Here is a 72,089-nt window from a genome sequence, read left to right as displayed (position 1 = left end):
ACTCTTGAAATTCCAAAATTGGTGGTGGGGGAGGAAGATATGCAATTAGAATATTCTACCTTGGTGGGGGGAGAGGATCAAGTTTGCAGAGGAGTAGGATGTGGACCTCACCTTCTAGCCACAGGCACATCCAAAACACATCTACATGTGGAACAACTCTCACAGAACATATAATGAATGCTGTCGGAAGACCTCAGACCTCCAAAAGGGCAAGAAAATCTCCACCTAACTGTGTAGGACAAAAGAGAGAAATGAATCAGAATGGGACTGGCACACCTGGGAGGGAGCTGTGAAAGAGGAAAGATTTCCACAAAAGGGGAAATCCCCTCAATGGTGGGGAAATCAGCCAGGACAGAGATGAAGATCTGTAGTCTCTGAGGAGAATGCAGCAACAGGTTTGTGGAGAGCATAGCAGAGAGAGACCTTCACAAAAGGTCAGGGCCAACTGGCACCACTCAACCTTAGATGCTCATCCATTGAGGTAGCTGGGGGCTGGGAGCTGAGGTTTGAGCTTTGGAGGTCAGACCTGAGGGAGAGAACAGGGGTTCGCTGCTCAAAGACAGCCTGAGGGGGCTAAGGTGTGGTGCACCACAACCAAGGGAGTCCAGGAAATAACCTGGACCCATCAGATAGGCAAGCTGCCATTTCTGGGGGCAGGCACAAGGAGCAGGTTAGGCCCACCATAAGAGCTTCTTTCTCTGTGCACTCTCAGGAGGCATGGCACCACCTACATAAGCTACAGGGGTGGGCATGAGCCAACACGGCCATCTCAGACTCCAGAGGTGGGTGCAGACTACTGCCACCACCTAGAGACTTGTGAGCAGGTGCAGGTTGCTACCTGCAACTTCCTGGGATCGTGTGCAGCCCGCTGATGCCAAGGGTGCTGTGACTTGGTGCCAACCACTGCCCCTGCCTCCTTGGGAGCATGCACACTGGCTGTGCACCTGCACACACTGTATTAAGGGGATAATGGCCAGCACACACTGAGGAAGGAGAAAGCAAGCATCCAAACCAAAAACAGCCCTCACACCAAAAATATATTAAACCCACACAGCTATACAGGGACAATCCTGAATACAAATAACCCTCAAAGACTACAGTAGACACTTATTTCTCCTAAACTCACAAAGTAACAGAAATATAAGCAAGATGAAGAAGCAGAGGAACCACACTCAGTTAAAGGACCAAGAGAATTCCCCTGAAGGAACAAACAAGGACACAGCCATCTTCACTCTAACAGACACCAAGTTCAAAAAGGAAGTAATGAAAATACTGAAGGAATTAAGAAAGGCAATTTACAGAAATGCAGGTTACTGTCAAAATGAACTAAAACTGTAAGGAGGAAGGAGCCAAGAAAAATTGGAAAATATATTTGCAGAAACAAAAGCTGAGCTAAAGGCAATGAATAGCAGAATAAATAATGCAGAAGAAAAAATAAATGACCTGGAAGATAGAAAAAACTTGAAATTACCCAATCAAAACAGCAGTCAGAGAGCCAAATAAAAAACTGAAAGTAATATAAGACATATTGGATAAGATAAAATGGGTCAATTTATGCTTAAAGGGATTTCAGAAAGAGAAGAAAGAGAGAAGAGGATTGAAAATGTATTTGAAGACATTATGATGGAAGATTTCCCAAACCTAAAGAAGGAAACAGATATCCAGATACAGGAAGCACAGAAGTTCTTGAATAAGATGAACCCAAACAGACCTACGCCAAGACATATTATAATCAAAATGACAAAAGTTAAAGATAAAGAGAGGATTCTGAAGGCAGCAAGAGCAAAACAAAGAGTTAATTACAAGGGAACTCCCATGAGCTATCAACAGATTTCTATACAGAAAAGTTGTAGGCCAGAAGGGAGTGGCAAAATATTTTCAAAGTCTTGTCAGAAAAAATCTGCAAACTAGAATACTCCACACAGCAAGATTATTAGAGTAGGAGGAGAATTTCTCAGACAAGCAAAAGCTAAAAGAATACAGCAATGCTAAACTTATACTAAAAGAAATATTGAAAAGTCATTTTTAAACAGAAAATAAGCAAGAAGATATAGGAAGGATGAAATTACAATTGGAAAGCAAATTAAATAAATTAGCCACTTTATAGACCAAATAGGAAAAAAAACAAAATTGTGAAAGCAAATAGGAACAGCAATAGGATAAACATGAAAATGTAAAAAGGGACATCAAAATTATAAAATATGGAGAAGGAGAGTAAAAAAAATGTAGACAATTTTTCCCTTTTTTTCAGAATGTTTTTGGGCCTATATGACTATCAGTCTAAGCAAGCAGATATACGAAGGTGTTAACATACTTGAAAAACAGGACAACTGCAAATAAAAAATATACAATATAACCACAAAAATCAAAAAGAGAACACAAGCATAAAATAAATGGAAATCATCAAACCACACAAAGAAAAACAAAAGAAAAAATGTAATAAAGAAGAAACAAAGAATCAACTGGAAAACAGGTTTTAAAATGGCAATAAATACACATGTATCAATAATTACCTTAAATGTCAATGGACTTATTGCAACAATCAAAAGACATAGAGTGGCAGACTGGATTAAAAAAACACAAGAGCCTACAATATGCTGCCTACAAGAGACTCACCTTAGAGCAAATGACACATATAGCTTGAAAGTGAAGGGATGGAAAAAGATATTTCTGGCAAACTATAATGACAAGAAAGCAATAGTTGCAATACTCGTATCAGACAAACTAGACCTTAAAGTAAAGACTATAAAGAAAGATAAAGAAGGACACTGTATAAAGGTAAAATTATCTTCTCTGAACACAAAGGCATGAAACTAGAAATGAACCACAGAAAAATAAATGAGAAAAAAATGACTACAGGGAAACCAAACAACATGTTACTAAAAAAACAATGAGTCAATGAAGAACTCAAAAAGGAAATTTAAAAATAACGTGACACAATGACAATGAAAACACAACCATACAAAATCTATGGGATGCTGCAAAATTGATTCTTAGAGGGAAGTTCATAGTGATACAGTCCTTCATCAAAAAGCAAGAAAAATATGAAGTAAACAACCAAACCTACCACCTAAAATATTTAGAAAAAGAACAACAAACAAAACCAAAGTCAGCAGAAAAAAGGAAGTAGTAAAGATCAGAGAGGAAGTAATAAAGATCAGGGAGGAAGTAAACAAAATAGAGATTAAAAAATAGAAAAAAATCAATAAAACCAAGAGTTTGTTGGTTAGAAAGGTAAACAAAATTGAAAAACCTCTAGCAAGGCTCACCAAGAAGAAAAGAAAGAGAACCCAAATAAACAAAATAGGAAGTGAAAAAGGAGAAATCTCAACGGATACCACAGGGGTACAGAAAACCATAAGAAACTACTATGAACAGCTATATGCCAACAAATTTGACAACCTAGAAGAAATGGACAACTTTCTAGAAACATACAGCTCACCAATATAGAATAAAGAAGAAATAGGTGATATGAACAGACTGATCACTAGAAGTGAAATAAAATCTGAAATAAAAAACAAAAAACAAACAAGAAACAAACGAAAAATTCCCTACCAACAGAAGTCCAGAACCAGATGCTTAACAGGGGAATTCTACCCAACATACAAAAAACTTATGCTGATTCCTCTCAAGCTTTTCTAAAAGATTGAAGAGGTGGGAACACTCCCAAAGACGTTCTATGAAGCCACCATCATCCTGATACCAAAACCAGACAAAGACACTACCAAAAAAGAAAATTACAGACCAACACCTTTGATGAATATATATGCAGAAGTTCTCAATAAAATATTAGCAAACCAAATTTTAAAAAGCATAAAAAAACCATACAGTATGATGAAGTGAGATTCATCCCAAGTTCACAAGAATGGTACAACTTTCGCACATCAATCAATGTGCAAATCACCACATTTACAAAAGAAAAGTAAAACACCACATGATCATCTCAGTAGATGCAGAAAAAGCATTTGAAAAAATTCAATATCCATTCATGAGCAAACTCTGACAAAAGTGGGTATAGAGGGAACATATCTCAAGACAATAAAAGCTATTTTTGACAACCTCACAGCAAATATAATACTCAACATTGAAAGCTAGAAGGCTTCCTAATAAAAACTGTAAAAAGACAAGGATGCCCACACACATCACTTCTATGCAACATAGTATTGAAGGTCTTAGCCACTGCAATTAGACAAGAAAAAGAAATTAAAGATATCAAAATTCGAAGGGAAGAGGTAAAATTGACACTCTATGTAGATGACAGGGTACTATATAGAGAAAACTAGATCTAATAAATGAATTCAGCAAAGTAACAAGATCCAAGATTAATATTCAAAAATCGGTTGCATTTCTTTACAATAACAATTATATCTCATAAAGAGAATGTAAAAGAAAAAAAAAAATAATGTCTTTAAAATACCACCAAAAAAGAAAAAAATACCTGATCAAGGAAGTGAAAGACTTATACACTGAGAACTATAAAACATTAATAAAGGAAATTAAAGAGAATTCAAAGAAATGGAAATCTATCCCTTGCTGTTGGATAGGAAGAATCATAAATGTTAAAATAGAAATACCACCCAAAGCCATCTACAGTATTAATGCAATCCCCATTAAAATGCTCATGACATTTTTCACAGTAGAAAAAATTCCAAAAAATGTACATGGAACAATAACACCCAGAGTTGACAAAGCAATCCTGAGGAAAAAAAAAAAAACAACAAAGATGGAGGCATAAACTTCCCACATTGCAGAAAATACTACAAAACTACATTAATCAAAACAGTATGGTATTGGCACAAAAACAGACATACACATCAATGGAACAAAGCAGAGAGCCCAGAAATAAATGCACAGACCTAGAGTCAGTTAATGTTCAAAAACAATAAAGAATATACAATAGGAAAAGAGAGTCTCTTCAGCAAATGGTGCTGGGAAATTTGGACAGCTGCATGGAAATCAATGAAATTAGAACAAACAGTCACACCATACCCAAAAATAAACTCAAAATGGCTTAAAAACTTAAATATAAAATATAAACCCATAAAACTCCTAGAACAGACCAAAGGGAAAACATCCTCTAGCATACCTCTAGCAGTGTTTTCTTAGGTCAGTCTCCCAAAGCAATAGAACTAAAAACAAAAATAAAGAAATGGGAGCTAATCAAATGTACAAACTTTGCATAGCAAAAGAAACCATTAAAAAAATGAAAAGATATATACAGCAGATGACAGAGCAAGATAAAAACGCGCCAGACCAAACGAATGTAGAGGAAATAGGCCTTGTACCTGAAAAAGAATTGAGAGTAATGGTACTAAAGATGATCCAATATCTTGGAAATAGAATAGAGAAAATACAAGAAACGTTTAACAAGGAAGTAGAAGAACTAAAGAGCAAACAATGGTGAGCAATACAATAAATGAAATAAAAAATTCTCTAGAAGGAATCAATAGCAGAATAACTGAGGAAGAAGAACGGATAAGTGACGTGGAAGATAAAATAGTGGAAAAAACTACTGCAGAGCAGAATAAAGAAAAAAAAAAGAATTGAAAGAATTGAAGACACACTCAGAGAATTCTGGGACAACATTAAATGCAGCAACATTCGAATTATATGGGTACCAAAAGAAGAAGAGAAAAAGAAAGGGTCTGAGAAAATATTTGAAGATATTTTACTTGAAAACTTCCCTAATATGGGAAAAGAAATAGTCAATCTAGCCCAGGAAGAGCAGAGAGTCCCATACAGGACAAATCCAAAAAGAAACATGCCAAGACACATATTAATCGCACTATCAACAATTAAATACGAAGAAAAAATATTAAAAGCATCAAGGGAAAAGCAACAAATAACATACAAGGGAATCCCCATAAGGTTAACAGCTGATCTTTCAGCAGACTTGGCAAGCCAGAAGGGACAGGACATATTTAAAGTGATGAAAGGGAAAAACCTACATCCAAGGTTACTCTACCTAGCAAGGATCTCCCTCAGATTTGATGGAGAAATTAAAACCTTTACAGACAAGCAAAAGTTAAGAGAATTCAGCACCACCAAACCAACTTTAAAACACATGCTAAAGGAACTTCTCTAGACAGGAAACACAAGAGAAGGAAAAGGCCAACAAAACCAAAAACAAAACAATGAAGAAAATGGTAATAGGAACATACATATTGATAATTACCTTAAATGTAGATGGATTAAAGCTCCAACAAAAAGACAAAGACTGGCTGAATTGATACAAAGACAAGACGCAGGGAGGACCTTCAGAATGGTGGAGGAGTAAGATGTGTAGATCACCTTTCTCACCACAAATACATCAAAAATACATCTACATGTGGAACATCTCCTACAGAACACTTACTGAATGCTAGAAGAAAACCTCAGGCTTCCAAAAGGCAATAAATCAACCACAAACTTAGCTGTCTAGCTGACAGGGACTTGTTGCTCTGGCTGGGTGTCAGATCTGAGCCTCTGAGGTGGGAGAGTCATGTGCAGTACAGTGGACCACCAGACCGCCCAAGCCCATGTAATATCCGTCGGGGATATCTCCCCAGAGATCTCCTTCTCAATGCTAAGACCCAACTCCACTCAACGACAGCAAGCTTCAGTTCTGGAAAACCCATGCCAAACAACTAGCAAGACAGGAACACACCACACCTATTAGCGCAAAGGCTGCCTAAAATCATAATAAGTTCACAGACACACTAAAACACACCTCCATTTGCGGTTCTGCCCACTGGAAAGACAAAATACAGCCTCACCCACCAGAACACAGGCACAAGTCCCATCTACCAAGAAGCCTACACAAACCACTGAAACAACCTTACCACTGGGGGCAGACACGAAAAACAATGGGAACTATGAAACGGCAGCCCGTGAAAAGGAGAACACAAACGTAGTAATTTAATCAAAATGAGAAGACAGAGAAATATGCAGCAGAGGGAGGAGCACACTAAAAACTCACCAGAAGAAACAAATGAGGAGGAAATAGGCAATTTACATTAAAAAGATTCTGAGTAATGATAGTAAAGATGATCCAAAATCTCAAAAAGAGAATGGAGAAAATACAAGAGATATTTAAAAACGACCTAGGTGAACTAAAGAGAAAACAAACAATGATGAACAACTCAATAAATGAAATTAAGATTTCTCTAGAGGGAATCAATAGCAGAATAACGGAGGCAGAAGAAAAGATAAGAGACCTGGAAGATAAAAAGTGTGGAAATAACTGCCTCAGAGCAGAATACAGAAAAAAAGAATGAAAAGAATTGAGGACACAAAAGGAGAATTCTAGGACAACATTCAATGCAACAACACTCGAAGTATAGGGGTCCCAGAAGAAAAAGAGAAAAAGGAAGTCTGAGAAAATATTTGAAGAGTTTATACTTGAAAGCTTCCCTAACATGTGAAAGCAAATAGTAAATCAAGTCTAGGAAGCTCAGAGAGTCCCATTCACATAAATCCAAAGAGAAAAACACCAAGACACATATTAATCAAACTATCAAAAATTAAATACAAAGAAAACATATTAAAAGCAGCAAGGGAAAAGCAACAAATACCATACAAGGGAATCCCCATAAAGTTAAAAGCTGTCCTTTCAGGAGAAATTCTGCAATACAGAAGGGAGTGGCAGGACATATTTAAAGTGATGAAAAGCAAAAAACTAAAACTAATGTTACTGAACCCAGCAAGAATCTCATTGAGATTGGATGGAGAAACTAAAAACATTACAGACAAACAAAAGTTAAGAGAAATCAGCACCACCAAACCAGCTTTATAACAAACGATAAAGGAACTTCTCTAGGAAGGAAACACAAAGGAAGGAAAAGACCTCCAATAACAAACCAAAAACAATTAACAAAATGGTAACAGGCACATACATGTTGATAATTACCTTAAATATAAATGGAATAAATGCTTCAACCAAAACACATAGACTGGCTGAAGGGACACAAAAACAAGACCGTTATATATGCTGTCTAGAACAGACCCACTTTAGACCTAGGGACACATACAGACTGAAAGTGAGGGGATGGCAAAAGACATTACATGCAAATGGAAATCAAAGGAAACCTGGAGTAGCAATTGTCATATCAGAAGAAATAGACTTTAAGATAAAGACTATTACAAGAAACAAAAAAGGACACTACATACTGATCAAGGCATCAAACCAAGAAGAAGATATAGCAAATGCAAATACTTATGAACCCAACATAGGAGCACTTCAATACATAAGGTACATCCTAACAGCCATACAAGGGAAAATTGACAGTAACACAATAATAGTAGGGGACATTAACACCCCACTTTCACCAATGGACTGATCATACAAAATGAAAATAAATAAGGAAACATAAGCTTTATATGACATATTGAACAAGAGGGACTTAATTGATATTTATATGACATTCCTTTGCAAAACAAGAGAAAACACTTTCTTCTCAAGTGCTCATGGAACATTCTCCAGGATATATCATATCTTGGGTCACAAAGAAAGCCTTAGTAAATTTAAGAAAATTGAATTGGTATCAGGTATAGTTTCCAACCACAGTGCTATGAAACTAGATATGAATTAAAAGAAAACAAAACTGTAAAAAACACAAACACATGGAAGCTAAACAAAATGCTGTTAAATAATCAAGAAATCACTGAAGAAAACAAAGATGAAATCACAAAATACCTGGAAAAAAATGACGATGAAAATACGACCACCCAAACCTATGGGATGCAGCAAAATCAGTTCTAACGGGGAAGTTTATAGCAATAAAATCCTACATCAAGAAATAAGAAATCCCCCAAATAAACAACCTAGCCGTACAGGTAAAGCAATTAGAGAAAAAAGAACAAACAACAAACAAAAAAAGATTAGCAGAAGGAAAGAAATCATAAAGATCATATCAGAAATAACCGAAAAAGAATGGAGAAAACAAGATCAAATATCAGTAAACCTAAAGCTAGATCTTTAAGAAGATGAATATAATTGTTAAACGATTAGCCAGACTTATTAAGAAAAAAAATGGAGAAGATGCAAATCAACAGAATTAGAAATGAAAAAGGAGAAGTAACTACTGACACTGAAGAAATAAAAAGGATCCTGAGAGATTACTACAAACATTTTTTGCCAATAAAATGGACAACCTGGAAGAAAAGGACAAATTCTTCGAAAAGCACAAACTTCCAAGACTTAACCAGGATACAGCAGAAACTATAAACAGACTAATCACAAGCATTGAAATTGAAATTGTGATCAAAATTTTCCAACAAACAAAAGCCCAAGACCAGATGGCTTCACAGGCGAATCCTGTTAACTATTTAGAGAAGAGCTGACACCTATCCTTCTCAGACTCTTCCAAAATACAGCACAGTGAGGAACACTCCCAAAGGCATTAACGAGGCCACCATCACCCTGATACCAAAAGCAGACAAAGAGTCACAAAAAAAGAAAACTACAGGCCAATATCACTGATGAACTTAGATGTCAAAATCTCAAAAATAAATACTAGTAAATAGAGTCCAACATCATATTAAGGGGATAATACACCATGATCAAGTGGGCTTTATCCCAAAATGCAGGATTTTTCAATATATGCAAATCAATCAAGGTGATAAACCATACTAATCAATTGAAGGAGAAAAGCCATATGATCATCTCAATAAATATAGAAAAATCTTTTGGCAACATTCAAAAATCATTTTTGATTAACACTCTCCAGAAAGTTGGCATAGAGTAAGTCTACCTCAACATAGTAAGGGCCATATATGACAGACCCACAGCCAACTTTCTTCTCAATGGTGAAATACTGAAACCACTTCCTTTAAGATCAGGAAAAAGACAAGTGTGCGCACTGTTACCAATATTATTTAACGAGGTTTTGGAAGTTTTAGCCACAACAATCAGAGAAGAAAAAGAAATAAAAGGAATCCAAATTGGAAAAGAAGAAGTAAAATTGTCACTGTTTACAGATGACATGATACTATACATAGAGAATCCTAAAGATGCTACCAGAAAACTACTGGAACTAATCAATGAATTTGGTACAGTGACAGGATACAAAGTTAATGCACAAAAATCTCTTGCATTACTATGCACTAATGATGAAATATCCGAAAGAGAAATTAAGGAAACACTCTCATTTACCATTGCTACAAAAACAATAACATACTTGGGAGTAAACTTACCTAAGGAGAAAAAATACCTGTGTGCAGAAAACCATGACACACTGATGTAAGAAATTAAAGGTGATACAAAATGATGGAGAGATATACCATGTTTTAGGATTGGAAGAATCTACATTGCAAAAATGAATACACTAAACAAAGCAATCTACAGTTCATTGCAATCCCTATCAAACTACAAGTGGCATTTTTCGCAGAACTACAACAAAATATTTCACAATTTGTATAGAAACACAAAAGAACCTGAAGAGCCAAAGCAATCTTGAGAAAGAAAAACAGAGCTGGAGGAATCAGGTTCCTTGACTTCAGACTATAATAAAAATCTATAGTAATAAAGATGGTAAGGTACTTGCACAAAAACAGAAGTGTAGATCAATGAAACAGGATAGTAAGCAAGGGATAAACCCACACTCCTTTATATTTCATAAAGGAGGCAAGAGTATACAATGGAGAAAATATAGCCTCTTCAATAAGTGGCTCTTGGAATACTGCACAGCTACATGTTAAAAAAATGAAATTAAAATACTTATTAACTCCATACACAAAAATAAACTCTAAATCGTTTAAAGACCTAAGTGTAAAGCCAGACACATTAAAACTCTTAGAAGAAAAAAAAAGCAGAACACTCTGTGACATAAATCACACAAAGACCCTTTTGGACCCACTTCCTAGAGAACTGGAAATAAAAACAAAAATAGACAAATGGGACCTGGTGACTCTTAAAAGCTTTTGCACAGCAAAGGAAACCATAATCAAGATGAAAAGACAACCCTCAGAATGGGAAAAAATATTTGCAAACGAAGCAACTGACAAAGGATTAATCTACATTGAGCTCATGCAACTCAATCTCTGAAAAACAAACAAACCAATCCAAAAATAGACAAAAGACCTAAAAAACATTTCTCCAAAGCAGATACACAGTTTGCCAACAAACGCATGAAACAATGCTCAACATCACTAATCATTAGAGAAATGCAAATCAAAACTACAGTGAGGGAGGATCTTCAAGAGGGCGAAAAGGGAAGATGTGGAGATCACCTACCTCCCACAGATACATCAGAAATACATCTACACATAGAACTACTCCTTTAGAAAACCCACTGAAGGCTGGCAGAAGACTTCAGACCTCCAAAAAGTCAAGAAACTCCCCACATACCTGGGTAGGGTAAAAGGAAAAAGAAAAAAGAAAAAAAAGAATAGGGACAGGACCTGCACCAGTGGGAGGGAGCTGGGAAGTAGGAAAGGTTTCCACATACCAGGAAGTCCCTTTGTGGGAGGAGAATGCTGGTGGCGGAGAGGGGAAGCTTTGGAGCCAAGGAATAAAGCCCGGCAACAGGAGTGTGGAAGACAAAGCGGAGAGATTCCCGCACAGAGGAGTGGAGCCGACGAGAATGCACCAGCCCGAGGGGCTTTTCTACTCATCTGCCAGGGTGGGGGGTGGCTCGGAGCTGAGTCTGGGGCTTTCGTTAGATCGCACGGAGAGGACTAGGGTTTGTGGCGTGAACACAACCTGAAGGGGGCTAGTGCGCCACGGCTAGCTGAGAGGGAGTCTGGGAAAATGTCTGGAACTGCCAAAGAGGCAAGAGACTTATCTTCCCTCTTTGTTTACTGGGGTGCAAGGAGAGGGCAGTAAGAGCACCGCTTAAAGGAGCTCCAGAGAAGGATACAAGCCGTGGCTATCAGTGCAAACCTCAGGGACTAGTATGAGACACTAAGGCTGCTACTGCTGCCACCCAGAAGCCTGTGAGCAAAGACAGGTCACTATCCACAATGCCTCTCCTGGTAGCCTGTGCAGCCAGCCAGTGCTGGGGTCCTGCGACGCAGGGACAACTTCCCTGGGAGAACGCACGGTGCGCCTCAGACTGGTGCAATGTCACACCAGCCTCTGCCGCGGCAGGCTCAACCCACATCCTCACCCCTCCTCCCCTGGGCCTGAATGAACCAGAGCTCCCGAATCAGCTGCTCCTTTAAACCCATATGATCTGAGAGAAGAACAGTCACCCTCAGGCGACCTACACGCAGAGGCAGGCCGAACTCCAAAGCTGAATCCCAGGAGCTGTGCGAACAAAGAAGAGAAAGGGATATCTCACACAGCATCCTCAGGAACAGTGGATTAAATCCCCACATTCAACATGAAGTACCCTGCATCTGTGGAACATCTGAATACAAAACGAATAATCCCAAAATTGAGGAGGTGGACTTAGGAAGCAAAGATATATTATTTTTTCCACTTTTTCTCCTTTTGTGAGTGTGTATGTGTATGCTTCTGTGTGATTCTGTTTGTAGAGCTTAGCTTTAACCATTTGTGCTAGGGTTCTGTCCGTTTTGTTTTTTTTAATTTTTAAGTTTTTTTCTTAATAAATATTTTTTATTTTAATAACTTTATTTTATTTTATTTTACATTACTTTGTTTTATTTTATCCTCTTCTTTGTTTTTTTCTCTTTTTTCTCCCTTTTATTCTGAGCCGTGTGGATGAAAGTCTCTTGGTGCTCCAGCCAGGAGTCAGTGCTGTGCAGCTGAGGTGCGAGAGCCAACTTCAGGACACTGGTCCACAGGAGACCTGACAGCTCCACGTAATATCAAATGGAGAAAATCTCCCAGAGATTTCCATCTCAACGCCAAGACCCACCTTCACTCAGTGATGAGCAAGCTACAGTGCTGGACACCGTATGCCAAACAATGAGCAAGACAGAAACACAGCCCCATCCATTATCACAGAGGATGCCTTAAATCATAATAAGGCCACAGACACCAAAATACACACCACCAGATGTGGAAATGTCCACCAGAAAGACAAGATACAGCCTCATCCACCAGAACACAGGCACAACTCCCCTCCACCAAGAAACCTACACAACCCACTGAACAAACCTTAGCCACTGGGGACAGACACCGAAAACAACGATAACTATGAACATGCAGCCTGTGAAAAGGAGACCCCAAGCACAGTAAGTTAAGCAAAATGAGGAGATAGAAAAACACACAGCAGATGAAGGAGCAAGGTCAAAACGCACCAGGCCTAACAAATGAAGAGGAAATAGGCAGTCTACCTGAAAAAGAATTCAGAATAATGATAGGAAAGACGATGCAACATCTTGGAAATAGGAGAGAGAAAATACAAGAAACGTTTCACAAAGGTCTGGAAGAACTAAAGAGCAAATAAACAATCATGAAGAACACAATAAATGAAATAAAAAATTCTCTAGAAGGGATCATTAGCAGAATAACTGAGGCAGAAGAAGGGATAAGTGACCTGGAAGATAACATAGTTCAAATAACTACTGCAGAGAAGAATAAAGAAAAAAGAATGAAAAGAACTGAGGACAGCCTCAGAGAACTCTGGGACAACATTAAACGCACCAACATTTGAATTATAGGGGTCCCAGAAGAAGAAGAGAAAAAGAAAGGGAATGAGAAAACATTTGAAGAGATTATAGTTGAAAACTTCCCTAATATGGGAAAGGAAATAGTTAATAAAGTCCAGGAAGCACAGAGAGTCCCATACAGGATAAATCCAAGGAGAAACACGCCACGACACATATTAATCAAACTATCAAAAATTAAATACAAAGAAAATATATTAAAAGCAGCAGGGAAAAGCAACAAATACTATACAAAGGAATCCCCATAATGTTAACAGCTGATCTTACAGCAGAAATTCTGCAACACAGAAGGGAGTGGCAGGACATATTTAAAGTGATGAAAGGCAAAAACCTACAACCAATGTTACTGTATCCAGCAGGAATCTCATTGAGATTGCATGGAGAAACTAAAAACTTTACAGACAAACAAAAGGTAAGAGAATTCAGCACTACCAAACCAGCTTGATAACAAATGATAAAGGAACTTCTCTAGGCAGGAAACACAAAGGAAGGAAAAGACCTCCAATAACAAACCAAAAACAATTAACAAAATGGTAACAGGCACATACATATTGACAATTAATTTAAATGTAAATGAATTAAATGCTCCAACCAAAACACATAGACTGGCTGAAGGGACACAAAAACAAGACCGTTATATATGTTGTCTAGAAGAGACACACTTTAGACCTAGGGACACATAGAGACTGAAAGTGAGGGAATGGCAAGAGACATTCCATGCAAATGGAAATCAAAGGAAACCTGGAGAAGCAATTCTCATATCAGACGAAATAGACTTTAAGATAAAGACTATTACAAGAAACAAAAAAGGACGCTGCATACTGATCAAGGCATCAAACCAAGAAGAAGATATAACAAATACAAATACTTATGAACCCAACATAGGAGCACTTCAATACATAAGGTACATCCTGACAGCCATACAAGGGGAAATTGACAGTAACACAATAATAGTAGGGGACATTAACACCCCACTTTCACCAATGGACAGATCATCTAAAATGAAAATAAGTAAGGAAACATAAGCTTTACATGACACATTGAACAAGAGGGACTTCATTCATATGTATATAACATTCTATTGCAAAACAACAGAAAACACTTTCTTCTCAAGTGCTCATGGAACATTCTCCAGGATATATCATATATAGGGTCACAAATAAAGCCTTAGAAAATTTAAGAAAATTGAAATAGTATCAGGTATACTTTCCGCCTACAGTGCTATGAAACTAGATATGAATTAAAAGAATACGAAACTGTAAATAGTACAAACACATAGAACCTAAACAAAACGCTGTTAAATAATCAAGAAATCACTGAAGAAAACAAAGATGAAATCACAAAATACTTGGAAAAAAATGACAATGAAAATACGACCACCCAAACCTATGGGAGGCAGCAAAAGCAGTTCTAACGGGGAAGTTTATAGCAATAAAATTCTACATTAAGAGACAAGAAATCCCTCAAAAAAACAATGTAGCCTTACACCTAAAGCAATTAGAGGGGAAAAAAAGAACAAACAACAAACAAAATAAAAGATTACCAGGAGTAAAGAAATCATAAATATCAGATCAGAAATAAATGAGAAAGAATGGAGAAAACACGAGCAAAGATCAGTAAACCTGAAAGCTAAGTCTTTAAGAAGGTGAATATAACTGATAAATCATTAGCCAGACTTATTAAGAAAAAAAATGGAGAAGATCCCAACCAACAGAATTAGAAATGAAAAAGGAGAAGTAACAACTGATGCTGCAGAAATACGAAGGATCATGAGAGCTTGCTACGAACATCTTCTGCCAATTAAATGGACAACCTGGAAGAAATGGACAAATTCTTCGAAAAGCACAACCTTCTGAGACTGAACCAGGATAAAACAGAAGCTAAGAAGAGACTAATCGTAAGCACTGAAATTGAAATTGTGATTAAAATTTTCCAACAAACAAAAGCCCAAGACCAGTTGGCTTCACAGGTGAATTCTATCAAACATTTCGACAAGAGCTAACACCTATCCTTCCCTTCTCAGATTCTTCGAAAATATAGCAGAGTGAGAAACACTCCCAAACTCATTCAACAAGGTCACCATCACCCTGATACCAAAAGCAGATAAAGAGTCACAAAAAAAGAAAACTACAGGCCAATATCACTGATGAACCTAGATGTCAAAATCTCAAAAATAAATACTAGCAAATAGAGTCCAACATCATATTAAGGGGATAATACACCATGATCAAGTGGGCTTTAGGCCAGAAATGCAGGATTTTTCAATATATGCAAATCAATCACGGTGATAGACCATACTAACAAACTGAAGGAGAAAAAACATATGATCATCTCAATAAATGCAGAAAAATCTTTTGGCAACTTTCAAAAATCCTTTTTGATTAAAACTCTCCAGAAATTAGGCATAGACTGAATCTACCTCAACATAGTAAAGGCCATGTATGACAGACCCACAGGCAACTTTGTTCTCAATGGTGAAATACTGAAAATATTTCCTTTAAGATCAGGTAAAAGACAAGGTTGTGCACTCTTACCAATATTATTTAACATGGTTTTGGAAGTTTTAGCCACAACAATCAGAGAAGAAAGAGAAATAAAAGCAATCCAAATAGGAAAAGAAGAAGTAAAACTGTCACTGTTTACAGATGACATGATACTATACGTAGAGAATCCTAAAGATGGTACCAGAAAACTACTGGAACTAATCAATGAATTTGGTACAGTGACAGGATACAAAGTTAGTGCACAAAAATCTCTTGCATTACTATGTACTAATGATGAAATATCCGAAAGAGAAATTAAGGAAACACTCTCATTTACCATTGCTACAAAAACAATAACATACTTGGGAGTAAACTTACCTAAGAAGAAAAAATACCTGTGTGCAGAAAACAATGACACACTGATGAAAGAAATTAAAGGTGATACAAAGAGATGGAGAGATACACCATGTTTTTGGATTGGAAGAATCAACATTGTAAAAATGAATATACTACACAAAGCTATCTACTGTTCATTGCAATCCCTATCAAACTACCAATGGCATTTTTCACAGAAGTAGAACAAAATATTTCACCATTTTTATGGAAACACAAAAGAACCTGAAGAGCGAAAGCAATCTTGAGAAAGAAAAACAGAGCTGGAGGAATCAGGTTGCCTGACTTCAGACTATAATAAAAAAATCTATAGTAATAAAGATGGTATGGTACTTGCACACAAACAGAAGTATGGATCAATGAAACAGGACAGTAAGCCAGGGAGAAACCCACACTCCTTTATATTTGATAAAGGAGACAAGAGTATACAATGGAGAAAAGATAGCTTCTTCAATAAATGGTTCTGGGAAAACTGCACAGCTACATGTAAAAGAATGAAATTACAACCCTTCTTAACTCCATACAGAAAAATAAACTCCAGATCGATTAAGACCTAAATGTAAGGCCAGACACGTTAAAACTCTTAGAAGAAAACTAAGGCAGAACACTCTGTGATATAAATCACACAGAGACCCTTTTGGACCCACCTGCTAGAGAACTGGTAATAAAAACAAAAATAAACAAATGGAACCTAGTGAAACTGAAAAGCTTTTGCACAGCAAAGGAAACCATAATCAGGATGAAAAGACAACCCTCAGAATGGGAGAAAATATATGCAAATTAAGCAACTGACGAAGGATTAATCTCCATTGAACACATGCAACTCAATATCAGAAAATCAAACAACCCAATCCAAAAATGGACAGAAGACCTAAAAAGACATTTCTCCAAAGCAGATATACAGTTTGCCAACAAACACATGAAACAATGCTCAACATCGCTAATCATTAGAGAAATGCAAATCAAAACTTCAATGAGGGAGGAGCTTCAAGATGGCGGAAGAGTAAGACGCGGAGATCATCTTCCTCCCCACAGATACATCAGAAATACATCTGCACATAGAACTGCTCCTATAGAACACCCACTGACTGCTGGCAGAAGACCTCAGATCTCCCAAAAGGCAAGAAACTGCCCACGTACTTGGGTATGACAAAAGAAGAAAGAAAAATCAGAGACAAAAGAATAGGGATGGGACCTGCAAGACTGGGAGGGAGCTGTGAAGGAAGAAAGGTTTCCACACACTAGAAAGACTCTTTGCAGGCCGAGACTGCGTGTGACGGAGCGGGGAAGCTTCAGGGCCAGGGTGGAGAGCCCATCAACAGGGGTGCGGAGGACAAAGCAGAGAGATTCCTGCACAGAGGAGCGATGCTGACCAGCATTCACCAGCCCAAGAGGCTTGTCTGCTCACCAGCCAGGGTGGGCGTGAACTGAGAGTTGAGGCTGGGGCTTCGGTCGGATCCCACGGTGAGGGCTGGGGTTGGTGGCATGAACACAGCCTGAAGGGGTCTAGTGCATCACGGCTAACCAAGAGGGAGTCCGGAAAAAGATCTGGGACTGCCGAAGAAGCAAGAGACTTTTTCTTCCCTCTTTGTTTACTGGTGCACGAAGAGAGTGGATTAAGAGTGCTGCTTAAAGGAGCTCCAGAGATGATTGCGAGCCATGGCTATCAGCGCGGATCCCAGAGACTGGCATGAGACGCTAATGCTGCCGCCGCCGCCACCAAGAAGTCTGTGAGCAAAATCAGGTCACTATCCACACCACTCCTCCCGGGGGCCTGTGAAGCCTGAACTGATATGGCCCCATGATCCAGGGACACCTTCCCTGGGGGAACACAGGGTGCACCTCAGGCTGATGCCATGTCATGCTGGCCTCTGCCGCTGAGGCTCGCCACACATCTGAAAACCTCCCTCCCTCCAGTCTGAGTGAGCCAAAGCCCCCAAAACAGCTGCTCCTTTAACCCCGTCCTCTCTGAGAAAAGAACAGAGACCCTCAGGAGACCTACATGCAGAGGCGGATCCAAATCCAAAACTGAACACCGGGAGCTGTGCGAACAAACAAGAGAAAAGTAAATCTCTCCCAGCAGCCTCAGGAACAGCAGATTAAATCTCCACATTCAACGTAAAGTACCCTGCATCTGTGGAACACCTGCATACACAACGAATCATCCCAAAATTGAGGAGGTGGACTTTGGGAGCAAAGATATATGATTTTTTCCACTTTTTCTCTTTTTGTGAGTGTGTATGTGTATGCTTCTGTGTGTGAGTTTGTCTGTATTGCTTTGCATTCACCATTTATGCTAGGGTTCTATTGGTCTCCTTTTTTTTAACTTTTTAAAATTTTTTCTTAATAATTATTTTCTATTTTAGTAACTTTATTTTATTTTATTTCACGTTATTTCGTGTAATTTTATCCTTTTTCTTTATTTCTTTCCCTTTTTTCTCCCTTTTATTCTGAGGCATGTGGATGAAAGGCTCTTGGTGCTCTTGCCAGGAGTCAGTGCTGTGCCTCTGAGGCGGGAGAGCCAACTTCAGGTCACTGGTCCACAAGAGACCTCACAGCTCCACGTAATATCAAACGGAGAAAATCTCCTAGAGATTTCCATCTCAATGCCAAGACCCACCTTCACTAAATGACCAGCAAGCTACAGTGCTGGACACCCTATGACAAACAACTAGCATCACAGGAACACAACCCCATCCATCAGCAGAGAGACTGCCTAAAATCATAATAAGACCACAGACACCCCAAAACACCACCAGACGTGGAACGGCCCACCAGAAAGACAAGATCCAGCCTCAACCACCAGAACACAGACACTACTCCCCTCAACCAAGAAGCCTACAAAGCACACGGAACCAACCTTAGCCGCTGGGGACAGACATAAAAAACAATGAGAATTATGAACCTGCAGCCTGTGAAAAGGAGACACCATGCATAGTAAGTTAAGAAAATGAGAAGAGAGAAAAACAGACAGCACATGAAAGAGCAAGGTAAAAACCCACCAGACCTAAAAAAAGAAGAGGAAATAGGTAGTTTACCTGAAAAAGAATTCAAAATAATGATGATAAACATGATGCAAAATCTTGGAAATAGGATAGAGAAAATACAAGAAACCTTTCACAAGGAAGTAGAAGAACTAAAGAGCAAACAAACAATGATGAAGAACAAAATAAATGAAATTAAAAATTCTCTAGAAGCGATCATTAGCAGAAAAACTGAGGCAGAAGAATGGATAAGCGAACCTGGAAGATTACATAGTTCAAATAACTACTCCAGAGCAGAATAAAGAAAAAAGAATGAAAAGAACTGAGGACAGACTCAGAGACCACTGGGAAAACATTAAATGCACCAACATTCGAATTGTAGGGTTCCCAGAAGAAGAAGGGAAAAAGAAAGCGATTGAGAAAATATTTGAAGAGATTATTGTTGAAAACTTCCTATTATGGGAAAGGAAAGAGTTAAGAAAGTCCAGGAAGCACAGAGAGTCTGATACAGGGTAAAGCCAAGGAGAAACACGCAAAGAAATATATTAATCAAGCTGTCAAAAATTAAATACAAAGAAAACATATTAAAAGCACCAAGGGAAAAGCAACAAATACCATACAAGGGAATCAGCATAAAGTTAACACCTGATCTTTCAGCAGAAATACTGCAAGAGAGAAGGGAGTGACAGTATACGTATTTAAAGAGAGGAAAGGAAAAAAACCTACAACCAATGTTACTGTTCTCAGCAAGAATCTCATTGGGATTGGACGGAGAAACTAAAACTTTACAGACAAACAAAAGGTAAGAAAATTCAGCATGACAAACCAGCTTTATAACAAATGATAAAGGAACTTATCTAAGCAGGAAATACAAAGGAAGGAAAAGACCTACAATAACAAACCAGAAACAATTAACAAAACGGTAACAGGAACATACATATTGATAATTACCTTACATGTAAATGGATTAAATGATCCAACCAAAACAGATAGACTGGCTGAAGGGATACAAACACAAGACAATTATATATGCTGTCTAGAAGAGACCCACTTTAGACCTAGGAACACATACAGACTGAAAGTGAGGGGATGGCAAGAGACATTCCATGCAAATGGAAATCAAAGGAAACCTGGAGTAACAATTGTCATATCAGACGAAATAGACTTTAAGATAAAGACTAGTACAAGAAACAAAAAAGGACACTACATACTGATCAAGAGATCAAACCAAGGACAGGATATAGCAAATGCAAATACTTATGAACCCAACAGAGGAGCACATCAATACAAAAGGTATATCCTAACAGCCATAAAAGGGGAACTTAGACAGTAACACAATAAAAGTACGGGACATTAACACCCCACTTTCACCAATGAACAGATCATCCAAAACGAAAATAAATCAGGAAACGTAATCTTTAAATGACACATTGAACAAGAGGAACTTCATTCATATGTATATAACATTCTATTGCAACACAACAGAAAAAACTTTCTTCTCAAGTGCTCATGGAACATTCTCCACGATATATCATATATAGGGTCAAAAATAAAGCCTTGGAAAATTTAAGAAAATTGAAATAGTATCAGGTATACTCTCTGCCTACAGTGTTATGAAACTAGATATGAATTAAATGAAAAAAAAACTGAAAATAATACAAACACATGGAAACCAAACAAAACGTTGTTACATAAAAAATAATTCACTGCAAAAAACAAAGATGGAATCACATATCCCTAGGAAAAAGTGACAATGAAAATACGACCACCCAAGCCTATGGGATGCAGCCAAGGAAACTCTAAGAGGAGAGCTGTGCGAACAAAGAAGAGAAAGGGAAATCTCTCCCAGCAGCCTCAGGAAGAGTGGATTAAATCTCCACATTCAACGTGAAGTACCCTGCATCTGTGGAAAAGCTGAATACACAATGAATCAGGCAAAAATTGGGGAGGTGGACTTTGGGAGCAAAGATTCATTATTTTCCACTTTTTCTCTTAGTGTGAGTGTGTAGGTTTATGCTTCTGTGTGTGATTTTTTTCTGTATACCTTAGCTTAAACCATTGGTGCTAGGGCTCTGTCCATCTGTTTTGTTTGTTTTACTTTTTAAAATTTTTTCTTAATAAATATATTTATTTAAATAACTTCATTTTATTTTATTTTACCTTTGTTTTATTTTATCCTCTTTCTTTGATTCTTTCTCTTTCTTCCCCCATTTATTCTGCACCGTGAGGATGAAAGTCTCTTGGTGCTCCAGCCAGGAGTCAGGTCTGTGCCTCTGAGGTGGGAGAGCCAACTTCAGGACACTGGTCCACAGGAGACTTGAGAGCTCCACATAATATCAAAGGGAGAAAATCTCCCAGAGATTTCCATCTCAACGCCAAGACCCACCTTCACTCAGTGACCAGCAAGCTACAGTGCTGGACACTGTATGCCAAACAATGATCAAGACAGAAACACAGCCCCATCCATTATCACAGAGGATGCCTTAAATCATAATAAGGACACAGACTCCAAAATACACACCACCAGACGTGGAAGTGCCCACCAGAAAGACAAGATACAGCCTCATCCACCAGGACACAGGCACAGCTCCCCTCCACCTAGAAGCCTACACAACCAACTGAACAAAACTTAGCCTCTGGGGACAGACACCAAAAACAACAATAACTATGAGCATGCAGGCTGAGAAAAGAATACCCCAAGCACCGTAAGTTAAGCAAAATGAGGAGACAGAAAAACACACAGCAGATGAAGGAGTAAGGTAAAAAAGCACCAGACCTAACAAATGAAGAGGAAATAGGCAGTCTACCTGAAAAATAATTCAGAATAATGATAGGAAAGATGATTCAAAATCTTGGAAATAGGAGAGAGAAAATACAAGAAACGTTTCACAAGGGACGAGAAGAACTAAAGAGCAAATAAACAATCATGAAGAACAAAATAAATGAAATTAAAAATTCTCTAGCATGGATCACCAGCAGAATAACTGAGGCAGAAGAATGGTTATGTGACCTTGAAGATAAAATAGTTCAAATAACTACTGCAGAACAGAATAAAGAAAAAAGAATGAAAAGAACTGAGGACAGTCTCAGAGACCCCTGGGACAATGTTAAACGCACCAACATTCGAATTATAGGGGTCCAAGAAGAAGAAGAGAAAAAGAAAAGGACTGAGAAAATATTTGAAGAGATTATAGTTGAAAACTTCCCTAATATGGGAAAGGAAAGAGTTAATCAAGTCCAGGAAGCACAGAGAGTCCCATACAAGATAAATCCAAGGCGAAACAGGCCAAGACAAGTATTAATCAAACTATTAAAAATTAAATACATAGAAAACATATTAAAAGCAGCAAGGGAAAAGCACCATATACCATACAAGGGAATCCCCTTAAGTTAACAGCTGACCTTTCAGCAGAAATTCTGCAAGAGAGAAGGGAGTGGCAGTATACGTATTTAAAGAGATGAAAGGAAAAAAACCTACAACCAATGTTACTGTACTCAGCAAGAATCTCATTGAGATTGGACAGAGAAACTAAAACTTTACAAACAAAAGGTAAGAGAATTCAGCACCACAAACCAGCTTTATAACAAATGATAAAGGAATTTCTCTAGGCAGGAAACACAAAGGAAGGAAAAGACCTCCAATAACCAACCAAAAACAATTAACAACACGGTAACAGGAACATACATATTGATAATTACCTTAAATGTAAATGGATTAAGTGCTCCAACCAAAACAGATAGACTGGCTGAAGGGATACAAAAACAAGACCATTATATATGTTGACTAGAAGAGACCCAGTTTAGACCTAGGGACACATACAGACTGAAAGTGAGGGAATGGCAAGAGACTTTCCATGCAAATGGAAATCAAAGGAAACCTGGAGTAGCAATTGTCATATCAGACGAAATAGACTTTAAGATAAAGACTATTACAAGAAACAGAAAAGGACACTACATAATGATCAAGGGATCAAACCAAAGAGAGGATATAGCAAATGCAAGTAATTATGAACACAACATAGGAACATTTCAATACATAAAGTATATCCTAACAGCCATAAAAGGGGAACTTGAGCATAACACAATAACAGTAGGGGACATTAATACCCCACTTTCTCCAATGGACAGATCATCCAAAATGAAAATAATAAGGAAACGTCAGCTTTAAATGACACACTGAACAAGAGGGAATTCATTCATATGTATATTACATTCTATTGCAAAACAACAGAAAACACTTTCTTCTCAAGTGCTCATGGAACATTCTCCAGGATATATCATATATAGGGTCACAAATAAAGCATTAGAAAATTTAAGAAAATTGAAATAGTATCAGGTATATTTTACACCTACAGTGCTATGAAACTAGATATGAATTAAAAGCAATAAAAACTGTAAATAATAAAAACACATGGAAGGAAAACCAAACACTGTTACATAAACAAGAATTCTTTGCAGAGAACAAAAATGGAATCAAAAATACCTGGGGAAAAATGACAATGAAAATATGACCACCCAAAGCTATGGGATGCAGCAAAAGCAACTCTAACCGGAGAGTTGTGTGAACAAAGAAGAGAAAGGGAAATGTCACCCAGCAGCCTAAGGAAGATCGGATTAAATCTCCACATTCAACGTGAAGTATCCTGCATCTGTGGAACACCTGAATACACAATGAATCAGCCCAAAATTGAGGAGGTGGTCTTTGGGAGCAAAGATATATTATTTTTTCCACTTTTTCTCTTTTTGTGAGTGCATATGTGTATGCTTCTGTGTGTGATTTTGTCTGTATAGCTTAGCTTTAGCCATTTGTGTTAGGGTTCTGACCGTCTGTTTTGTTTTTTATCAATTTTTAAAATTTTTTCTTAATATATCCATTTTATTTTAATAACTTCATTTTATTTTATTTTACTTTACTTTGTTTTATCTTATCCTCTTTTTTGTTTCGTTCTCTTTTTTCTCCCTTTTATTCTGAGCCATGTGGATGAAAGTCTCCTGGTGCTCTTGTCAGGAGTCAGTGCAGTGCCTTGGAGGAGGGAGAGCCAACTTCAGGACCCTGGTCCACAGGAGAACTGAGAGCTTCAGGTAATCTCAAATGGAGAAAAACTCCCACAGATTTCCATCTAAATGCCAAGACCCATCTTCACTCAGTGACCAGCAAGTACAGTGCTGGACACCGTATGCCAAATGATGAGCAAGACAGAAACACAGCCCCATCCGTTATCTGAGAGGATGCCTTAAATCATAATAAGGCCACAGACACCAAAATACACACTGCCAGACGTGGAACTGCCCGCTAGAAAGACAAGAGCCAGCCTCATCCACCAGAACACAGGTACAACTCCCCTCCAACAAGAAACCTACACAACTCACTGAACAAAACTTAGCCACTGGGGACAGACACCAAAAACAACAATAACGACGAACATGCAGCCTGTGAAAAGGAGTCCCAAAGCACCGTAAGTTAACCAAAAAGAGGAGATAGAAAAACACTAAGCAGATGAAATAGCAAGGTAAAAACGCACAGACCTAAAAAATGAAGAGGAAATAGGCAGTCTACCTGAAAAAGAATTCAGAATAATGATAGGAAAGACGATCCAAAATCTTGGACATAGGATAGAGAAAATACAAGAAACTTTTCACAAGGGCCTAGAAGAACTAAAGAGCAAACAAAAAATGATGAAGACCAAAATAAATGAAGTTAAGTATTCTGTAGAATGGATCACTAGCAGAATAAATGAGGCAGAGGAATGGTTAAGTAACCTGGAAGACAAAATAGTTTAAATAAGTACTGCAGAGCAGAATAAAGAAAAAACAATGAAAAGAACTGAGGACAGTCTCAGAGACCACTGGGAAAACATTAAACGCACCAACATTCGAGTTCTAGGGGTCCCAGAAGAAGAAGAGAAAAAGAAAAGGACTGAGAAAATATTTGAAGAGATTATAGTTGAAAACTTCCCTAATATTGGAAAGGAAAGAGTTAATTCAGTCCAGGAAGCACAGAGAGTACCATCCAGGATAAATCCATGGAGAAACAGGCCAAGACACGTATTAATCAATCTATTAAAAATTAAATACATAGAAAACATATTAAAACAGCAAGGGAAAAACAACCTATACCATAAAAGAGAATCCCCTTAAGTAAACAGCTGACCTTTCAGCAGAAATTCTGCAATAGAGAAGAGAGTGGCAGTACGTATTTAAAGAGATGACAGGAAAAAAACCTACAACCAATGTTACTGTACTCAGCAAGAATCTCATTGAGATTGGGCAGAGAAACTAAAAACTTTACAGACAAAGAAAACATAAGAGAATTCAGCGCCACAAACCAGCTTTATAACAATTAATAAAGGAACTTCTCTAGGCAGGAAACACAAAGGAAGGAAAAGACCTCCAATAACCAACCAAAAACAATTAACAACACGGTAACAGGAACAAACATATTGATAATTACCTTAAATGTAAATGGATTAAGTGCTCCAACCAAAACAGATAGACTGGCTGAAGGGATACAAAAACAAGACCATTATATATGCTGTCTAGAAGAGACCCACTTTATACCTAGGAACAAATACAGACTGAAAGTGAGGCAATGGCAAGAGACAATCCATGCAAATGGAAATCAAAGGAAACCTGGAGTAGCAATTGTCATATCAGATGAAATCGACTCTAAGATAAAGACTATTACAAGAAACAAAAGGACACTACATACTGATCAAGGGATCTAGCCAAGAAGAGGATATAGCAAATGCAAATACTTATGAACCCAACATAGGAGCACTTCAATACATAAGGTATATCCTAACAGCCATAAAAGGGGAAATTGCCAGTAACACAATAATAGTATGGGACATTAACACCCCACTTTCACCAATGGACAGACTATCCAAAATGAAAATAAATAAGGAGACATAAGCTTTAAATGACACATTGAACAAGAGGGACTTCATTCATATGTATATAACATTCTATTGCACAACAAGAGACAACACTTTTTTCTCAAGTGCTCATGGAACATTCTCCAGGATATATCATATATAGGGTCACAAATAAAGCCTTAGAAAATTTAAGCAAATTGAAAAAGTATCAGGTGCACTCTCCACCTACAGTGCTATGAAACTAGATATGAATTAAAAGAAAAAAAAACTGTAAATAATACAAACACATGGAAGCTAAACAAAAAGCTGTTACATAACCAAGAATTCACTGCAGACAACTAAAATGAGATCACAAATACCTGGGAAAAAGTGACAATGAAACTACCACCACCCCAACCTATGGGATGCAGCAAAAGCAACTCTAACACAGAGCTGTGCTAACAAAGAAGAGAAAGATAAAGCTCTCCCAGCAGCCTCAGGAAGATCGGATTAAATCTCCACATTCAACGTGAAGTACCCCGCATGTGGAACACCTGAATACACAATGAATCAGGCCAAAATTGGGGAGGTGGACTTTGGGAGCAAAGATTCATTATTTTCCACTTTTTCTCTTTGTGTGAGTGTGTAGGTTTATGCTTCTGTGTGTGATTTTTTCTGTATACCTTAGCTTAAACCATTTGTGCTAGGGTTCTGACCATCTGTTTTGTTTGTTTTACATTTAAAATTTTTTTCTTAATAAATATATTTATTTAAATAATTTCATTTTATTTTATTTTACTTTACTTTGTTTTATTTTATCCTCTTTCTTTGTTTCTTTCTCTTTCTTCTCCCATTTCTGTGCTGTGAGGATGAAAGTCTCTTGGTGCTCCAGCCAGGAGTCAGGTCTGTGCCTCTGAGGTGGGAGAGCCAACTTCAGGACACTGGTCCACAGGAGACTTGAGAGCTCCACATAATATCAAAGGGAGAAAATCTCCCAGAGATTTCCATCTCAACGCCAAGACCCACCTTCACTCAGTGACCAGCAAGCTACAGTGCTGGACACCGTATGCCAAACGATGAGCAAGACAGAAACACAGCCCCATCCATTATCACAGAGGATGCCTTAAATCATAATAAGGACACAGACTCCAAAATACACACCACCAGACGTGGAAGTGCCCACCAGAAAGACAAGATACAGCCTCATCCACCAGAACACAGGCACAGCTCCCCTCCACCTAGAAGCCTACACAACCAACTGAACAAAACTTAGCCTCTGGGGACAGACACCAAAAACAACAATAACTACGAGCATGCAGGCTGAGAAAAGAATACCCCAAGCACCATAAGTTAAGCAAAATGAGGAGACAGAAAAACACACAGCAGATGAAGGAGTAAGGTAAAAAAGCACCAGACCTAACAAATGAAGAGGAAATAGGCAGTCTACCTGAAAAAGAATTCAGAATAATGGTACGAAAGATGATCCAAAATCTTGGAAATAGGATAGAGAAAATACAAGAAAAGTTTAACAAGGACGAGAAGAACTAAAGAGCAAATAAACAATCATGAAGAACAAAATAAATGAAATTAAAAATTCTCTAGCATGGATCACCAGCAGAATAACTGAGGCAGAAGAATGGTTATGTGACCTTGAAGATAAAATAGTTCAAATAACTACTGCAGAACAGAATAAAGAAAAAAGAATGAAAAGAACTGAGGACAGTCTCAGAGACCACTGGGACAACGTTAAACGCACCAACATTCGAATTATAGGGGTCCAAGAAGAAGAAGAGAAAAAGAAAAGGACTGAGAAAATATTTGAAGAGATTATAGTTGAAAACTTCCCTAATATGGGAAAGGAAAGAGTTAATCAAGTCCAGGAAGCACAGAGAGTCCCATACAAGATAAATCCAAGGCGAAACAGGCCAAGACAAGTATTAATCAAACTATTAAAAATTAAATACATAGAAAACATATTAAAAGCAGCAAGGGAAAAGCACCATATACCATACAAGGGAATCCCCTTAAGTTAACAGCTGACCTTTCAGCAGAAATTCTGCAAGAGAGAAGGGAGTGGCAGTATACGTATTTAAAGAGATGAAAGGAAAAAAACCTACAACCAATGTTACTGTACTCAGCAAGAATCTCATTGAGATTGGACGGAGAAACTAAAACTTTACAGACAAACAAAAGGTAAGAGAATTCAGCACCACAAACCAGCTTTATAACAAATGATAAAGGAACTTCTCTAGGCAGGAAACACAAAGGAAGGAAAAGACCTCCAATAACTAACCAAAAACAATTAACAACACGGTAACAGGAATATACATATTGATAATTACCTTAAATGTAAATGGATTAAGTGCTCCAACCAAAACAGATAGACTGGCTGAAGGGATACAAAAACAAGACCAATATATATGCTGTCTAGAAGAGACCCACTTTATACCTAGGAACAAATACAGACTGAAAGAGAAGGAATGGCAAGAGACAATCCATGCAAATGGAAATCAAAGGAAACCTGGAATAGCAATTATCATATCAGACGGAATCGACTGTAAGATAAAGACTATTACAAGAAACAGAAAAGGACACTACATAATGATCAAGGGATCAAACCAAAGAGAGGATATAGCAAATGCAAGTAATTAGGAACCCAACATAGGAGCACTTCAATACATAAGGTATATCCTAACAGCCATAAAAGGGGAACTTGACAGTAACTCAATAATAGTAGGGGACATTAATACCCTACTTTCTCCAATGGACAGATCATCCAAAATGAAAATAAATAAGGAGACATAAGCATTACATGATACATTGACCAAGAGGGAATTCATTCATATGTATATTACATTCTATTGCAAAACAACAGAAAACAGTTTCTTCTCAAGTGCTCATGGAACATTCTCCAGGATATATCATATATAGGGTCACAAATAAAGCATTAGAAAATTTAAGAAAATTGAAATAGTATCAGGTATATTTTACGCCTACAGTGCTATGAAACTAGATACGAATTAAAAGCAATAAAAACTGTAAATAATAAAAACACATGGAAGGAAAACCAAACACTGTTACATAAACAAGAATTCTTTGCAGAAAACAAAAATGGAATCAAAAATACCTGGGGAAAAATGACAATGAAAATATGACCACCCAAAGCTATGGGATGCAGCAAAAGCAACTCTAACCGGAGAGTTGTGTGAACAAAGAAGAGAAAGGGAAATGTCACCCAGCAGCCTAAGGAAGATCGGATTAAATCTCCACATTCAACGTGAAGTATCCTGCATCTGTGGAACACCTGAATACACAATGAATCAGCCCAAAATTGAGGAGTTGGTCTTTGGGAGCAAAGATATATTATTTTTTCCACTTTTTCTCTTTTTGTGAGTGCATATGTGTATGCTTCTGTGTGTGATTTTGTCTGTATAGCTTAGCTTTAGCCATTTGTGTTAGGGTTCTGACCGTCTGTTTTGTTTTTTATCAATTTTTAAAATTTTTTCTTAATAAATCCATTTTATTTTAATAACTTCATTTTATTTTATTTTACTTTATTTTTTTTATCTTTTCCTCTTTCTTTGTTTCTTTCTCTTTTTTCTCCCTTTTATTCTGAGCCATGTGGATGAAAGTCTCCTGGTGCTCTTGTCAGGAGTCAGTGCTGTGCCTCGGAGGAGGAAGAGTCAACTTCAGGACACTGGTCCACAGGAGACCTGACAGCTTCAGGTAATCTCAAACAGAGAAAAACTCCCACAGATTTCCATCTAAATGCCAAGACCCACCTTCACTCAGTGACCAGCAAGTACAGTGCTGGACACCGTATGCCAAACAATGAGCAAGACAGAAACACAACACCACCCATTATCAGAGAGGATGCCTTAAATCATAATGAGGACTCCGACACCAAAATACACACCATCAGACGTGGAAGTGCCCACTAGAAAGAAAAGATCCAGCCTCATCCACCAGAACACAGGCACAACTCCCCTCCACCTAGAAGCCTACACAACTCACTGAACAAACCTTAGCCACTGGGGACAGACACCAAAAACAACAATAACTACAAGCATGCAGCCTGTGTAAAGGAGACCCCAAGCACAGTAAGTTAAGCTAAATGAGGAGACAGAAAAACACACAGCTGATGAATGAGCAAGGTCAAGACGCACCATATCTCACAAATGAAGAGGAAATAGGCAGTCTACCTGAAAAAGAATTCAGAATAATGATAGGAAAGACGATCCAAAATCTTGGACATAGGATAGAGAAAATACAAGAAACTTTTCACAAGGGCCTAGAACAACTGAAGAGCAAACAAAAAATGATGAAGACCAAAATAAATGAAGTTAAATATTCTGTAGAATGGATCACTAGCAGAATAAATGAGGCAGAGGAACGGTTAAGTAACCTGGAAGATAAAATAGTTTAAATAAGTACTGCAGAGCAGAATAAAGAAAAAACAATGAAAAGAACTGAGGACAGTCTCAGAGACCACTGGGGAAACATTAAATGCACCAACATTTGAGTTCTAGGGGTCCCAGAAGAAGAAGAGAAAAAGAAAAGGACTGAGAAAATATTTGAAGAGATTATAGTTGAAAACTTCCCTAATATTGGAAAGGAAAGAGTTAATCCAGTCCAGGAAGCACAGAGAGTCCCATCCAGGATAAATCGATGGAGAAACTCGCCAAGACACGTATTAATCAAACTATTAAAAATGAAATACATAGAAAACATATTAAAACAACAAGGGAAAAGCAACCTATACCATACAAGAGAATCCCCTTAAGTTAACAGCAGACCTTTCAGCAGAAATTCTGCAAGAGAGAAGGGAGTGGCAGTACGTATTTAAAGAGATGACAGGAAAAAAACCTACAACCAATGTTACTGTACTCAGCAAGAATCTCGTTGAGATTGAGCAGAGAAACTAAAAACTTTACAGACAAAGAAAACATAAGAGAATTCAGCGCCACAAACCAGCTTTATAACAATTGATAAAGGAACTTCTCTAAGCAGGAAACACAAAGGAAGGAAAAGACTCCAAAAAAAATCAAAAACAATTAACAACACGGTAACAGGAACAAACATATTGATAATTACCTTAAATGTAAATGGATTAAGTGCTCCAACCAAAACAAATAGACTGGCTGAAGGGATACAAAAACAAGACATTATATATGCTGTCTAGAAGAGACCCACTTTAGACCTAGGAACAAATACAGACTGAAAGTGAGGGAATGGCAAGAGACATTCCATGCAAATGGAAATCAAAGGAAACCTGGAGTAGCAATTGTCATATCAGATGAAATCGACTCTAAGATAAAGACTATTACAAGAAACAAAAAGGACACTACATACTGATCAAGGGATCAAACCAAGGAGAGGATATAGCAAAAGCAAATACATATGAACCCAACAGAGGAGCACTTCAGTACATAAGGTATATCCTAACAGCCATAAAAGGGGAAATTGCCAGTAACACAATAATAGTAGGGGACATTAACACCTCACTTTCACAAATGCACAGTTCATCCAAAATGAAAATAAATCAGGAAACATAAGCTTTAAATGAAACATTGAACAAGAGGGATGTCCTTCATATGTATATAACATTCTATAGCAAAACAACAGAAAACACTTTCTTCTCAAGGGCTCACGGAACATTATTCGGGATATATCATATATAGGGTCACAAATAAAGCCTTCAGATAATCTAAGAAAACTGAAATAGTATAAGGTATATTTTCTGCCTACAGTGCTATGAGACTAGATATGAATTAAAAGAAAAAAAAACTGTAAATAATACAAACACATGGAAGCGAAACAAAAAGCTGTTACATAACCAAGAATTCACTGCAGAAAACAAAGATGGAATCACAAATGCCTGGGAAAAAGTGACAATGAAAACACGACCACCCAAAACTATGGGATGCAGCAAAAGCAACTCTAACAGGAGAGCTGTGCAAAAAAAGAAAGAAAGGGAAATGTCTCCCAGCAGCCTCAGGAAGAGGGGATTAAATCTCCACATTCAACCTGAAGCACCCCGCATCTGTGGAAGACCTGATACACAATGAATCAGCCCAAAATTAAGGAGGTGGACTTTGGGAGCAAAGACATATTATTTTTTCAACTTTTTCACTTTTCTGAGTGTGGAGGTGTATGCTTCTGTTTGTGGTTTTGTCTGTATAGCTTAGCTTTAACCATTTGTGCTGGAGTTCTCTCCATTTGTTTTGTTTCTTTTAATTTCTAAATTTTTTTCTTAATAAATATTTCTTATTTTAATAACTTCATTTTATTTTATTTTACCTTAATTTGTTTTATTTTATCCCCTTTCTTTCTTTCTTTCTCTTTCCTCTCCCACTTATTCTGAGCCATGAGGAAAGAAGTCTCTTGGTGCTCCAGCCAGGATTCAGTGCTGTGCATCTGAGGTGGGAGAGCCAACTTCAGGACACTGGTCCACAAGAGACCTGACATCTCCACGTAATATCAAATGGAGAAAATCTTCCAGAGATTTCCATCTCAATGCCAAGACCCACTTTCACTCAGTGACCAGCAAGCTACAGTGCTGGACACCGTATGCCAAATGATGAGCAAGACAGAAACACAGCCCCATCCATTATCAGAGAGGATGCCTTAAATCATAATAAGGACACAGACACCAAAATACACACCACCAGATGTGAAAATGCCCACCAGAAACACAAGATCCAGCCTCATCCACCAGAACACAGGAAAAACTCTCCTCCACCAAGAAGCCTACAAAACCCACTAAACAAACCTTAGCCATTGGGGACAGTCACCAAAAACTACAATAACTACGAGCACGCAGCCTGTGAAAAGAAGACCCCAATGCACAGTAAGTAATGTAAACAAAATAAGGAGATAGAAATGCAAACAGAAGATGAAAGAGCAATGTCAAAACGCACCAAGCCTAACAAATGAAGAGGAAATAGGCATTCTACCAGAAAAAGAATTCAGAATAATGATAGGAAAGACGATCCAAAATCTTGGAAATAGGAGAGACAAAATACAATAAATGTTTTACAAGGGACGAGAAGAACTAAAGAGCAAACAAACAATGATGAAGAACAAAATAAATGAAATTAAGAATTCTCTGGCATGGATCACTAGCAGAATAACTGAGGCAGAAGAACGGTTAAGTGACCTGGAAGATAAAATAGTTCAAATAACTACTGCAGAGCAGAATAAAGAAACAGGAATCTGAGAGGACAGTCTCAGAGATCCCTGGGACAACATTAAACGCACCAAAATTCGAATTATAGGGGTCCCCGAAGTGGAAGAGATAAAGAAAAGGACTGAGAAAATATTTGAAGAGTTTAGAGTTGAAAACTTCCCTAATATGGGAAAGGAAAGAGTTAATCAAGTCCAGAAAGCACAGAGAGTCTCATACAGGATAAATCCAAGGCGAAAAAGGCCAAGAAACGTATTAATCTAACTATTAAGAATTAAATACATAGAAAACATATTAAAAGCAGCAAGGGAAAAGCACCATGTACCATACACGGGAATCCCCTTAAGTTAACAGCTGACCTTTCAGCAGAAATTCTGCAAGAGAGAAGGGAGTGGCAGTATACGTATTTAAAGAGATGAGAGGAAAAAAAGCTGCAGCCTAAGGTACTCTACTCAGCAAGAATCTCATTGAGATTGGACAGAGAAACTAAAATCTTTACAGCCAAACAAAAGGTAAGAGAATTCAGCACCACACACCAGTTTTATAACAAATGATAAAGAAACTTCTCTAGGCAGGAAACACAGAGGAAGGAAAAGACCTCCAATAACCAACCAAAAACAACTAACAAAACGGTAACAGGAACATACATATGGATAATTACCTTACAGGTAAATGGATTAAATGCTCCAACTGAAACAGATAGACTGGCTGAAGGGATACAAAAACAAGACCATTATATATGCAGTCTAGAAGAGACCCACTTTAGACCTGGGGACACCCACACACTGAAAGTGAGGGGATGGCAAGAGACATTCCACGCAAATGGAAATCAAATAAAGCTGGAGTAGCAATTGTCATATCAGATGAAATAGACTTTAAGTTAAAGATTAGTACAAGAAACAAAAAAGGACACTACATATTGATCAAGGGATCCAGCCAAGGAGAAGATATCGCAAATGCAAATACTTATGAACCCAACATAGGAGCACTTCAATACATAAGGTATACCCTAACAGCCATAAAAGGGGAACTTGACAGTAACACTATAATAGTAGGGGACATTAACACCCCACTTTCACCAATGCACAGATCATCCAGAATGAAAATAGATCAGGAAACATAAGCTTTAAATGACACATTGAACAAGAGGGACTTCATTCATATGTATGTAATATTCTATTGCAAAACAACAGAAAACACTTTCTTCTCAAGTGCTCATGGAACATTATTCAGTATATATCATATATAGGGTCACAAATAAAGCCTCAGAAAATTTAAGAAAACTGAAATAGTATAAGGTATATTTTCCGTCTACAGTGCTATGAGACTAGATATGAATTAAAAGAAAAAAAACTGTAAATAATACTAACCCATGGAAGCGAAACAAAATGCTCTTACATAACCAAGAATTCACTGCAGAAAACAAACATGGAATCGCAACTACCTGGGAAAAAGTGACACTGAAAATACGACTACCCAAAATTATGGGATACAGCAAAAGCAACTCGAACAGGAGAGCTGTGCAAACAAAGAAGAGAAAGGGAAATCTCTTCCAGAAGCCTCAGGAAGACTGGATTAAATCTCCACATTGAACGTGAAGCACCCCGCACCTGTGGAACACCTGATACACAATGAATCAGCCCAAAATTGAGGAGGTGGACTTTGGGAGCAAAGATATATTATTTTTTCCACTTTTTCTCTTTTTGTGAGTGTGGAGGTGTATGCTTCTGTTTGTGATTTTGTCTGTATAGCTTAGCTTTAACCATTTGTGCTGGGGTTCTCTCCGTTTGTTTTGTTTCTTTTACTTTCTAAATTGTTTTCTTAATAAATATTTCTTATTTTAATAACTTCATTCTATTTTATTTTACCTTAATTGGTTTTATTTTTTCCCCTTTCTTTGTTTCTTTCTCTTTCCTCTCCCACTTATTCTGAGCCGTGAGGATGAAAGTCTCTTAGTGCTCCAGCCAGGAGTCAGTGCTGTGCATCTGAGGTGGGAGAGCCAACTTCAGGACACTGGTCCACAGGAGACCTGACAGCTCCACGTAATATCAAATGGAGAAAATCTTCCAGAGATTTCCATCTCAAAGCCGAGACCCATCTTCACTCAGTGACCAGCAAGCTACAGTGTTGGACACCGTATGCCAAATGATGAGCAAGACAGAAGCACAGCCCCATCCATTATCAGAGAGGATGCCTTAAATCATAATAAGGACACAGACACCAAAATACACACCACCAGATGTGGACGTGCCCACCAGAAAGACAAGGTCCAGCCTCATCCACCAGAACACTGGCCCAACTCCCCTCCACCCAGAAGCCAACACAACCCACTGAAAAATCCTTAGAATCTGGGGACAGACACCAAAAACAACAATAACTACGAGCATGCAGCCTGTGAAAAGCAGACCCCAAGCACAGTAAGTTAAGCAAACTGAGGAGACCGAAAAACACACAGCAGATGAAGGAGCAAGGTCAAGACGCACCAGACCTAACAAAGGAAGAGGAAATAGGCAGTCTACCTGAAAAAGAATTCATAATAATGATAGGAAAGACGATGCAACATCTTGGAAATAGGAGAGAGAAAATACAATAAACGTTTCACAAGGGACCAGAAGAAGTAAAGAGCAAACAAACAATGATGAAGACCAAAATAAATGCAATTAAAACTTCTCTAGCATGGATCACTAGCAGTATAAGTGAGATAGAAGAACGGTTAAGGGACCTGGAAGATAAAATAGTTCAAATAACTACTGCAGAGCAGAATAAAGAAACAAGAATCTCAGAGGACAGTCTCAGAGATCCCTGGGACAACATTAAACGCACCCAAATTCGAATTATAGGAGTCACCGAAGAGGAAGAGAAAAAGAAAAGGACTGAGAAAATATTTGAAGAGATTAGAGTTGAAAACTTCCCTACTATGGGAAAGGAGAGAGTTAATCAAGTCCAGGAAGAACAGAGAGTCCCATACAGGATAAATCCAAGGAGAAAAAGGCCAAGAAACGTATTAATCTAACTATTAAAAACTAAATACATAGAAAACATTAAAAGCAGCAAGGGAAAAGCACCATGTACCATGCAAGGGAATCCCCTTAAGTTAACAGCTGACATTTCAGCAGAAATTCTGCAAGAGAGAAAAGGGTGGCAGTATACGAATTTAAAGAGATGAGAGGGGAAAAAAGCTACAACCAATGTTACTCTACTCAGCAAGAATCTCATTGAGATTGGAAGGAGAAACTAAAAACTTTACAGACAAACAAAAGGTAAGAGAATTCAGCACCACACACCAGCTTTATAACAAATGATAAAGGAACTTCTCTAGGCAGGAAACACAGAGGAAGGAAAAGACCTCCAATAACCAACCAAAAACAACTAACAAAACGGTAACAGGAACATACATATTGATAATTATCTTACATGTAAATGGAATAATGCTCCAACCAATACAGATAGGCTGGCTGAAGGAATACAAAAACAAGACCATTATATATGCAGTCTAGAAGAGACCCACTTTAGACTTGCGGACACCCACACACTGAAAGTGAGGGGATGGCAAGAGACATTCCACGCAAATGGAAATCAAATAAAGCTGGAGTAGCAATTGTCATATCAGATGAAATAGACTTTAAGATAAAGATTAGTACAAGAAACAAAAAAGGACACTACATACTGATCAAGGGATCCAGCCAAGGAGAAGATATCGCAAATGCAAATACTTATGAACCCAACATAGGAGCACTTCAATACATAAGGTATACCCTAACAGCCATAAAAGGGGAACTTGACAGTAACACTATAATAGTAGGGGACATTAACACCCCACTTTCACCAATGCACAGATCATCCAGAATGAAAATAGATCAGGAAACATAAGCTTTAAATGACACATTGAACAAGAGGGACTTCATTCATATGTATGTAATATTCTATTGCAAAACAACAGAAAACACTTTCTTCTCAAGTGCTCATGGAACATTCTCCAGTATATATCATATATAGGGTCACAAATAAAGACTTAGAAAATTTAAGAAAACTGAAATAGTATAAGGTATATTTTCGGCCTACAGTGCTGTGAGACTAGATACGGATTAAAAGAAAAAAAAACTGTAAATAATACAAACACATGGAAGCTAAACAAAATGCAGTTACATAACCAAGATTTCACTGCAGAAAACAAAGGTGGAATCACAACTACCTGGGAAAAAGGGACAATGAAAATACGACCACCCAAAACTATGGGATACAGCAAAATCAACTCAAACAGGAGAGCTGTGCGAACAAAGAAGAGAAAGGGAAATCTCTCCCAGCAGCCTCCGGAAGAGTGGATTAAATCTCCACATTCAACGTGAAGCACTCCGCCTCTGTGGAACACCTGATACACAATGAATCAGCCCAAAATTGAGGAGGTGGGATTTGGGAGCAAAGATACAGTATTTTTTCCACGTTTTCTCTTTCTGTGAGTGTAGCGGTGTATGCTTCTGTTTGTGATTTTGTCTGTATAGCTTAGCTATAACCATTTGTGCTGGAGTTCTCTCCGTTTCTTTTGTTTCTTTTACTTTCTAAATGTTTTTCTTAATAAATATGTCTTATTTTAATAACTTCATTTTATTTTATTTTACCTTAATTTGTTTTATTTTATCCCCTTTCTCTGTTTCTTTCTCTTTCCTCTCCCACTTATTCTGAGCCGTGAGGAAAGAAGTCTCTTCGTGCTCCAGCCAGGATTCAGTGCTGTGCATCTGAAGTGGGAGAGCCAACTTCAGGACACTGGTCCACAGGAGACCTGACAGCTCCACATAATATCAAATGGAGTAAATCTTCCAGAGATTTCCATCTCAACGTCGAGACCCACCTTCACTCAGTGACCAGCAAGCTACAGTGCTGGACATCGTATGCCAAACGATGAGCAAGACAGAAACAGAGCCCCATCCATTATCAGAGAGGATGCCTTAAATCATAATAAGGACACAGACACCAAAATACACACCACCAAATATGGAAGTGCCAACCAGAAAGACAAGATCCAGCCTCATCCACCAGAACACAGGCCCAACTCGCCTCCGCCAAGAAGCCTACACAACACACTGAACGAAACTTGGCCTCTGGGGACTGACACCAAAAACAACAATAACTACGAGCATGCAGCCTGTGAAAAGGAGACCCCAAGCACAGTACGTTACGCAAAATGAGGAGACCGAAAAACACACAGCAGATGAAGAAGCAAGCTCAAAAGTCACAAGACCTAACAAATGAAGAGGAAATAGGTAGTCTACCTGAAAAAGAATTCAGAATAATGATAGGAAAGACGATCCAAAATCTTGGAAATAGGATAGAGAAAATACAATAAATCTTTCACAAGGGACGAGAAGAACTAAAGAGCAAACAAACAATGATGAAGACCAAAATAAATGAAATTAAGAATTCTCTGGCATGGATCACTAGCAGAATAACTGAGGCAGAAGAACGGTTAAGTGACCTGGAAGATAAAATAGTTCAAATAACTACTGCAGAGCAGAATAAAGAAACAGGAATCTGAGAGGACAGTCTCAGAGATCCCTGGGACAACATTAAACGCACCAAAATTCGAATTATACGGGTCCCCGAAGTGGAAGAGAAAAAGAAAAGGACTGAGGAAATATTTGAAGAGTTTAGAGTTGAAAACTTCCCTAATATGGGAAAGGAAAGTGTTAATCAAGTCCAGGAAGCACAGAGAGTCCCATACAGGATAAATCCAAGGCGAAAAAGGCCAAGAAACGTATTAATCTAACTATTAAGAATCAAATACATAGAAAACATATTAAAAGCAGCAAGGGAAAAGCACCATGTACCATACACGGGAATCCCCTTAAGTTAACAGCTGACCTTTCAGCAGAAATTCTGCAAGAGAGAAGGGAGTGGCAGTATACGTATTTAAAGAGATGAGAGGAAAAAAAGCTGCAGCCTAAGGTACTCTACTCAGCAAGAATCTCATTGAGATTGGACAGAGAAACTAAAATCTTTACAGCCAAACAAAAGGTAAGAGAATTCAGCACCACACACCAGTTTTATAACAAATGATAAAGAAACTTCTCTAGGCAGGAAACACAGAGGAAGGAAAAGACCTCCAATAACCAACCAAAAACAACTAACAAAACGGTAACAGGAACATACATATGGATAATTACCTTACAGGTAAATGGATTAAATGCTCCAACTGAAACAGATAGACTGGCTGAAGGGATACAAAAACAAGACCATTATATATGCAGTCTAGAAGAGACCCACTTTAGACTTGCGGACACCCACACACTGAAAGTGAGGGGATGGCAAGAGACATTCCACGCAAATGGAAATCAAATAAACCTGGAGTAGCAATTGTCATATCAGATGAAATAGACTTTAAGATAAAGATTAGTACCAGAAACAAAAAAGGACACTACGTACTGATCAAGGGATCCAGCCAAGGAGAAGATATCGCAAATGCAAATACTTATGAACCGAACATAGGAGCACTTCAATACATAAGGTATACCCTAACAGCCATAAAAGGGGAACTTGACAGTAACACTATAATAGTAGGGGACATTAACACCCCACTTTCACCAATGCACAGATCATCCAGAATGAAAATAGATCAGGAAACATAAGCTTTAAATGACACATTGAACAAGAGGGACTTCATTCATATGTATGTAATATTCTATTACAAAACAACAGAAAACACTTTCTTCTCAAGTGCTCATGGAACATTCTCCAGTATATATCATATATAGGGTCACAAATAAAGACTTAGAAAATTTAAGAAAACTGAAATAGTATAAGGTATATTTTCGGCCTACAGTGCTGTGAGAGTAGATACGAATTAAAAGAAAAAAAACTGTAAATAATACAAACACATGGAAGCTAAACAAAATGCAGTTACATAACCAAGATTTCACTGCAGAAAACAAAGGTGGAATCACAACTACCTGGGAAAAAGGGACAATGAAAATACGACCACCCAAAACTATGGGATACAGCAAAATCAACTCAAACAGGAGAGCTGTGCGAACAAAGAAGAGAAAGGGAAATCTCTCCCAGCAGCCTCCGGAAGAGTGGATTAAATCTCCACATTCAACGTGAAGCACTCCGCCTCTGTGGAACACCTGATACACAATGAATCAGCCCAAAATTGAGGAGGTGGGTTTTGGGAGCAAAGATACAGTATTTTTTCCACGTTTTCTCTTTCTGTGAGTGTAGCGGTGTATGCTTCTGTTTGTGATTTTGTCTGTATAGCTTAGCTATAACCATTTGTGCTGGAGTTCTCTCCGTTTCTTTTGTTTCTTTTACTTTCTAAATGTTTTTCTTAATAAATATGTCTTATTTTAATAACTTCATTTTATTTTATTTTACCTTAATTTGTTTTATTTTATCCCCTTTCTCTGTTTCTTTCTCTTTCCTCTCCCACTTATTCTGAGCCGTGAGGAAAGAAGTCTCTTCGTGCTCCAGCCAGGATTCAGTGCTGTGCATCTGAAGTGGGAGAGCCAACTTCAGGACACTGGTCCACAGGAGACCTGACAGCTCCACATAATATCAAATGGAGTAAATCTTCCAGAGATTTCCATCTCAACGTCGAGACCCACCTTCACTCAGTGACCAGCAAGCTACAGTGCTGGACATCGTATGCCAAACGATGAGCAAGACAGAAACAGAGCCCCATCCATTATCAGAGAGGATGCCTTAAATCATAATAAGGACACAGACACCAAAATACACACCACCAAATGTGGAAGTGCCCACCAGAAAGACAAGATCCAGCCTCATCCACCAGAACACAGGCCCAACTCGCCTCCACCAAGAAGCCTACACAACACACTGAACGAAACTTGGCCTCTGGGGACTGACACCAAAAACAACAATAACTACGAGCATGCAGCCTGTGAAAAGGAGACCCCAAGCACAGTACGTTACGCAAAATGAGGAGACCGAAAAACACACAGCAGATGAAGAAGCAAGCTCAAAAGTCACAAGACCTAACAAATGAAGAGGAAATAGGTAGTCTACCTGAAAAAGAATTCAGAATAATGATAGGAAAGACGATCCAAAATCTTGGAAATAGGATAGAGAAAATACAATAAACCTTTCACAAGGGACGAGAAGAACTAAAGAGCAAACAAACAATGATGAAGACCAAAATAAATGAAATTAAGAATTCTCTGGCATGGATCACTAGCAGAATAACTGAGGCAGAAGAACGGTTAAGTGACCTGGAAGATAAAATAGTTCAAATAACTACTGCAGAGCAGAATAAAGAAACAGGAATCTGAGAGGACAGTCTCAGAGATCCCTGGGACAACATTAAACGCACCAAAATTCGAATTATAGGGGTCCCCGAAGTGGAAGAGAAAAAGAAAAGGACTGAGAAAATATTTGAAGAGTTTAGAGTTGAAAACTTCCCTAATATGGGCACGGAAAGAGTTAATCAAGTCCAGGAAGCACAGAGAGTCCCATACAGGATAAATCCAAGGCGAAAAAGGCCAAGAAACGTATTAATCTAACTATTAAGAATTAAATACATAGAAAACATATTAAAAGCAGCAAGGGAAAAGCACCATGTACCATACACGGGAATCCCCTTAAGTTAACAGCTGACCTTTCAGCAGAAATTCTGCAAGAGAGAAGGGAGTGGCAGTATACGTATTTAAAGAGATGAGAGGAAAAAAAGCTGCAGCCTAAGGTACTCTACTCAGCAAGAATCTCATTGAGATTGGACAGAGAAACTAAAATCTTTACAGCCAAACAAAAGGTAAGAGAATTCAGCACCACACACCAGTTTTATAACAAATGATAAAGAAACTTCTCTAGGCAGGAAACACAGAGGAAGGAAAAGACCTCCAATAACAAACCAAAAACAACTAACAAAACGGTAACAGGAACATACATATGGATAATTACCTTACAGGTAAATGGATTAAATGCTCCAACTGAAACAGATAGACTGGCTGAAGGGATACAAAAACAAGACCATTATATATGCAGTCTAGAAGAGACCCACTTTAGACCTGGGGACACCCACACACTGAAAGTGAGGGGATGGCAAGAGATATTCCACGCAAATGGAAATCAAATAAAGCTGGAGTAGCAATTGTCATATCAGATGAAATAGACTTTAAGATAAAGATTAGTACAAGAAATAAAAAGGACACTACATACTGATCAAGGGATCCAGCCAAGGAGAAGATATCGCAAATGCAAATACTTATGAACCCAACATAGGAGCACTTCAATACATAAGGTATACCCTAACAGCCATAAAAGGGGAACTTGACAGTAACACTATAATACTAGGGAACATTAACACCCCACTTTCACCAATGCACAGATCATCCAGAATGAAAATAAATCAGGAAACATAAGCTTTAAATGACACATTGAACAAGAGGGACTTCATTCATATGTATGTAATATTCTATTGTAAAACAACAGAAAACACTTTCTTCTCAAGTGCTCATGGAACATTCTCCAGTATATCATATATAGGGTCACAAATAAAGACTTAGAAAATTTAAGAAAACTGAAATAGTATAAGGTATATTTTCGGCCTACAGTGCTGTGAGACTGGATACGAATTAAAAGAAAAAAAACTGTAAATAATACAAACACATGGAAGCTAAACAAAATGCAGTTACATAACCAAGATTTCACTGCAGAAAACAAAGGTGGAATCACAACTACCTGGGAAAAAGGGACAATGAAAATACGACCACCCAAAACTATGGGATACAGCAAAATCAACTCGAACAGGAGAGCTGTGCGAACAAAGAAGAGAAAGGGAAATCTCTCCCAGCAGCCTCCGGGAGAGTGGATTAAATCTCCACATTCAACGTGAAGCACTCCGCCTCTGTGGAACACCTGATACACAATGAATCAGCCCAAAATTGAGGAGGTGGGTTTTGGGAGCAAAGATACAGTATTTTTTCCACGTTTTCTCTTTCTGTGAGTGTAGCGGTGTATGCTTCTGTTTGTGATTTTGTCTGTATAGCTTAGCTATAACCATTTGTGCTGGAGTTCTCTCCGTTTCTTTTGTTTCTTTTACTTTCTAAATATTTTTCTTAATAAATATGTCTTATTTTAATAACTTCATTTTATTTTATTTTACCTTAATTTGTTTTATTTTATCCCCTTTCTCTGTTTCTTTCTCTTTCCTCTCCCACTTATTCTGAGCCGTGAGGAAAGAAGTCTCTTCGTGCTCCAGCCAGGATTCAGTGCTGTGCATCTGAAGTGGGAGAGCCAACTTCAGGACACTGGTCCACAGGAGACCTGACAGCTCCACATAATATCAAATGGAGTAAATCTTCCAGAGATTTCCATCTCAACGTCGAGACCCACCTTCACTCAGTGACCAGCAAGCTACAGTGCTGGACATCGTATGCCAAACGATGAGCAAGACAGAAACAGAGCCCCATCCATTATCAGAGAGGATGCCTTAAATCATAATAAGGACACAGACACCAAAATACACACCACCAAATGTGGAAGTGCCCACCAGAAAGACAAGATCCAGCCTCATCCACCAGAACACAGGCCCAACTCGCCTCCACCAAGAAGCCTACACAACACACTGAACGAAACTTGGCCTCCGGGGACTGACACCAAAAACAACAATAACTACGAGCATGCAGCCTGTGAAAAGGAGACCCCAAGCACACTACGTTACGCAAAATGAGGAGACCGAAAAACACACAGCGGATGAAGAAGCAAGCTCAAAAGTCACAAGACCTAACAAATGAAGAGGAAATAGGTAGTCTACCTGAAAATGAATTCAGAATAATGATAGGAAAGACGATCCAAAATCTTGGAAATAGAATAGAGAAAATACAATAAACCTTTCACAAGGGACGAGAAGAACTAAAGAGCAAACAAACAATGATGAAGACCAAAATAAATGAAATTAAGAATTCTCTGGCATGGATCACTAGCAGAATAACTGAGGCAGAAGAACGGTTAAGTGACCTGGAAGATAAAATAGTTCAAATAACTACTGCAGAGCAGAATAAAGAAACAGGAATCTGAGAGGACAGTCTCAGAGATCCCTGGGACAACATTAAACGCACCAAAATTCGAATTATACGGGTCCCCGAAGTGGAAGAGAAAAAGAAAAGGACTGAGAAAATATTTGAAGAGTTTAGAGTTGAAAACTTCCCTAATATGGGAAAGGAAAGAGTTAATCAAGTCCAGGAAGCACAGAGAGTCCCATACAGGATAAATCCAAGGCGAAAAAGGCCAAGAAACGTATTAATCTAACTATTAAGAATTAAATACATAGAAAACATATTAAAAGCAGCAAGGGAAAAGCACCATGTACCATACACGGGAATCCCCTTAAGTTAACAGCTGACCTTTCAGCAGAAATTCTGCAAGAGAGAAGGGAGTGGCAGTATACGTATTTAAAGAGATGAGAGGAAAAAAAGCTGCAGCCTAAGGTACACTACTCAGCAAGAATCTCATTGAGATTGGACAGAGAAACTAAAATCTTTACAGCCAAACAAAAGGTAAGAGAATTCAGCACCACACACCAGCTTTATAACAATGATAAAGGAACTTCTCTAGGCAGGAAACACAGAGGAAGGAAAAGACCTCCAATAACCAACCAAAAACAACTAACAAAACGGTAACAGGAACATACATATTGATAATTACCTTACATGTAAATGGATTAAATGCTCCAACCAATACAGATAGGCTGGCTGAAGGAATACAAAAACAAGACCATTATATATGCAGTCTAGAAGAGACCCACTTTAGACCTGGGGACACACACATACTGAAAGTGAGAGGATGGCAAGAGACCTTCCATGCAAATGGAAAGCAATGGAAAACTGGAGTAGCAATTGTCGTAGCACACGAAATAGACTTTAAGATAAAGACTAGTACAAGAAACGAAAAAGGACACTACATACTGATCAAGGGATCCAACCAAGGAGAGGATATCGCAAATGCAAATACTTATGAACCCAACATAGGAGCACTTCAATACATAAGGTATACCCTAACAGCCATAAAAGGGGAACTTGACAGTAACACTATAATAGTAGGGGACATTAACACCCCACTTTCACCAATGCACAGATCATCCAGAATGAAAATAGATCAGGAAACATAAGCTTTAAATGACACATTGAACAAGAGGGACTTCATTCATATGTATGTAATATTCTATTGCAAAACAACAGAAAACACTTTCTTCTCAAGTGCTCATGGAACATTCTCCAGTATATATCATATATAGGGTCACAAATAAAGACTTAGAAAATTTAAGAAAACTGAAATAGTATAAGGTATATTTTCGGCCTACAGTGCTGTGAGACTAGATACGAATTAAAAGAAAAAAAACTGTAAATAATACAAACACATGGAAGCTAAACAAAATGCAGTTACATAACCAAGATTTCACTGCAGAAAACAAAGGTGGAATCACAACTACCTGGGAAAAAGGGACAATGAAAATACGACCACCCAAAACTATGGGATACAGCAAAATCAACTCGAACAGGAGAGCTGTGCGAACAAAGAAGAGAAAGGGAAATCTCTCCCAGCAGCCTCCGGAAGAGTGGATTAAATCTCCACATTCAACGTGAAGCACTCCGCCTCTGTGGAACACCTGATACACAATGAATCAGCCCAAAATTGAGGAGGTGGGTTTTGGGAGCAAAGATACAGTATTTTTTCCACGTTTTCTCTTTCTGTGAGTGTAGCGGTGTATGCTTCTGTTTGTGATTTTGTCTGTATAGCTTAGCTATAACCATTTGTGCTGGAGTTCTCTCCGTTTCTTTTGTTTCTTTTACTTTCTAAATGTTTTTCTTAATAAATATGTCTTATTTTAATAACTTCATTTTATTTTATTTTACCTTAATTTGTTTTATTTTATCCCCTTTCTCTGTTTCTTTCTCTTTCCTCTCCCACTTATTCTGAGCCGTGAGGAAAGAAGTCTCTTCGTGCTCCAGCCAGGATTCAGTGCTGTGCATCTGAAGTGGGAGAGCCAACTTCAGGACACTGGTCCACAGGAGACCTGACAGCTCCACATAATATCAAATGGAGTAAATCTTCCAGAGATTTCCATCTCAACGTCGAGACCCACCTTCACTCAGTGACCAGCAAGCTACAGTGCTGGACATCGTATGCCAAACGATGAGCAAGACAGAAACAGAGCCCCATCCATTATCAGAGAGGATGCCTTAAATCATAATAAGGACACAGACACCAAAATACACACCACCAAATGTGGAAGTGCCCACCAGAAAGACAAGATCCAGCCTCATCCACCAGAACACAGGCCCAACTCGCCTCCACCAAGAAGCCTACACAACACACTGAACGAAACTTGGCCTCTGGGGACTGACACCAAAAACAACAATAACTACGAGCATGCAGCCTGTGAAAAGGAGACCCCAAGCACACTACGTTACGCAAAATGAGGAGACCGAAAAACACACAGCAGATGAAGAAGCAAGCTCAAAAGTCACAAGACCTAACAAATGAAGAGGAAATAGGTAGTCTACCTGAAAAAGAATTCAGAATAATGATAGGAAAGACGATCCAAAATCTTGGAAATAGGATAGAGAAAATACAATAAACCTTTCACAAGGGACGAGAAGAACTAAAGAGCAAACAAACAATGATGAAGACCAAAATAAATGAAATTAAGAATTCTCTGGCATGGATCACTAGCAGAATAACTGAGATAGAAGAACGGTTAAGGGACCTGGAAGATAAAATAGTTCAAATAACTACTGCAGAGCAGAATAAAGAAACAAGAATCTCAGAGGACAGTCTCAGAGATCCCTGGGACAACATTAAACGCACCCAAATTCGAATTATAGGAGTCACCGAAGAGGAAGAGAAAAAGAAAAGGACTGAGAAAATATTTGAAGAGATTAGAGTTGAAAACTTCCCTACTATGGGAAAGGAGAGAGTTAATCAAGTCCAGGAAGAACAGAGAGTCCCATACAGGATAAATCCAAGGAGAAAAAGGCCAAGAAACGTATTAATCTAACTATTAAGAATTAAATACATAGAAAACATTAAAAGCAGCAAGGGAAAAGCACCATGTACCATACACGGGAATCCCCTTAAGTTAACAGCTGACATTTCAGCAGAAATTCTGCAAGAGAGAAAAGGGTGGCAGTATACGAATTTAAAGAGATGAGAGGGAAAAAAGCTACAACCAATGTTACTCTACTCAGCAAGAATCTCATTGAGATTGGACGGAGAAACTAAAAACTTTACAGACAAACAAAAGGTAAGAGAATTCAGCACCACACACCAGCTTTATAACAAATGATAAAGGAACTTCTCTAGGCAGGAAACACAGAGGAAGGAAAAGACCTCCAATAACCAACCAAAAACAACTAACAAAACGGTAACAGGAACATACATATTGATAATTACCTTACATGTAAATGGATTAAATGTTCCAACCAATACAGATAGGCTGGCTGAAGGAATACAAAAACAAGACCATTATATATGCAGTCTAGAAGAGACCCACTTTAGACCTGGGGACACACACATACTGAAAGTGAGAGGATGGCAAGAGACCTTCCATGCAAATGGAAAGCAACAGAAAATTGGAGTAGCGATTGTCATAGCACACGAAATAGACTTTAAGATAAAGACTAGTACAAGAAACGAAAAAGGACACTGCATACTGATCAAGGGATCCAACCAAGGAGAGGATATCGCAAATGCAAATACTTATGAACCCAACATAGGAGCACTTCAATACATAAGGTATACCCTAACAGCCATAAAAGGGGAACTTGACAGTAACACTATAATAGTAGGGGACATTAACACCCCACTTTCACCAATGCACAGATCATCCAGAATGAAAATAGATCAGGAAACATAAGCTTTAAATGACACATTGAACAAGAGGGACTTCATTCATATGTATGTAATATTCTATTGCAAAACAACAGAAAACACTTTCTTCTCAAGTGCTCATGGAACATTCTCCAGTACATCATATATAGGGTCACAAATAAAGACTTAGAAAATTTAAGAAAACTGAAATAGTATAAGGTATATTTTCGGCCTACAGTGCTGTGAGACTGGATACGAATTAAAAGAAAAAATACTGTAAATAATACAAACACATGGAAGCTAAACAAAATGCAGTTACATAACCAAGATTTCACTGCAGAAAACAAAGGTGGAATCACAACTACCTGGGAAAAAGGGACAATGAAAATACGACCACCCAAAACTATGGGATACAGCAAAATCAACTCGAACAGGAGAGCTGTGCGAACAAAGAAGAGAAAGGGAAATCTCTCCCAGCAGCCTCCGGAAGAGTGGATTAAATCTCCACATTCAACGTGAAGCACTCCGCCTCTGTGGAACACCTGATACACAATGAATCAGCCCAAAATTGAGGAGGTGGGTTTTGGGAGCAAAGATACAGTATTTTTTCCACGTTTTCTCTTTCTGTGAGTGTAGCGGTGTATGCTTCTGTTTGTGATTTTGTCTGTATAGCTTAGCTATAACCATTTGTGCTGGAGTTCTCTCCGTTTCTTTTGTTTCTTTTACTTTCTAAATGTTTTTCTTAATAAATATGTCTTATTTTAATAACTTCATTTTATTTTATTTTACCTTAATTTGTTTTATTTTATCCCCTTTCTCTGTTTCTTTCTCTTTCCTCTCCCACTTATTCTGAGCCGTGAGGAAAGAAGTCTCTTCGTGCTCCAGCCAGGATTCAGTGCTGTGCATCTGAAGTGGGAGAGCCAACTTCAGGACACTGGTCCACAGGAGACCTGACAGCTCCACATAATATCAAATGGAGTAAATCTTCCAGAGATTTCCATCTCAACGTCGAGACCCACCTTCACTCAGTGACCAGCAAGCTACAGTGCTGGACATCGTATGCCAAACGATGAGCAAGACAGAAACAGAGCCCCATCCATTATCAGAGAGGATGCCTTAAATCATAATAAGGACACAGACACCAAAATACACACCACCAAATGTGGAAGTGCCCACCAGAAAGACAAGATCCAGCCTCATCCACCAGAACACAGGCCCAACTCGCCTCCACCAAGAAGCCTACACAACACACTGAACGAAACTTGGCCTCTGGGGACTGACACCAAAAACAACAATAACTACGAGCATGCAGCCTGTGAAAAGGAGACCCCAAGCACACTACGTTACGCAAAATGAGGAGACCGAAAAACACACAGCAGATGAAGAAGCAAGCTCAAAAGTCACAAGACCTAACAAATGAAGAGGAAATAGGTAGTCTACCTGAAAAAGAATTCAGAATAATGATAGGAAAGACGATCCAAAATCTTGGAAATAGGTTAGAGAAAATACAATAAACCTTTCACAAGGGACGAGAAGAACTAAAGAGCAAACAAACAATGATGAAGACCAAAATAAATGAAATTAAGAATTCTCTGGCATGGATCACTAGCAGAATAACTGAGATAGAAGAACGGTTAAGGGACCTGGAAGATAAAATAGTTCAAATAACTACTGCAGAGCAGAATAAAGAAACAAGAATCTCAGAGGACAGTCTCAGAGATCCCTGGGACAACATTAAACGCACCCAAATTCGAATTATAGGAGTCACCGAAGAGGAAGAGAAAAAGAAAAGGACTGAGAAAATATTTGAAGAGATTAGAGTTGAAAACTTCCCTACTATGGGAAAGGAGAGAGTTAATCAAGTCCAGGAAGAACAGAGAGTCCCATACAGGATAAATCCAAGGAGAAAAAGGCCAAGAAACGTATTAATCTAACTATTAAGAATTAAATACATAGAAAACATTAAAAGCAGCAAGGGAAAAGCACCATGTACCATACAAGGGAATCCCCTTAAGTTAACAGCTGACATTTCAGCAGAAATTCTGCAAGAGAGAAAAGGGTGGCAGTATACGAATTTAAAGAGATGAGAGGGAAAAAAGCTACAACCAATGTTACTCTACTCAGCAAGAATCTCATTGAGATTGGACGGAGAAACTAAAAACTTTACAGACAAACAAAAGGTAAGAGAATTCAGCACCACACACCAGCTTTATAACAAATGATAAAGGAACTTCTCTAGGCAGGAAACACAGAGGAAGGAAAAGACCTCCAATAACCAACCAAAAACAACTAACAAAACGGTAACAGGAACATACATATTGATAATTACCTTACATGTAAATGGATTAAATGTTCCAACCAATACAGATAGGCTGGCTGAAGGAATACAAAAACAAGACCATTATATATGCAGTCTAGAAGAGACCCACTTTAGACCTGGGGACACACACATACTGAAAGTGAGAGGATGGCAAGAGACCTTCCATGCAAATGGAAAGCAACAGAAAATTGGAGTAGCGATTGTCATAGCACACGAAATAGACTTTAAGATAAAGACTAGTACAAGAAACGAAAAAGGACACTGCATACTGATCAAGGGATCCAACCAAGGAGAGGATATCGCAAATGCAAATACTTATGAACCCAACATAGGAGCACTTCAATACATAAGGTATACCCTAACAGCCATAAAAGGGGAACTTGACAGTAACACTATAATAGTAGGGGACATTAACACCCCACTTTCACCAATGCACAGATCATCCAGAATGAAAATAGATCAGGAAACATAAGCTTTAAATGACACATTGAACAAGAGGGACTTCATTCATATGTATGTAATATTCTATTGCAAAACAACAGAAAACACTTTCTTCTCAAGTGCTCATGGAACATTCTCCAGTACATCATATATAGGGTCACAAATAAAGACTTAGAAAATTTAAGAAAACTGAAATAGTATAAGGTATATTTTCGGCCTACAGTGCTGTGAGACTGGATACGAATTAAAAGAAAAAATACTGTAAATAATACAAACACATGGAAGCTAAACAAAATGCAGTTACATAACCAAGATTTCACTGCAGAAAACAAAGGTGGAATCACAACTACCTGGGAAAAAGGGACAATGAAAATACGACCACCCAAAACTATGGGATACAGCAAAATCAACTCGAACAGGAGAGCTGTGCGAACAAAGAAGAGAAAGGGAAATCTCTCCCAGCAGCCTCCGGAAGAGTGGATTAAATCTCCACATTCAACGTGAAGCACTCCGCCTCTGTGGAACACCTGATACACAATGAATCAGCCCAAAATTGAGGAGGTGGGTTTTGGGAGCAAAGATACAGTATTTTTTCCACGTTTTCTCTTTCTGTGAGTGTAGCGGTGTATGCTTCTGTTTGTGATTTTGTCTGTATAGCTTAGCTATAACCATTTGTGCTGGAGTTCTCTCCGTTTCTTTTGTTTCTTTTACTTTCTAAATGTTTTTCTTAATAAATATGTCTTATTTTAATAACTTCATTTTATTTTATTTTACCTTAATTTGTTTTATTTTATCCCCTTTCTCTGTTTCTTTCTCTTTCCTCTCCCACTTATTCTGAGCCGTGAGGAAAGAAGTCTCTTCGTGCTCCAGCCAGGATTCAGTGCTGTGCATCTGAAGTGGGAGAGCCAACTTCAGGACACTGGTCCACAGGAGACCTGACAGCTCCACATAATATCAAATGGAGTAAATCTTCCAGAGATTTCCATCTCAACGTCGAGACCCACCTTCACTCAGTGACCAGCAAGCTACAGTGCTGGACATCGTATGCCAAACGATGAGCAAGACAGAAACAGAGCCCCATCCATTATCAGAGAGGATGCCTTAAATCATAATAAGGACACAGACACCAAAATACACACCACCAAATGTGGAAGTGCCCACCAGAAAGACAAGATCCAGCCTCATCCACCAGAACACAGGCCCAACTCGCCTCCACCAAGAAGCCTACACAACACACTGAACGAAACTTGGCCTCTGGGGACTGACACCAAAAACAACAATAACTACGAGCATGCAGCCTGTGAAAAGGAGACCCCAAGCACACTACGTTACGCAAAATGAGGAGACCGAAAAACACACAGCAGATGAAGAAGCAAGGTCAAAAGTCACAAGACCTAACAAATGAAGAGGAAATAGGTAGTCTACCTGAAAAAGAATTCAGAATAATGATAGGAAAGATGATCCAAAATCTTGGAAATAGGATAGAGAAAATACAATAAACCTTTCACAAGGGACGAGAAGAACTAAAGAGCAAACAAACAATGATGAAGACCAAAATAAATGAAATTAAGAATTCTCTGGCATGGATCACTAGCAGAATAACTGAGATAGAAGAACGGTTAAGGGACCTGGAAGATAAAATAGTTCAAATAACTACTGCAGAGCAGAATAAAGAAACAAGAATCTCAGAGGACAGTCTCAGAGATCCCTGGGACAATATTAAACGCACCCAAATTCGAATTATAGGAGTCACCGAAGAGGAAGAGAAAAAGAAAAGGACTGAGAAAATATTTGAAGAGATTAGAGTTGAAAACTTCCCTACTATGGGAAAGGAGAGAGTTAATCAAGTCCAGGAAGAACAGAGAGTCCCATACAGGATAAATCCAAGGAGAAAAAGGCCAAGAAACGTATTAATCTAACTATTAAGAATTAAATACATAGAAAACATTAAAAGCAGCAAGGGAAAAGCACCATGTACCATACAAGGGAATCCCCTTAAGTTAACAGCTGACATTTCAGCAGAAATTCTGCAAGAGAGAAAAGGGTGGCAGTATACGAATTTAAAGAGATGAGAGGGAAAAAAGCTACAACCAATGTTACTCTACTCAGCAAGAATCTCATTGAGATTGGACGGAGAAACTAAAAACTTTACAGACAAACAAAAGGTAAGAGAATTCAGCACCACACACCAGCTTTATAACAAATGATAAAGGAACTTCTCTAGGCAGGAAACACAGAGGAAGGAAAAGACCTCCAATAACCAACCAAAAACAACTAACAAAACGGTAACAGGAACATACATATTGATAATTACCTTACATGTAAATGGATTAAATGCTCCAACTGAAACAGATAGGCTGGCTGAAGGAATACAAAAACAAGACCATTATATATGCAGTCTAGAAGAGACCCACTTTAGACCTGGGGACACACACATACTGAAAGTGAGAGGATGGCAAGAGACCTTCCATGCAAAGGGAAAGCAACGGAAAACTGGAGTAGCAATTGTCGTAGCACACGAAATAGACTTTAAGATAAAGACTAGTACAAGAAACGAAAAAGGACACTACATACTGATCAAGGGATCCAACCAAGGAGAGGATATCGCAAATGCAAATACTTATGAACCCAACATAGGAGCACTTCAATACATAAGGTATACCCTAACAGCCATAAAAGGGGAACTTGACAGTAACACTATAATAGTAGGGGACATTAACACCCCACTTTCACCAATGCACAGATCATCCAGAATGAAAATAGATCAGGAAACTTAAGCTTTAAATGACACATTGAACAAGAGGGACTTCATTCATATGTATGTAATATTCTATTGCAAAACAACAGAAAACACTTTCTTCTCAAGTGCTCATGGAACATTCTCCAGTATATATCATATATAGGGTCACAAATAAAGACTTAGAAAATTTAAGAAAACTGAAATAGTATAAGGTATATTTTCGGCCTACAGTGCTGTGAGACTAGATACGAATTAAAAGAAAAAAAACTGTAAATAATACAAACACATGGAAGCTAAACAAAATGCAGTTACATAACCAAGATTTCACTGCAGAAAACAAAGGTGGAATCACAACTACCTGGGAAAAAGGGACAATGAAAATACGACCACCCAAAACTATGGGATACAGCAAAATCAACTCGAACAGGAGAGCTGTGCGAACAAAGAAGAGAAAGGGAAATCTCTCCCAGCAGCCTCCGGAAGAGTGGATTAAATCTCCACATTCAACGTGAAGCACTCCGCCTCTGTGGAACACCTGATACACAATGAATCAGCCCAAAATTGAGGAGGTGGGTTTTGGGAGCAAAGATACAGTATTTTTTCCACGTTTTCTCTTTCTGTGAGTGTAGCGGTGTATGCTTCTGTTTGTGATTTTGTCTGTATAGCTTAGCTATAACCATTTGTGCTGGAGTTCTCTCCGTTTCTTTTGTTTCTTTTACTTTCTAAATGTTTTTCTTAATAAATATGTCTTATTTTAATAACTTCATTTTATTTTATTTTACCTTAATTTGTTTTATTTTATCCCCTTTCTCTGTTTCTTTCTCTTTCCTCTCCCACTTATTCTGAGCCGTGAGGAAAGAAGTCTCTTCGTGCTCCAGCCAGGATTCAGTGCTGTGCATCTGAAGTGGGAGAGCCAACTTCAGGACACTGGTCCACAGGAGACCTGACAGCTCCACATAATATCAAATGGAGTAAATCTTCCAGAGATTTCCATCTCAACGTCGAGACCCACCTTCACTCAGTGACCAGCAAGCTACAGTGCTGGACATCATATGCCAAACGATGAGCAAGACAGAAACAGAGCCCCATCCATTATCAGAGAGGATGCCTTAAATCATAATAAGGACACAGACACCAAAATACACACCACCAAATGTGGAAGTGCCCACCAGAAAGACAAGATCCAGCCTCATCCACCAGAACACAGGCCCAACTCGCCTCCACCAAGAAGCCTACACAACACACTGAACGAAACTTGGCCTCCGGGGACTGACACCAAAAACAACAATAACTACGAGCATGCAGCCTGTGAAAAGGAGACCCCAAGCACAGTACGTTACGCAAAATGAGGAGACCGAAAAACACACAGCAGATGAAGAAGCAAGCTCAAAAGTCACAAGACCTAACAAATGAAGAGGAAATAGGTAGTCTACCTGAAAAAGAATTCAGAATAATGATAGGAAAGACGATCCAAAATCTTGGAAATAGGATAGAGAAAATACAATAAACCTTTCACAAGGGACGAGAAGAACTAAAGAGCAAACAAACAATGATGAAGACCAAAATAAATGAAATTAAGAATTCTCTGGCATGGATCACTAGCAGAATAAGTGAGATAGAAGAACGGTTAAGGGACCTGGAAGATAAAATAGTTCAAATAACTACTGCAGAGCAGAATAAAGAAACAAGAATCTCAGAGGACAGTCTCAGAGATCCCTGGGACAACATTAAACGCACCCAAATTCGAATTATAGGAGTCACCGAAGAGGAAGAGAAAAAGAAAAGGACTGAGAAAATATTTGAAGAGATTAGAGTTGAAAACTTCCCTACTATGGGAAAGGAGAGAGTTAATCAAGTCCAGGAAGAACAGAGAGTCCCATACAGGATAAATCCAAGGAGAAAAAGGCCAAGAAACGTATTAATCTAACTATTAAGAATTAAATACATAGAAAACATTAAAAGCAGCAAGGGAAAAGCACCATGTACCATACAAGGGAATCCCCTTAAGTTAACAGCTGACATTTCAGCAGAAATTCTGCAAGAGAGAAAAGGGTGGCAGTATACGAATTTAAAGAGATGAGAGGGAAAAAAGCTACAACCAATGTTACTCTACTCAGCAAGAATCTCATTGAGATTGGACGGAGAAACTAAAAACTTTACAGACAAACAAAAGGTAAGAGAATTCAGCACCACACACCAGCTTTATAACAATGATAAAGGAACTTCTCTAGGCAGGAAACACAGAGGAAGGAAAAGACCTCCAATAACCAACCAAAAACAACTAACAAAACGGTAACAGGAACATACATATTGATAATTACCTTACATGTAAATGGATTAAATGCTCCAACCAATACAGATAGGCTGGCTGAAGGAATACAAAAACAAGACCATTATATATGCAGTCTAGAAGAGACCCACTTTAGACCTGGGGACACACACATACTGAAAGTGAGAGGATGGCAAGAGACCTTCCATGCAAATGGAAAGCAATGGAAAACTGGAGTAGCAATTGTCGTAGCACACGAAATAGACTTTAAGATAAAGACTAGTACAAGAAACGAAAAAGGACACTACATACTGATCAAGGGATCCAACCAAGGAGAGGATATCGCAAATGCAAATACTTATGAACCCAACATAGGAGCACTTCAATACATAAGGTATACCCTAACAGCCATAAAAGGGGAACTTGACAGTAACACTATAATAGTAGGGGACATTAACACCCCACTTTCACCAATGCACAGATCATCCAGAATGAAAATAGATCAGGAAACATAAGCTTTAAATGACACATTGAACAAGAGGGACTTCATTCATATGTATGTAATATTCTATTGCAAAACAACAGAAAACACTTTCTTCTCAAGTGCTCATGGAACATTCTCCAGTATATATCATATATAGGGTCACAAATAAAGACTTAGAAAATTTAAGAAAACTGAAATAGTATAAGGTATATTTTCGGCCTACAGTGCTGTGAGACTAGATACGAATTAAAAGAAAAAAAACTGTAAATAATACAAACACATGGAAGCTAAACAAAATGCAGTTACATAACCAAGATTTCACTGCAGAAAACAAAGGTGGAATCACAACTACCTGGGAAAAAGGGACAATGAAAATACGACCACCCAAAACTATGGGATACAGCAAAATCAACTCGAACAGGAGAGCTGTGCGAACAAAGAAGAGAAAGGGAAATCTCTCCCAGCAGCCTCCGGAAGAGTGGATTAAATCTCCACATTCAACGTGAAGCACTCCGCCTCTGTGGAACACCTGATACACAATGAATCAGCCCAAAATTGAGGAGGTGGGTTTTGGGAGCAAAGATACAGTATTTTTTCCACGTTTTCTCTTTCTGTGAGTGTAGCGGTGTATGCTTCTGTTTGTGATTTTGTCTGTATAGCTTAGCTATAACCATTTGTGCTGGAGTTCTCTCCGTTTCTTTTGTTTCTTTTACTTTCTAAATGTTTTTCTTAATAAATATGTCTTATTTTAATAACTTCATTTTATTTTATTTTACCTTAATTTGTTTTATTTTATCCCCTTTCTCTGTTTCTTTCTCTTTCCTCTCCCACTTATTCTGAGCCGTGAGGAAAGAAGTCTCTTCGTGCTCCAGCCAGGATTCAGTGCTGTGCATCTGAAGTGGGAGAGCCAACTTCAGGACACTGGTCCACAGGAGACCTGACAGCTCCACATAATATCAAATGGAGTAAATCTTCCAGAGATTTCCATCTCAACGTCGAGACCCACCTTCACTCAGTGACCAGCAAGCTACAGTGCTGGACATCGTATGCCAAACGATGAGCAAGACAGAAACAGAGCCCCATCCATTATCAGAGAGGATGCCTTAAATCATAATAAGGACACAGACACCAAAATACACACCACCAAATGTGGAAGTGCCCACCAGAAAGACAAGATCCAGCCTCATCCACCAGAACACAGGCCCAACTCGCCTCCACCAAGAAGCCTACACAACACACTGAACGAAACTTGGCCTCTGGGGACTGACACCAAAAACAACAATAACTACGAGCATGCAGCCTGTGAAAAGGAGACCCCAAGCACACTACGTTACGCAAAATGAGGAGACCGAAAAACACACAGCAGATGAAGAAGCAAGCTCAAAAGTCACAAGACCTAACAAATGAAGAGGAAATAGGTAGTCTACCTGAAAAAGAATTCAGAATAATGATAGGAAAGACGATCCAAAATCTTGGAAATAGGATAGAGAAAATACAATAAACCTTTCACAAGGGACGAGAAGAACTAAAGAGCAAACAAACAATGATGAAGACCAAAATAAATGAAATTAAGAATTCTCTGGCATGGATCACTAGCAGAATAAGTGAGATAGAAGAACGGTTAAGGGACCTGGAAGATAAAATAGTTCAAATAACTACTGCAGAGCAGAATAAAGAAACAAGAATCTCAGAGGACAGTCTCAGAGATCCCTGGGACAACATTAAACGCACCCAAATTCGAATTATAGGAGTCACCGAAGAGGAAGAGAAAAAGAAAAGGACTGAGAAAATATTTGAAGAGATTAGAGTTGAAAACTTCCCTACTATGGGAAAGGAGAGAGTTAATCAAGTCCAGGAAGAACAGAGAGTCCCATACAGGATAAATCCAAGGAGAAAAAGGCCAAGAAACGTATTAATCTAACTATTAAGAATTAAATACATAGAAAACATTAAAAGCAGCAAGGGAAAAGCACCATGTACCATACAAGGGAATCCCCTTAAGTTAACAGCTGACATTTCAGCAGAAATTCTGCAAGAGAGAAAAGGGTGGCAGTATACGAATTTAAAGAGATGAGAGGGAAAAAAGCTACAACCAATGTTACTCTACTCAGCAAGAATCTCATTGAGATTGGACGGAGAAACTAAAAACTTTACAGACAAACAAAAGGTAAGAGAATTCAGCACCACACACCAGCTTTATAACAAATGATAAAGGAACTTCTCTAGGCAGGAAACACAGAGGAAGGAAAAGACCTCCAATAACCAACCAAAAACAACTAACAAAACGGTAACAGGAACATACATATGGATAATTACCTTACAGGTAAATGGATTAAATGCTCCAACCAATACAGATAGGCTGGCTGAAGGAATACAAAAACAAGACCATTATATATGCAGTCTAGAAGAGACCCACTTTAGACCTGGGGACACACACATACTGAAAGTGAGAGGATGGCAAGAGACCTTCCATGCAAATGGAAAGCAACAGAAAATTGGAGTAGCGATTGTCATAGCACACGAAATAGACTTTAAGATAAAGACTAGTACAAGAAACGAAAAAGGACACTGCATACTGATCAAGGGATCCAACCAAGGAGAGGATATCGCAAATGCAAATACTTATGAACCCAACATAGGAGCACTTCAATACATAAGGTATACCCTAACAGCCATAAAAGGGGAACTTGACAGTAACACTATAATAGTAGGGGACATTAACACCCCACTTTCACCAATGCACAGATCATCCAGAATGAAAATAGATCAGGAAACATAAGCTTTAAATGACACATTGAACAAGAGGGACTTCATTCATATGTATGTAATATTCTATTGCAAAACAACAGAAAACACTTTCTTCTCAAGTGCTCATGGAACATTCTCCAGTATATATCATATATAGGGTCACAAATAAAGACTTAGAAAATTTAAGAAAACTGAAATAGTATAAGGTATATTTTCGGCCTACAGTGCTGTGAGACTGGATACGAATTAAAAGAAAAAAAACTGTAAATAATACAAACACATGGAAGCTAAACAAAATGCAGTTACATAACCAAGATTTCACTGCAGAAAACAAAGGTGGAATCACAACTACCTGGGAAAAAGGGACAATGAAAATACGACCACCCAAAACTATGGGATACAGCAAAATCAACTCGAACAGGAGAGCTGTGCGAACAAAGAAGAGAAAGGGAAATCTCTCCCAGCAGCCTCCGGAAGAGTGGATTAAATCTCCACATTCAACGTGAAGCACTCCGCCTCTGTGGAACACCTGATACACAATGAATCAGCCCAAAATTGAGGAGGTGGGTTTTGGGAGCAAAGATACAGTATTTTTTCCACGTTTTCTCTTTCTGTGAGTGTAGCGGTGTATGCTTCTGTTTGTGATTTTGTCTGTATAGCTTAGCTATAACCATTTGTGCTGGAGTTCTCTCCGTTTCTTTTGTTTCTTTTACTTTCTAAATGTTTTTCTTAATAAATATGTCTTATTTTAATAACTTCATTTTATTTTATTTTACCTTAATTTGTTTTATTTTATCCCCTTTCTCTGTTTCTTTCTCTTTCCTCTCCCACTTATTCTGAGCCGTGAGGAAAGAAGTCTCTTCGTGCTCCAGCCAGGATTCAGTGCTGTGCATCTGAAGTGGGAGAGCCAACTTCAGGACACTGGTCCACAGGAGACCTGACAGCTCCACATAATATCAAATGGAGTAAATCTTCCAGAGATTTCCATCTCAACGTCGAGACCCACCTTCACTCAGTGACCAGCAAGCTACAGTGCTGGACATCGTATGCCAAACGATGAGCAAGACAGAAACAGAGCCCCATCCATTATCAGAGAGGATGCCTTAAATCATAATAAGGACACAGACACCAAAATACACACCACCAAATGTGGAAGTGCCCACCAGAAAGACAAGATCCAGCCTCATCCACCAGAACACAGGCCCAACTCGCCTCCACCAAGAAGCCTACACAACACACTGAACGAAACTTGGCCTCCGGGGACTGACACCAAAAACAACAATAACTACGAGCATGCAGCCTGTGAAAAGGAGACCCCAAGCACACTACGTTACGCAAAATGAGGAGACCGAAAAACACACAGCAGATGAAGAAGCAAGCTCAAAAGTCACAAGACCTAACAAATGAAGAGGAAATAGGTAGTCTACCTGAAAAAGAATTCAGAATAATGATAGGAAAGATGATCCAAAATCTTGGAAATAGGATAGAGAAAATACAATAAACCTTTCACAAGGGACGAGAAGAACTAAAGAGCAAACAAACAATGATGAAGACCAAAATAAATGAAATTAAGAATTCTCTGGCATGGATCACTAGCAGAATAACTGAGATAGAAGAATGGTTAAGGGACCTGGAAGATAAAATAGTTCAAATAACTACTGCAGAGCAGAATAAAGAAACAAGAATCTCAGAGGACAGTCTCAGAGATCCCTGGGACAACATTAAACGCACCCAAATTCGAATTATAGGAGTCACCGAAGAGGAAGAGAAAAAGAAAAGGACTGAGAAAATATTTGAAGAGATTAGAGTTGAAAACTTCCCTACTATGGGAAAGGAGAGAGTTAATCAAGTCCAGGAAGAACAGAGAGTCCCATACAGGATAAATCCAAGGAGAAAAAGGCCAAGAAACGTATTAATCTAACTATTAAGAATTAAATACATAGAAAACATTAAAAGCAGCAAGGGAAAAGCACCATGTACCATACAAGGGAATCCCCTTAAGTTAACAGCTGACATTTCAGCAGAAATTCTGCAAGAGAGAAAAGGGTGGCAGTATACGAATTTAAAGAGATGAGAGGGAAAAAAGCTACAACCAATGTTACTCTACTCAGCAAGAATCTCATTGAGATTGGACGGAGAAACTAAAAACTTTACAGACAAACAAAAGGTAAGAGAATTCAGCACCACACACCAGCTTTATAACAAATGATAAAGGAACTTCTCTAGGCAGGAAACACAGAGGAAGGAAAAGACCTCCAATAACCAACCAAAAACAACTAACAAAACGGTAACAGGAACATACATATTGATAATTACCTTACATGTAAATGGATTAAATGCTCCAACCAATACAGATAGGCTGGCTGAAGGAATACAAAAACAAGACCATTATATATGCAGTCTAGAAGAGACCCACTTTAGACCTGGGGACACACACATACTGAAAGTGAGAGGATGGCAAGAGACCTTCCATGCAAATGAAAAGCAACAGAAAACTGGAGTAGCGATTGTCATAGCACACGAAATAGACTTTAAGATAAAGACTAGTACAAGAAACGAAAAAGGACACTGCATACTGATCAAGGGATCCAACCAAGGAGAGGATATCGCAAATGCAAATACTTATGAACCCAACATAGGAGCACTTCAATACATAAGGTATACCCTAACAGCCATAAAAGGGGAACTTGACAGTAACACTATAATAGTAGGGGACATTAACACCCCACTTTCACCAATGCACAGATCATCCAGAATGAAAATAGATCAGGAAACATAAGCTTTAAATGACACATTGAACAAGAGGGACTTCATTCATATGTATGTAATATTCTATTGCAAAACAACAGAAAACACTTTCTTCTCAAGTGCTCATGGAACATTCTCCAGTATATATCATATATAGGGTCACAAATAAAGACTTAGAAAATTTAAGAAAACTGAAATAGTATAAGGTATATTTTCGGCCTACAGTGCTGTGAGACTAGATACGAATTAAAAGAAAAAAAACTGTAAATAATACAAACACATGGAAGCTGAACAAAATGCAGTTACATAACCAAGATTTCACTGCAGAAAACAAAGGTGGAATCACAACTACCTGGGAAAAAGGGACAATGAAAATACGACCACCCAAACCTATGGGATACAGCAAAATCAACTCGAACAGGAGAGCTGTGCGAACAAAGAAGAGAAAGGGAAATCTCTCCCAGCAGCCTCCGGAAGAGTGGATTAAATCTCCACATTCAACGTGAAGCACTCCGCCTCTGTGGAACACCTGATACACAATGAATCAGCCCAAAATTGAGGAGGTGGGTTTTGGGAGCAAAGATACAGTATTTTTTCCACGTTTTCTCTTTCTGTGAGTGTAGCGGTGTATGCTTCTGTTTGTGATTTTGTCTGTATAGCTTAGCTATAACCATTTGTGCTGGAGTTCTCTCCGTTTCTTTTGTTTCTTTTACTTTCTAAATGTTTTTCTTAATAAATATGTCTTATTTTAATAACTTCATTTTATTTTATTTTACCTTAATTTGTTTTATTTTATCCCCTTTCTCTGTTTCTTTCTCTTTCCTCTCCCACTTATTCTGAGCCGTGAGGAAAGAAGTCTCTTCGTGCTCCAGCCAGGATTCAGTGCTGTGCATCTGAAGTGGGAGAGCCAACTTCAGGACACTGGTCCACAGGAGACCTGACAGCTCCACATAATATCAAATGGAGTAAATCTTCCAGAGATTTCCATCTCAACGTCGAGACCCACCTTCACTCAGTGACCAGCAAGCTACAGTGCTGGACATCGTATGCCAAACGATGAGCAAGACAGAAACAGAGCCCCATCCATTATCAGAGAGGATGCCTTAAATCATAATAAGGACACAGACACCAAAATACACACCACCAAATGTGGAAGTGCCCACCAGAAAGACAAGATCCAGCCTCATCCACCAGAACACAGGCCCAACTCGCCTCCACCAAGAAGCCTACACAACACACTGAACGAAACTTGGCCTCCGGGGACTGACACCAAAAACAACAATAACTACGAGCATGCAGCCTGTGAAAAGGAGACCCCAAGCACACTACGTTACGCAAAATGAGGAGACCGAAAAACACACAGCAGATGAAGAAGCAAGCTCAAAAGTCACAAGACCTAACAAATGAAGAGGAAATAGGTAGTCTACCTGAAAAAGAATTCAGAATAATGATAGGAAAGACGATCCAAAATCTTGGAAATAGGATAGAGAAAATACAATAAACCTTTCACAAGGGACGAGAAGAACTAAAGAGCAAACAAACAATGATGAAGACCAAAATAAATGAAATTAAGAATTCTCTGGCATGGATCACTAGCAGAATAACTGAGGCAGAAGAACGGTTAAGTGACCTGGAAGATAAAATAGTTCAAATAACTACTGCAGAGCAGAATAAAGAAACAGGAATCTGAGAGGACAGTCTCAGAGATCCCTGGGACAACATTAAACGCACCAAAATTCGAATTATAGGGGTCCCCGAAGTGGAAGAGAAAAAGAAAAGGACTGAGAAAATATTTGAAGCGTTTAGAGTTGAAAACTTCCCTAATATGGGAAAGGAAAGAGTTAATCAAGTCCAGGAAGCACAGAGAGTCCCATACAGGATAAATCCAAGGCGAAAAAGGCCAAGAAACGTATTAATCTAACTATTAAGAATTAAATACATAGAAAACATATTAAAAGCAGCAAGGGAAAAGCACCATGTACCATACACGGGAATCCCCTTAAGTTAACAGCTGACCTTTCAGCAGAAATTCTGCAAGAGAGAAGGGAGTGGCAGTATATGTATTTAAAGAGATGAGAGGAAAAAAAGCTGCAGCCTAAGGTACTCTACTCAGCAAGAATCTCATTGAGATTGGACAGAGAAACTAAAATCTTTACAGCCAAACAAAAGGTAAGAGAATTCAGCACCACACACCAGTTTTATAACAAATGATAAAGAAACTTCTCTAGGCAGGAAACACAGAGGAAGGAAAAGACCTCCAATAACCAACCAAAAACAACTAACAAAACGGTAACAGGAACATACATATGGATAATTACCTTACAGGTAAATGGATTAAATGCTCCAACTGAAACAGATAGACTGGCTGAAGGGATACAAAAACAAGACCATTATATATGCAGTCTAGAAGAGACCCACTTTAGACCTGGGGACACCCACACACTGAAAGTGAGGGGATGGCAAGAGACATTCCACGCAAATGGAAATCAAATAAAGCTGGAGTAGCAATTGTCATATCAGATGAAATAGACTTTAAGATAAAGATTAGTACAAGAAACAAAAAAGGACACTACATACTGATCAAGGGATCCAGCCAAGGAGAAGATATCGCAAATGCAAATACTTATGAACCCAACATAGGAGCACTTCAATACATAAGGTATACCCTAACAGCCATAAAAGGGGAACTTGACAGTAACACTATAATAGTAGGGGACATTAACACCCCACTTTCACCAATGCACAGATCATCCAGAATGAAAATAGATCAGGAAACATAAGCTTTAAATGACACATTGAACAAGAGGGACTTCATTCATATGTATGTAATATTCTATTGCAAAACAACAGAAAACACTTTCTTCTCAAGTGCTCATGGAACATTCTCCAGTATATATCATATATAGGGTCACAAATAAAGACTTAGAAAATTTAAGAAAACTGAAATAGTATAAGGTATATTTTCGGCCTACAGTGCTGTGAGACTAGATACGAATTAAAAGAAAAAAAACTGTAAATAATACAAACACATGGAAGCTAAACAAAATGCAGTTACATAACCAAGATTTCACTGCAGAAAACAAAGGTGGAATCACAACTACCTGGGAAAAAGGGACAATGAAAATACGACCACCCAAAACTATGGGATACAGCAAAATCAACTCGAACAGGAGAGCTGTGCGAACAAAGAAGAGAAAGGGAAATCTCTCCCAGCAGCCTCCGGAAGAGTGGATTAAATCTCCACATTCAACGTGAAGCACTCCGCCTCTGTGGAACACCTGATACACAATGAATCAGCCCAAAATTGAGGAGGTGGGTTTTGGGAGCAAAGATACAGTATTTTTTCCACGTTTTCTCTTTCTGTGAGTGTAGCGGTGTATGCTTCTGTTTGTGATTTTGTCTGTATAGCTTAGCTATAACCATTTGTGCTGGAGTTCTCTCCGTTTCTTTTGTTTCTTTTACTTTCTAAATGTTTTTCTTAATAAATATGTCTTATTTTAATAACTTCATTTTATTTTATTTTACCTTAATTTGTTTTATTTTATCCCCTTTCTCTGTTTCTTTCTCTTTCCTCTCCCACTTATTCTGAGCCGTGAGGAAAGAAGTCTCTTCGTGCTCCAGCCAGGATTCAGTGCTGTGCATCTGAAGTGGGAGAGCCAACTTCAGGACACTGGTCCACAGGAGACCTGACAGCTCCACATAATATCAAATGGAGTAAATCTTCCAGAGATTTCCATCTCAACGTCGAGACCCACCTTCACTCAGTGACCAGCAAGCTACAGTGCTGGACATCGTATGCCAAACGATGAGCAAGACAGAAACAGAGCCCCATCCATTATCAGAGAGGATGCCTTAAATCATAATAAGGACACAGACACCAAAATACACACCACCAAATGTGGAAGTGCCCACCAGAAAGACAAGATCCAGCCTCATCCACCAGAACACAGGCCCAACTCGCCTCCACCAAGAAGCCTACACAACACACTGAACGAAACTTGGCCTCCGGGGACTGACACCAAAAACAACAATAACTACGAGCATGCAGCCTGTGAAAAGGAGACCCCAAGCACACTACGTTACGCAAAATGAGGAGACCGAAAAACACACAGCAGATGAAGAAGCAAGCTCAAAAGTCACAAGACCTAACAAATGAAGAGGAAATAGGTAGTCTACCTGAAAAAGAATTCAGAATAATGATAGGAAAGACGATCCAAAATCTTGGAAATAGGATAGAGAAAACACAATAAACCTTTCACAAGGGACGAGAAGAACTAAAGAGCAAACAAACAATGATGAAGACCAAAATAAATGAAATTAAGAATTCTCTGGCATGGATCACTAGCAGAATAACTGAGATAGAAGAACGGTTAAGGGACCTGGAAGATAAAATAGTTCAAATAACTACTGCAGAGCACAATAAAGAAACAAGAATCTCAGAGGACAGTCTCAGAGATCCCTGGGACAACATTAAACGCACCCAAATTCGAATTATAGGAGTCACCGAAGAGGAAGAGAAAAAGAAAAGGACTGAGAAAATATTTGAAGAGATTAGAGTTGAAAACTTCCCTACTATGGGAAAGGAGAGAGTTAATCAAGTCCAGGAAGAACAGAGAGTCCCATACAGGATAAATCCAAGGAGAAAAAGCCCAAGAAACGTATTAATCTAACTATTAAGAATTAAATACATAGAAAACATTAAAAGCAGCAAGGGAAAAGCACCATGTACCATACAAGGGAATCCCCTTAAGTTAACAGCTGACATTTCAGCAGAAATTCTGCAAGAGAGAAAAGGGTGGCAGTATACGAATTTAAAGAGATGAGAGGGAAAAAAGCTACAACCAATGTTACTCTACTCAGCAAGAATCTCATTGAGATTGGACGGAGAAACTAAAAACTTTACAGACAAACAAAAGGTAAGAGAATTCAGCACCACACACCAGCTTTATAACAAATGATAAAGGAACTTCTCTAGGCAGGAAACACAGAGGAAGGAAAAGACCTCCAATAACCAACCAAAAACAACTAACAAAACGGTAACAGGAACATACATATTGATAATTACCTTACATGTAAATGGATTAAATGCTCCAACCAATACAGATAGGCTGGCTGAAGGAATACAAAAACAAGACCATTATATATGCAGTCTAGAACAGACCCACTTTAGACCTGGGGACACACACATACTGAAAGTGAGAGGATGGCAAGAGACCTTCCATGCAAATGGAAAGCAACGGAAAACTGGAGTAGCGATTGTCGTAGCACACGAAATAGACTTTAAGATAAAGACTAGTACAAGAAACGAAAAAGGACACTGCATACTGATCAAGGGATCCAACGAAGGAGAGGATATCGCAAATGCAAATACTTATGAACCCAACATAGGAGCACTTCAATACATAAGGTATACCCTAACAGCCATAAAAGGAGAACTTGACAGTAACACTATAATAGTAGGGGACATTAACACCCCACTTTCACCAATGCACAGATCATCCAGAATGAAAATAGATCAGGAAACATAAGCTTTAAATGACACATTGAACAAGAGGGACTTCATTCATATGTATGTAATATTCTATTGCAAAACAACAGAAAACACTTTCTTCTCAAGTGCTCATGGAACATTCTCCAGTATATATCATATATAGGGTCACAAATAAAGACTTAGAAAATTTAAGAAAACTGAAATAGTATAAGGTATATTTTCGGCCTACAGTGCTGTGAGACTAGATACGAATTAAAAGAAAAAAAACTGTAAATAATACAAACACATGGAAGCTAAACAAAATGCAGTTACATAACCAAGATTTCACTGCAGAAAACAAAGGTGGAATCACAACTACCTGGGAAAAAGGGACAATGAAAATACGACCACCCAAAACTATGGGATACAGCAAAATCAACTCGAACAGGAGAGCTGTGCGAACAAAGAAGAGAAAGGGAAATCTCTCCCAGCAGCCTCCGGAAGAGTGGATTAAATCTCCACATTCAACGTGAAGCACTCCGCCTCTGTGGAACACCTGATACACAATGAATCAGCCCAAAATTGAGGAGGTGGGTTTTGGGAGCAAAGATACAGTATTTTTTCCACGTTTTCTCTTTCTGTGAGTGTAGCGGTGTATGCTTCTGTTTGTGATTTTGTCTGTATAGCTTAGCTATAACCATTTGTGCTGGAGTTCTCTCCGTTTCTTTTGTTTCTTTTACTTTCTAAATGTTTTTCTTAATAAATATGTCTTATTTTAATAACTTCATTTTATTTTATTTTACCTTAATTTGTTTTATTTTATCCCCTTTCTCTGTTTCTTTCTCTTTCCTCTCCCACTTATTCTGAGCCGTGAGGAAAGAAGTCTCTTCGTGCTCCAGCCAGGATTCAGTGCTGTGCATCTGAAGTGGGAGAGCCAACTTCAGGACACTGGTCCACAGGAGACCTGACAGCTCCACATAATATCAAATGGAGTAAATCTTCCAGAGATTTCCATCTCAACGTCGAGACCCACCTTCACTCAGTGACCAGCAAGCTACAGTGCTGGACATCGTATGCCAAACGATGAGCAAGACAGAAACAGAGCCCCATCCATTATCAGAGAGGATGCCTTAAATCATAATAAGGACACAGACACCAAAATACACACCACCAAATGTGGAAGTGCCCACCAGAAAGACAAGATCCAGCCTCATCCACCAGAACACAGGCCCAACTCGCCTCCACCAAGAAGCCTACACAACACACTGAACGAAACTTGGCCTCCGGGGACTGACACCAAAAACAACAATAACTACGAGCATGCAGCCTGTGAAAAGGAGACCCCAAGCACACTACGTTACGCAAAATGAGGAGACCGAAAAACACACAGCAGATGAAGAAGCAAGCTCAAAAGTCACAAGACCTAACAAATGAAGAGGAAATAGGTAGTCTACCTGAAAAAGAATTCAGAATAATGATAGGAAAGATGATCCAAAATCTTGGAAATAGGATAGAGAAAATACAATAAACCTTTCACAAGGGACGAGAAGAACTAAAGAGCAAACAAACAATGATGAAGACCAAAATAAATGAAATTAAGAATTCTCTGGCATGGATCACTAGCAGAATAAGTGAGATAGAAGAACGGTTAAGGGACCTGGAAGATAAAATAGTTCAAATAACTACTGCAGAGCAGAATAAAGAAACAAGAATCTCAGAGGACAGTCTCAGAGATCCCTGGGACAACATTAAACGCACCCAAATTCGAATTATAGGAGTCACCGAAGAGGAAGAGAAAAAGAAAAGGACTGAGAAAATATTTGAAGAGATTAGAGTTGAAAACTTCCCTACTATGGGAAAGGAGAGAGTTAATCAAGTCCAGGAAGAACAGAGAGTCCCATACAGGATAAATCCAAGGAGAAAAAGCCCAAGAAACGTATTAATCTAACTATTAAGAATTAAATACATAGAAAACATTAAAAGCAGCAAGGGAAAAGCACCATGTACCATACAAGGGAATCCCCTTAAGTTAACAGCTGACATTTCAGCAGAAATTCTGCAAGAGAGAAAAGGGTGGCAGTATACGAATTTAAAGAGATGAGAGGGAAAAAAGCTACAACCAATGTTACTCTACTCAGCAAGAATCTCATTGAGATTGGACGGAGAAACTAAAAACTTTACAGACAAACAAAAGGTAAGAGAATTCAGCACCACACACCAGCTTTATAACAAATGATAAAGGAACTTCTCTAGGCAGGAAACACAGAGGAAGGAAAAGACCTCCAATAACCAACCAAAAACAACTAACAAAACGGTAACAGGAACATACATATTGATAATTACCTTACATGTAAATGGATTAAATGCTCCAACCAATACAGATAGGCTGGCTGAAGGAATACAAAAACAAGACCATTATATATGCAGTCTAGAAGAGACCCACTTTAGACCTGGGGACACACACATACTGAAAGTGAGAGGATGGCAAGAGACCTTCCATGCAAATGGAAAGCAACGGAAAACTGGAGTAGCGATTGTCGTAGCACACGAAATAGACTTTAAGATAAAGACTAGTACAAGAAACGAAAAAGGACACTGCATACTGATCAAGGGATCCAACCAAGGAGAGGATATCGCAAATGCAAATACTTATGAACCCAACATAGGAGCACTTCAATACATAAGGTATACCCTAACAGCCATAAAAGGGGAACTTGACAGTAACACTATAATAGTAGGGGACATTAACACCCCACTTTCACCAATGCACAGATCATCCAGAATGAAAATAGATCAGGAAACATAAGCTTTAAATGACACATTGAACAAGTGGGACTTCATTCATATGTATGTAATATTCTATTGCAAAACAACAGAAAACACTTTCTTCTCAAGTGCTCATGGAACATTCTCCAGTATATATCATATATAGGGTCACAAATAAAGACTTAGAAAATTTAAGAAAACTGAAATAGTATAAGGTATATTTTCGGCCTACAGTGCTGTGAGACTGGATACGAATTAAAAGAAAAAAAACTGTAAATAATACAAACACATGGAAGCTAAACAAAATGCAGTTACATAACCAAGATTTCACTGCAGAAAACAAAGGTGGAATCACAACTACCTGGGAAAAAGGGACAATGAAAATACGACCACCCAAAACTATGGGATACAGCAAAATCAACTCGAACAGGAGAGCTGTGCGAACAAAGAAGAGAAAGGGAAATCTCTCCCAGCAGCCTCCGGAAGAGTGGATTAAATCTCCACATTCAACGTGAAGCACTCCGCCTCTGTGGAACACCTGATACACAATGAATCAGCCCAAAATTGAGGAGGTGGGTTTTGGGAGCAAAGATACAGTATTTTTTCCACGTTTTCTCTTTCTGTGAGTGTAGCGGTGTATGCTTCTGTTTGTGATTTTGTCTGTATAGCTTAGCTATAACCATTTGTGCTGGAGTTCTCTCCGTTTCTTTTGTTTCTTTTACTTTCTAAATGTTTTTCTTAATAAATATGTCTTATTTTAATAACTTCATTTTATTTTATTTTACCTTAATTTGTTTTATTTTATCCCCTTTCTCTGTTTCTTTCTCTTTCCTCTCCCACTTATTCTGAGCCGTGAGGAAAGAAGTCTCTTCGTGCTCCAGCCAGGATTCAGTGCTGTGCATCTGAAGTGGGAGAGCCAACTTCAGGACACTGGTCCACAGGAGACCTGACAGCTCCACATAATATCAAATGGAGTAAATCTTCCAGAGATTTCCATCTCAACGTCGAGACCCACCTTCACTCAGTGACCAGCAAGCTACAGTGCTGGACATCGTATGCCAAACGATGAGCAAGACAGAAACAGAGCCCCATCCATTATCAGAGAGGATGCCTTAAATCATAATAAGGACACAGACACCAAAATACACACCACCAAATGTGGAAGTGCCCACCAGAAAGACAAGATCCAGCCTCATCCACCAGAACACAGGCCCAACTCGCCTCCACCAAGAAGCCTACACAACACACTGAACGAAACTTGGCCTCCGGGGACTGACACCAAAAACAACAATAACTACGAGCATGCAGCCTGTGAAAAGGAGACCCCAAGCACACTACGTTACGCAAAATGAGGAGACCGAAAAACACACAGCAGATGAAGAAGCAAGCTCAAAAGTCACAAGACCTAACAAATGAAGAGGAAATAGGTAGTCTACCTGAAAAAGAATTCAGAATAATGATAGGAAAGACGATCCAAAATCTTGGAAATAGGATAGAGAAAATACAATAAACCTTTCACAAGGGACGAGAAGAACTAAAGAGCAAACAAACAATGATGAAGACCAAAATAAATGAAATTAAGAATTCTCTGGCATGGATCACTAGCAGAATAACTGAGGCAGAAGAACGGTTAAGTGACCTGGAAGATAAAATAGTTCAAGTAACTACTGCAGAGCAGAATAAAGAAACAGGAATCTGAGAGGACAGTCTCAGAGATCCCTGGGACAACATTAAACGCACCAAAATTCGAATTATAGGGGTCCCCGAAGTGGAAGAGAAAAAGAAAAGGACTGAGAAAATATTTGAAGCGTTTAGAGTTGAAAACTTCCCTA

The sequence above is a fragment of the Eubalaena glacialis genome, unplaced genomic scaffold (assembly GCF_028564815.1).
Source record: "Eubalaena glacialis isolate mEubGla1 unplaced genomic scaffold, mEubGla1.1.hap2.+ XY H_2, whole genome shotgun sequence".
Taxonomy (NCBI): domain Eukaryota; kingdom Metazoa; phylum Chordata; class Mammalia; order Artiodactyla; family Balaenidae; genus Eubalaena; species Eubalaena glacialis.
Note: the sequence above shows the minus strand (reverse complement) of the source record.